This window comes from Equus przewalskii, chromosome 2, assembly GCF_037783145.1.
Source record: "Equus przewalskii isolate Varuska chromosome 2, EquPr2, whole genome shotgun sequence".
In the NCBI taxonomy this organism is placed as follows: domain Eukaryota; kingdom Metazoa; phylum Chordata; class Mammalia; order Perissodactyla; family Equidae; genus Equus; species Equus przewalskii.
Window position 1 is genome coordinate 15,186,388 of NC_091832.1, and position 72,089 is coordinate 15,258,476.

Consider the following 72,089-nt stretch of genomic DNA (forward strand, 5'->3'; position numbering starts at 1 on the left):
GCCCGATTCCCCAGGGGAAGGACTTCTAGTACCAGAGAAGCATACATGTGCCTAAGGAAGCCCTAGGGGACTCAGAGGAAGGGGGCAAAGCCACTCCCTACTGCAAATGGGCCAGGCCAAAGACCTCTGCCCAGCTTGCTCAGGGCGCCCCCGAGAGGGGAGGGGAGTGGAGGGCACAGTCCTGCCACCAGAGCTCCTGGCCAGAGTGCTCACTGTGGATAGACTCACAGTGCAGCTGAAGGCTCCATGGTGGGACAGCAGGGGGACAGGGGCATTCTGTAGTGGGAGCAGTTAGGAGCTTTGACCTGTCCCGGGAGCCCAGACACTGGACTTCCAAACCAGCCCAGATGCTCAGCCCCAGTCCTCACCCATTCCTGGGAGATGGTCCCAGCAGGTTTGGGAGGGCCCATCTGGCTCCCACAGTCCCTCCTCCCCATTGGCACCTAGGTTCTGGGGTCTGAGCTGGGAGAAGGGGCTTTCCTTAGGGAAAGCCAGGAGGAAGGTGGGGATGCAGAAGGTGAGGCTGGGGATGGGACTGAGTCATCTCTCTTGACAGCCCAGGTCTTGAGGGCAGGGCTTCTCTGCTTGGTTTAGACAATAGGGCCCTGGGGCAGGTTGCTGGGGCGAGGCCAGCTACTGTTGGGGTGGAGCTGGTTCCTCATAAAGAGAGGGAGAGACGCTCTGGGCTCAGCATGAGCTGCAAGTCCCTAGCCAAGATGAAGGGTAAGTGGGGTCCTTCCTCTAAGTCTGAGAGAGGCACCTGAGGAAGGAGGTATTGGACACTGAAAAAGGGAGAGTGTGGGGTGGAGATTGGCAAAGGGGGTTGAGATGGGTCTAAGGGGGACTCTGGGTAGAAGGCCATGCAAGGGAAGGAGGATGGGGACTGAGATGGGACAGGCACCAGAATAGGGGCTACAGATAAGTCCACGTGTTGAAAGCGAGTCAAGAGAATGGATGTATGTCTGGAGGATGAATCTGGGGGGGTGGGCCCATTCAGGAGGAAGGACATGGGGTATGAGACAGGAATGGTGGCAGCTCAGGGAGATGGGAAAATTTGCCAGGGTGGAGAAGGGATTTGGGAGGTTGAGGTTGATCTAGGGGAGGGGGAGAGGAGGTGAGGCTTAGGGCTCTCTCCCATGGGGCATGGTGCCCCCTCTCCTATTTACTGAGGAGTCGCCCATGCAGAAGGTCTCCTGGCATTGGGAGGGCATGTGCTGGGAACCAGCTGGGTCTCCTGCCCCTCTGCAGCAGGTGGCCCCTGAAGATCCCTTTCCTTCTGTGAGCCTCAGTGGTCCTGCCTGTCCAGACTGGACAAAGGGGGTTCTCACCTGCCAAAAAAACCTAGGGCTGGTGCAAGGGGGCTCAGTGTGTCACATCCCTGGCTCTTCCCCTTTAGAGCAGGCAACCCTGAGGAAACCACACAGCCTCTTGTTTCAGACTCGCAGCTGAATTTCTCTGTACATCAGGGCAGTTAACTGTAGAGAAGAAAAACAAGTCACTCAGGACTTGCTGCATGTTATATATTAACTATGGTTTCCAATCTTGGCTGCACATTACAAAACGCAGAGGGCTCTGACAAAATAACGTGAGGCCAGAGAAGAGCCTTAGGACTGCCAAGGTCTCACAGGGCACTAGCAGTGTCACTGAGAAACTAGTCACAATTCCCCCCACGCCCCTCCCCCAAATACAACTGTGCTTCACACACACATCCTCTCACAAATGCACGTGTTCCCAAAGAATACGGGCACCCTCAGGCTCTCCCACCCAGCTTCACGTTCAAACGCACACACAGAATCAAACACAAGAACACAAACAACCATATTGTCTCTCATACTCAAGCACGTGCACACACATCATCCTCACTCTTCCAAACCCAGGCCAACACACATCCCATTCTACAACCCATCTCGCCTTCCCATACAGATTCATCCACACATCACTCAGGTACCCACAAACACACCCCCTCACAGACAATCGCAGACAGTGCACAGTCATACAGGGCAAAAATCACAAACTCACAACCACAGAAACTTATATCGCAGTCATTCTCACATACTCACAAACAGGCTCACACACACTCACCATCAGAAGCAGGCACGTTTACAGTCAAATATGGACCTGCACACACTCATGAGTTTCCAAACACATGCACACATATGAACTTGCAGTCGATGTTCACAGTGCACAACTAACACCAGCATGGTCCATGCCTACATTGATATCCCACACAACGCAATCACCCCTACACAGTCACAAGCACAAATACATATGATTGTAACCATACATTAGACAGACACTGCCTGATCTTACCACCCCTGCTCATTCACACAGCTAAGCTCACCCTGGGTAGGGTGGGGTACAGAGTCTGGACCCTAGAAATGCAGCCTTCATTCCTTTCTCTGCCCCAGGAATCCTCATCTTGGGGCTCCTGTTGGCTACTCCCAGCTGCCTTGCCTCCTATGAGGACCTGGTCAAGTGCTTCCAGGACCCTGAATATGAGTCCATCCTTGTCACGGCCCAGGAGGGCCTCCACATCTCCCGGCTGCCCAAGCGTGTGGTGGTAGTGGGAGCTGGCATGTCTGGCCTGGCAGCCGCCAAGGCCTTGCAGGACGCTGGCCACCAGGTGAGCAGGTCTTGGAGGGGCCTCAATTATTGGCCTGCAGTTTTCTTCACTGAGCGGGAAAAGAAAAATAGTGGGGTGACAGTCAGCTCTTAGACAACTGCTCATAACCTACTGGGTCTCTTAGCCTTTATTATTGCTCCTCAAAAATATGGCTTCCCCCGAGACTTGACCTTAACTGCAGCTTGTGTTCTCCTGGAAACAGAAGTAGAGAAGGGCTGTGCAAACAAAGGGCCAAGAAGTGCTCTGTGCCCTGCCACGAGGAGCTGTTCCGTCTCACTTACATTACTCAGAACCCTCCTGGAGGAAACTGCCCACTTCCCCATTTGGTTATCCTCCACATTCAGGGACCTACTGCTGGGAATTCCAGACTAGGGCCTGTGGCCCGGGTGGGGGTGGGAAAGGAGAGAGCATGACCTTGGGAACCTTCTCCGGACCTTAGGTAACCGTCCTGGAGGCCAGCGATCATGTCGGGGGTCGAGTGCTCACATTCAGGAATGAGGAAGAGGGCTGGTACTTTGAACTGGGGCCGATGCGAATCCCAAAGTCCCACAGGTAAGCCCGGGGGAAGGGATGGAGCAAAGGGCACAGAGGAGGAGAACGGAGGATGTAGGAGGAACCCTGCTGCCATCTTGTCAGAGCCTTTCAGATTCACTGTCTCATGGGATTTAATCCTGCAACACTAACATGGCCTCCCACTTGACAGAGAAGACCGAGGCTGAGAGCCCAGGGTCACACAGAAAGTGGTGGAGTGCAAACTAACAATGATAATAGTCACTGTTAACTCAACAAATTGTGTACTTTAAATAGCGGCAGCTTCTTATGTGTCAATTATACCACATTAAGCTATAAAATAATAATAATTAATATAATCATAGATGCCATTTGTTGAGCCAGGCCCTGTGCTAACGCGTATACGTTTATTATTTCATTTGATCCTCACGACCCTCTAATTTGATCCTCTTGTTTTCCTTATTTACAAATCAGGAAACTGGGGTCAGAGATATTAAGTGACTCGCCCAAGTTTCTCCTAGGAGAAAGTGACAAAGCTCCTCTTCAAAATCAAGAAAGCGCCTGGCACAAAAGCATACACTCAACACCTAAGCTGTAACTGATTCCTGGAAGAGACCTTGGCCTCTGGTTCTGAGGCTTCCAAGACAAAAAAAAATACCTCACCTGTTGTTCCACATACCTCCAAAAATATGACTTTTTCTTTTTTGCCTGAAGTTTAAACTGAACCCAAGATTTCCCTCCAAACACCACCAAAAACAAAAGCCAAAACCAATGGAACCAAACCAAAGTAGGAGTCTTTAGATTTGGCCTCAAACTTACTTAGAAATGGAAAATGGAATTTCAAATACTGTCTGAAACAAAAGGCCTGTGTCCCTATATCTGAGCCCTATACACTGGAACTCCTAAAGGGCCTTCATTTAGTAACGGGTGAACCCCTACTACTTCTCCCCCTCAGGGCAAAAACAGAAGGAAAAGAGTTAGTGTGGCAGCAAGAACAAACAAGGTCAGAGATGAGGAAGCAGTTAGTGCATGCTCCCTGGACATATGAAGAAACTGGTTTTCCTGGAAATGGCTTCTATTGTGAGGCCAGAAGGAACAAAGTGCCATTGGGATGGGTGTCATGTGATGCTTATATCTGCTCTAGGCTGGTCCACACCTATGTCAAGAAGTTGGGCCTGAAGCTGAACAAGTTCATCCAATATGATGACAACACCTGGTACCTCATCAACGGACAACGCTATCGCACCAGAGAGGTCAAGGCCAACCCAGAGCTCCTGGGCTATTCCGTGAACCCCACTGAGAAGGGCAAGAGTGCTGCAAAGCTTTTCTACCAGTCCATTGCCAAGGTGCCTCCTGCCTCACCCCTCCCAGGGTTGGGAAAAGACAGGGTCTGGCCTAAGGTGACCTGGCAAGTTAGTGGATGGACCCAGGTCACCTGACTCCTACCTGGTACTCTTGTGATTGGGCTGCATTCCTTCTAATACCCCATAAGAATGTTGCCACCCCAACCCCAGTGCCCAGCCCCCTCCTTTCTCCCGATGGCCATTGCTTGATCAGCGACAGTGGAAACGAAGGGAATCACCAGATAAGCCAATCCTTGGTAACGAACCAATCTTCCTGGATTGCAATGTCTTTACCTTAAGTTTTAGTCTTCTGAAGGGGAGATGTTTGGGGGAAGAGGAGCATTTAGGGTCCTGGAACCACCCTTCCCCTGTTCCTTCCATCTCCCATCTCCTTGCCCCCACCCTCTTCAAAGGGACATCCAGAGAACCCAGGAGATTGCCTCGGTCTCTACGGCTTTAATCTAAAGCAACTTCCCCTTCCTCCCGTTCTGCAGCTCAAAAAAAGTCTGAAAAATTTCAACTGCAGCCACCTGATGTCCTTTTATGATTCTTACTCCACCAAGGTGAGTGAGGCAAAGAAATCCTAGGATAGCGGTGCGTGGGGGAGTCTGTGCTCAGTCTGGCCCCCTGGGGCTGTCCTCTGCCTACCAGGACCCTCTCTTCCCACTGCCAAAACCTTCACCTCCCCAGAGTCCAGTCCCAGCCCTTGCCTGTCCCAGGCCCCTGCGGGTGCCCCTTCCTACATACTGGACCCTCCATTTGGCACTTCCACTTCCCCACAGGCTTACCTGCTGAAGGAAGGGATGCTGAGCCGAGGAGCAGTAAATATGATTGGGGATGTGATGAATGAGGATGCTGGATACTATAAATCCCTCCTGGAGTCCCTGCGGACTGACACCATCTTCCTCAAAAGCAACGAGTAAGGCTGATCTGGACCAGGACTCGTTTCTGCCCCTTCCTCCAACACTAGAGCAGAGAAAGAGAACTATGATTATTGAGTAGTTACTGTATGCCAAGCATTGTGCTAAGCACTTTCCAAAAATTGTCACATTTAATCCTACGATCACCTGGAAGGTAGGTACTATTATTCAGAGCCATTTTACCATGAGGACACTGAGGCTCAGAGAAGCTATGTAACTGACTCAAGTTCACACACCTTGGGAAGGGCTGGAGCCAGAATCCTAACCCCAGTCTGTAGGACTCCTTCTGGGACGCGGAACAGTACGGTGGCTGGATCCCCGGGTTATGGAGCTGGACTGCAAATATCATAATGGGAAAGTCCCTTGTCTCTGGGTGTTAGTTTTCCAAACTACCCAATTAAATAATAATCCCTCCCTCACAGAGATTAGTTTCCTGCTGTCAGACCAGGGATGCTGCTGACAGCTGGCGAGCTGGCTTACTGCCTCCCACATTCACCCTCTGCCCTCTCTTCATTCCTGCAGCTTTTCTGAGATCACAGGTGGCTTTGACCAGCTCCCCAAGGCCCTCAGTGCCAGCTTGAAGCCTGGCACCATCCGTCTGGGCTCCAAGGTGGAGACGGTAGTGAGGGATGGGCCCAAGGTCCGGATTTCCTACCGGGTGGACGAGCCCAACTCCGAGCTGCACACCCTCACCGCGGACTTTGTCATTATCTCCGCCTCAGCCAAGGCCACGCGCCTCATCACCTTTAAGCCAGCACTCTCCCCAGACAAGGTGGATGCGCTCCGCTCGGTGCATTACACCAGCGCTACCAAGGTGATTCTGGCCTGCAATGAGCCCTTTTGGGAGCGGGATGGCATCCGAGGTGGGGTCTCCATCACTGACCGGCCTTCGCGCTACATCTACTACCCGAGCCACAGCCTCCCCAGCGGCAAGGGCGTCCTGCTGGCCTCCTACACTGTGGACGATGATTCCCTCTTCTTCATATCCATGAAACACGACCAGGTGGTAGATATCGTCCTAGAGGACCTGGCTGCTGTGCACCAGATACCCAAGGGGGAGCTGCGGCGCATGTGCCCCTCCTCTGTGCTCAAGCGCTGGTCTCTGGATCCCCTCACCATGGGTGCCTTCACTGAGTTCACGCCCTACCAATTTGCCGACTATTCGCAGCAGCTCTTCCAGCCAGAGGGTCGCATCTACTTTGCTGGCGAGCACACTTGCCTGCCCCATGCCTGGATAGACACTGCCATCAAGTCCGGCCTCCAGGCAGCCAGGAACATCCAGGCTGCCGTGGACCAGGAGGCCATGGGGAGACACAAGACCTTCACCAACAACCAGAGTCCTTCCTAACCCTGAGAGAAATCCCTGGGGGAATCTGACTGGAAGCAGACTGGAAGGGGGGCGATAGAGGCAGGACCCAGGAGAGAGGTCACCATTAGTCTCCGTGCCTACAAGTAGGAACCCAAAAATGCCAAAGAACCCAGCTGTGAAGTCCACAAGAAACATTACCCCCTTTTCTGCTTTCTCCCCTGCCAACCCTTGAGGAAGGATCAGCAGAGTCAAGGTATATGGAGGGATAAGAAAAAAATCAAGAATAGACAATGCTGGAATCACCCCTTAACTTGCAGGAAATTATCTCCTGCTGCATAATTGTAACATGCAAAAGAGAAAGGTTTCAACAACATCCTAATTCCTGTCACCTGCAACTAGATTCTCCTAAACGAACAGACAAACCCCCAACCACACAACATTAAACCAGACTGGCCACACAAACCCCGTCACTGCATGCCTGAGCCAGGGGCCTCACATCTTGGCCCAACACAGAGTCTAGGTGGATGGGAGAGATAAGAGTTCTTTTCTGCTCTTGTTGAGCCTACAAGAGCAGGATCTTGGCTTCCTGGAGTTGCTTCCTGACCCATAGACTTTTCCTCTTCACCCTCAACTCCCCATCACCAACCAGAAACCACCCCAGCTGCCCTGCCTCTGCCTGTCCAGCCCACACATTCCCCTGGGAGGACACCAAGCTCATTCTACATACTCCCCCCTACTCTGCTCCTCTCTGAAACCTGCTCTGTCCTTCTAGGCCTAGCTTAATTAATTCCCCCTCCCCAAATCCTCCCTTAAAGTCTACACCCAAACCCTAGGGATCTTGCTCCCTTGAAGCCCCACCCTTCCTTCCTAGAGTCTCAAACATTTGGACTGTGGATCTTGTGTTGCCATGTACTTCCTTCATGATGGCATATTATCTACCCAACTGTACTGAGAGCCCCCAAGGGCTGGGATCATATCTTGTATGCCTTTTTGTACTTTCCCTCCGGATAGCCACTAAGTATATGTTATTTCCCTCAGCCTGTCAACAAACATTTATTATGCATCTACCATGTGCCAGGCACTATGCTGAGTACCAGTTCCAAAGAATGAGCAGCATTATTTGATTGAATCAAATCTTCATTCCCACCTGTGTCTACATATCTCCAAAGATCAGTTCCCAAATCTGGCTCATTTTTTATCCCAAACTTTTGGGGTTTGGGGTCCAACTAGGCAAAAGAAAGGAGTAAATAAAGTGGTGAATCCTTTTCCTGGAGAACATTCCTATGAGGGAGACCTTGGAGGGCTCTGAAGAATAGCACGATGAAGTATTGGCATGGAGTGTTGTGTCCTGAGACTGGCTCGGTGTGCTGTGTCCTGAGACTGGAAGGGAGTGTTGTGTTTTGAGACTGGCATATTGTATAGAAGGAGGGAAATAGAGAAAGGAAACTCACATTTTCTTACTGCATTTTGGTCTAACTCCTGGTTTTCCATTCACTCCTGCAATAGTAAGGATTTTTTCAGTTCCAAGTGCTAGAAATCAAACTCAAACTAGCTTAAAGGAAAAGGAAATGTTTTGACTCACATATCTGGAAAGTCCAGGGTGAAGCTCACTTCACCTAGACAGATTGGATTCAGAAATTGATAAGCCATCGTTAAGGTTCTCTCTCCTTCCACCTCTTGACTCTGCTTTCCTAACTTAGCTTCTGTATTGAGTTAAATAACGTCCCCCCAAATTCTTATCCACCCAAAAGCTATTAATGTGACCTTATTTGGAAATAAGGTCTTAGAAGATGTAATCAAGTTAAGATGAGGTCATACCGGCTTAGGGTGGACCCTAATCCAATAGCTAGTGCCCTGATAAGAAGAGAGAAATTTGAACACAGGCATACACAGAGGGAACACAGCCATGTGAAGATGGAGACAGATTGGAGTGATGCTTCGTAAGCCAAGGAATGCCAAAGATTGCCAGAAACCTCCAAAAGCTAGGAGGAGGCACGGAACGGACTCTCCCTCAGAGCCCCCAGAGGGAACCAACCTTGCTGACTGACACCTTGATTTTGAACTTCTAGCCCCCAGTACTGTGAGAAAATAAATTGTTGCTGTTTTAACTCATCTAATTTTGTAGTAATTTGTTATGGCAGCCCTAGGAAACTAATACAGCTTTCTTCTTTCTTCTGGCAAAGAATGCAGTCAGAAGCAACTCCAAGATTATATCTTCCTAGGCTGCCATGCAAGGGGGAGAAAAAGGGCTTCCCCCTCCCAGTGCATTCATTTATATTTTCATCCTGCCCATCCATGTGCTTGATCAGGGACCCACCCCTCAGGCTAGAAACTAGGTCTTGTGACCAGTGGCCCCAGCTGCTAGTGGACAGGGAGAATGGGACAATCTCTTAAGAAGAATGTTCTGGGCAGATGAAAACAACAGATGTACACTGCTAATTGCAACTCCTCCAGACTCCAGAGTTGGACTAAGGAATACCGCTGAGCCATTCCAGGGCTGGGTTAAACCAGCTCCCCTGGGGCTTCCAGTGCAAGATGGTTCCCCACCAACAGAGTCACAACATATGTGGCGAACCAGAAGCAGAGCAAACTACCCCCTAGAACCTGGCTCCATCAAGGGAGGAGTTGCTTTCTGAACCATCTCTGGACTGTTTGTATTTGGTAACCCCTTAGTGTCTTGGCAAAGGCCACACCTTACTTGAGACTCTCAGAGGGGAGGAATCCTGACACAATGGTTCCAAGCAGAGAGAGGAGCAGAAGGCAGGACCTGGGGAGAGCAAAGGCCATGGGGAAGAGCTGACCATGAACCCCCCTGGCTAAGAGCAGAATCCTGAAGAAGCCAGTCAAGGAGAAGCACAGGCAAGAATGGGGCAGCAAGTCCATCCGAAATAGCAGCTCTTTGCCAGCCTCTGTCCACTGGATACAAAACTGGTTTGAAGGCAAATGACTCCTGGCATCTGGATGGGAGTATTAGGCAGAAGAGGAAAAGGTTCAGTGATACCAGAGGACTATCACTGGGGACACAAAGCTGCCACATGAGGTTCTCGATTATGAACAATAGAAACCAAGCCTGAGTGACTTAAGTTGAAGAGGAACTTGAAGAAGAATATCAAGAAGCTCACAAAATTGGTAGGAAGGGAAGAGGGCAGATGCCAAAGGAGACCGGGTGGACTGAACCACAGCCGAGCTCCTGTCATACGAGCAGCCTGATAGATGGCACTGTGGCCTCTGAGCACTGGGTGTGGTTTCTGGGACCTGAACGACCCAGGAGATGCTCCCACTGCTGCCAAAACTAATTCTCAACTCTCTACTGCTTCTTTGTGTCATTTTCCCCAGACTCACATCCAAGATGGGAGTATCCAATTGTCTGATTCTGAGTCAGTGCCCACTCCTGGCTTGCAGGGTCAGAGAAAGCAAGTAACCAACAACACTCTTTGGCTTTTGAAGTGGGAAGTGAGGGTCAGCCATCCATCAAACCTTCCAGTAGTCGATTCCCCAGGCAGAGGAAGCAGGTATTGATGCTGGCAGCCATGAACCTGAAGTCAACGCAAGGCCTGAAGGGATGGACAGGGCAAAGACCACCTCTGCTGCATTAGCCTTTGAATCGTTCAAAGCCTCAGTTCCTCAGCTGGACAATAAGGATGACACCCACCATATCGTGGCTGAAGAGATTAGAGATCACGTATAAAAGGCACCTAGAGATTATCCGTACGGAAAGAAGGCAGTAGGTCTTTGCCCTCCAATGCTGTGAGAGAGGAATTATTCCCAGTTTAAAGATTAGGACACTGAGGCTCAGTGGGGTCAAGTGACTTGCAGAAGTTTTGACTGCCAGGGGATGGGGGAAAATTCACAGCCAGGGATGCCTGACTCAGAAGTCTAGCTCTTTCCACAGAACAATGCTGCTAGACTAGTTAGAGAGATGAATGACTGGCCTGAGAAAGATGGGGCAAAATTCAGACCAAGCACAGACTGAGGCAGGTGAGGTGGCAGCAGCTGTGTGAAGGCCAAGATGAGCATGGGCCAGAACTGACCACCTATCTGAGTGACATGTTATCCCTATGTTGCACTCTCTATTTCCTTTCCTACCTGCTTTCTTGAGAAGGAAAAGAAAAGAGTGGGGTTACAGTTCATAAAACCAACAGCCTCTCTACAGATCTCCACTACACATTTCAGTGAGCAGCCTTTTTCATCTTACTACATCAAAATCTGTGAATGCGCATAGAAAAGCGAGTGCATGTAAGTCATAGGTAACATATCCCTTAACGAAAACAGCAGTTGAGAACAACTCCAATAACTACCAAGAGGTAAAAGCATGCCCCACTCCTCTCCAAAATGCACCATCCGCACAATCCATTTAGAGGTCTAACTCTGGGAATTCCAGGTTGAAGTTACTCTAGGAGCATGGAGAGTTTTGAACAAACCCTCACTTGGAGACACTGGGCATGAAATCTTCACTTCCTGCCCCCAGGGATCTTCTTAGAATCCAGTGAGTACATCAAGGACCAGGCACCAGAGCTCCAGATTAAGAAGCAGGGCTAGAACGTGGAGCTGGGCCACTCTGGATGCCAAGAACCCACTAACAGGCCCCAGGAAAAATGGGGAGGCAGGTGGGGTGGAGAAGGAAATGGAAGTGGACCCTGCCAGGAGCAACAATTCGGCCCCTCTTCACCCTCCTTTCCAAGCCATTCTATATTCATCATTGAATGTTAGTCTTCCTGCTTGACAGATGAGGAATCAAGGCTCTGAGAATGAGGTTGACTCAGCATGCAAGTGGAAGAGCCCAGACTGGATAGTAATAATAATAGCCATCATTATTGAGTCTTACTTTGCAGGTATTGACCTGGAACCACACATCTATTTTCTAACTCAATCCCCACAAAAATCTCTATGAAATAGACACGATTAACATCTCCATTTTACAAATGAAAGAACTGAGAACTAATAAAGTTATTTTGCTCTAAATTGCATAAACAGGATTCTCTATCTGGTTCCCTACATGTCTACACAGATTTAAATTTTTAGTCTAACATTTAAATTAAATCGAAAGATCCCCCAGAATCCCTAAAATAAAAAGTAAGCCAAATCAAACCAGAGCCAGGCTTAGTATTATCTTTAAAACCACTTAACCCCAAAGAATCAGAATTCTGCTTCTTTGAGCCTCTGGTTGTCTGAAGGGCTTCTATTGAATACAAGAGGTCTGGCTCCTGCCTGTCTCTCCAAGGCTAGAAAAGAAAGAAAGAAACTCTCTGATGATGTTGCAAGGAGAATTGAACTTCAGGAAGTACTTTCAGCTGTACTCCTTGGGAAACTGGGAAATTGCTTTCTCTGGAAATGGTCCCATCTTGGGGCCCCATGGGCATAAGGGTAGAGGAGTGAGAGCTGGTCACTGCCCCCAGGCTATTGTGCACCTGGCATTTAGCTGGAACTGAAGCTTCCCAAGCTCATTTGGTGCAATGGAAATGCTGGCTCCTCAATGTGTGGTGGCACCAGACTAGGACTTCTAGACAAATGCTGAGTTCCTGAGCTACTCAGAAGAGGAGGACAATTCAACAGGAGAGCTCTGACCTAACAGCTCATCACCACTAGTGTGCCACACTCTGCAAAGAGGAAGGCAGGGAGTGTTTATGGACTGAAAGTGTCCTTAAGGAACATGGAGCCCAGCTCCCATTTTTCAAATAGGGAAAATAAAAAGCCCAGAGGAATTAAAACACAATCAAGGAAAAGAGATTATAAAAAATTTGCCAGTCTGATTTGAAAAGTAATTAAAGGGAACTTTTAGACATGAAAAACATAAACAAAATTAGAAACACAGGGATAGATTTAATAGAAGGTTAGACCTAATTGAAAAGATAATTAGTAAACTGGAAGAAAGAGCTGAAGAAATTTCTCTGCTTAGAGATAAATTACTTAGAAACAAAGAGATGAGAAATATGAAAAAGAACTTAACAGCCAGGTAGGATAGAGAAAGAACATCCAGTATGAATCTAAATCTAAATCTAATTTGATATAGCAAGAAAGAATAGATAGAATAGGAGAAAGGCAATATTGAAGAAATGATAACTGAGATTTTTCCAGAATTGGTGAAACATATAAAACCACAGATTAAAAGTCCAAGAAATTCCCAAGCTCTATAAGTAAGAAGAAATGCACACCTGGACATGTCATGGTCAAACTGCAGAACACAAAAGACAAACAAAAGATGTTAAAAGCAGCCAGAAAAGAGAGATTACCTACAAAGGACTGCCAATGAAATTGATAACTGGCTTCTCAATAGCAACAATACAGACCAGAATACATCGGAATAATACTTGCAAGGTGCTTCGAGAAAATAATAGTCAGCCTAGAGTTCTAGACCCAGCAAAATTATCTTTCATCCAATGAGGATGAAATAAAGACACTTTGGGGTAACAAAAATAGACAGATTTTACCATGCACAGAACCTCATTAAAGGATCTTGTAAGGGTGCACCTCAGGAACAATAAAAATTATTCCAGAGGGAAAGTCTGAATGGTGAGCAAACAATACTGTAAGCATGTGATAAAACCTAAACAAACACCAAATGTGTAAAACAATGATAACTACGACCAATTTTTAGTGTGAAAAAATTTAAGATAGAAGCAAAATCCTGGACAAGAATAACCTATAAGTCAGGAGGATGGTGACTGGAGGTAAAATACTGTGCCCCAGTAAAAGAAATAACAGTACAGTCCACACCAAGTTAAAGGCTGGGTAAAGTTACTGAACTTCAAAGGGTAAAAATCTGAAACAGATTCCTTACTCATACTATTATCCCCTTCATGAGTAACAGATTCCTGTTGTGTTTAAATGGCAATGTGCCCAGCTGAAAACCCACATTTCCCAGCCTCTTTTGGAGATAAGCATGGCCAATGAAAAATAAACCAAGTTATTGGATAAAGCATCTAGAAAAGCTCCTTAAAAGGAGCTGACTCATCTGAGAGGGGCTTCCCTTTTCTCCGTTGCTCTTTCCTTTCTTCTTGCCTACAACTTGGATAAGATGGCTAGAGCCCCAGCAACCATTTTGTGACCATAAGCTGGCACCCAACTCAAAATATTAGAAAAAGAACAATAGAATAAACTTAAGAGAAGAAGAAGTAAGGATTCAATAAAGATATTAGAAATGTATTAATTAGAAAGTAAAACATTAAATGCAATAGCTTTTTTAAAGTAACAAATATAAATAGAAGTTATTAGCTAACCTATTCAAGGAAAAAAATAGGAGAAAGTACAAATGCATAACAAAAACATGAGAATGGGAAAAGAAGCAGTACAGAGTAACTAAAAGAATCATACCTAGATTGCTTTTCACAGCTATATGCAAGTAAATTCAATTCCTGGATGTAATAGATTATTTCCTCAGAAAATAAAAATTAACAAAACTGATCTTAGAAGAGACAGAAAAGTTTAAAAAGACCAATCACCCCTGTTATAAGTCAATGCTACCACAATAAAAAATAAATAATTTTTTAAACCAATCATAATAATGAAAATAAATAAAGTTGTCAAAGGGCCAACTCTCCCTCAAAAAGCACCAAACCCTGATGTTTTCACAGAATTCTACCAAACCTTTAAGAAAAAGATAATTCCAGTGCTATGTAAACTATACCACAATAGAGAGGAAAATTAAACAATAATGGGACTTTAAAAAGGGTAATAACTACAGATACAATAGAAATTTTTTAAAAATCATAAGAAACTTCCTACTCATAAATTTGAAAATGGATAATTTTGGTTAAATGGAAATGGATAACTTCACATAAAAATATAATTTAGATGAAATGGGAAATTTCTTATAAGAATATATCTTGTCAAAACTGAATTAAAAGAATTTTTTAAACCTTTAAGTACATAGAACTAATAGTTTATAGTGATTTACGTCTCCCTTAAAAAAAAAGGCCCTGGAAGTTTTAAAGCTAAGTTCTGCCAAATGTTCAAGTGGCATATGGTCCTAATTTTATATATAGTGTTCCAAATAAGAGGCAAAAAGAGAATGCTCTCAAATTCATTTTAGATGGCTAGTCTAATTTGATATGAAAGCCAGAAAGAAAAAGTTGAAGAAAGAGAAGCTATGGACCAACGTCACTTATGAACACAGATGTAAAGAGCCATGACATATTAACAAACCACATCCCATGTATTTAACAAAGATCTCTTAGCAAATAAGAATTAGAGGAAACTTCCTTAATCTAATAAAGAGCATCTCCTAAAAACATAGCAAACATCCAACTTCATAGTGAAATATTAAATATAATCTCCCTAAAATCAGGGATAAGACAAAGATGCCCACAATTCCCACTTCTCTTCACACTGTTCTGTTTGTCCTAGCTAGTGTAATAAGATAAGAAAAATAAATATAAGGTGTAGGAATTGGTAAGAGGAAAAAAGACTGCTAGCATTCACAGATAATCTCACTGTCTACACTGATATTATATATTACCTACAAACCCTAAGAGAAAACACAAATTATGATGTAAATTTATACAAGAGTTCAGCAATTTTGTGAAAGAGCAAAAAGACTAAAAAGAACTAAAGCAATCTTTAAGGATATTAAAATTTATCAAAAATTTAAGGTGATTAAGACTGTATGGGGTCTGGTCCAATGGCTGAGTGGTTTTCGTGTGCGCCACTTTGGCAGCCCAGGTTTCCCCAGTTCAGATCCTGGGCGCGGACATGGCACCACTCACCAGGCCATGCTGAGGTGGCATCCCGCATGGCACAACCAGAGCCACTCACAGCTGGAATATACAGCTATGTACTGGGGGGCTTTGGGGAGAAGAAGAAGAGAAGAAGTAGAAAAAGAAGACGGGCAACAGTTGTTAGCTCAGGTGCCAATCTTTAAGAAAAAAAACGACTGTGTGGTATGAATGAATAATGAAACAAAACACAGAGCCCAGAAATAGATGTACACATGTAGAATATTAATTTGACAATAGTAGGCATTGCAAGTCCAAGTGGGAAAAGATAGTCTATTCAATATTTGACCTTTGGGACAATTCGTTACCCACATGAAAAAAAAATGGATCCCTACATATCACCCACAAACATAAACCAAATCAGGTAGATCAATGCGAAAGAAAAACTTTAAAATTTTTAAAAGAAATTATAGTAACTATCTTCAAGAGCTTGGGGTGGGGAAAGATAACCTATACAGAATATAAAATACAAATCATGTAGGATGTTAAATCTGACTACAAATATCCATGCATCACAAGTTACTACAAACACATTGAAAAGTGTGGCACAGGCTGGGAGAAATTATTTGCAACACATATATCTCATAAGTGAAAAAGCATTTCGTTTAATCCTCACAGTAATCCTGTTAGGTGTTTTATGTCTGTCATATAAGTGAGGAAATTGAAGCACAGTGAAGGTAATAAATTTTATCGTAATTGTGATAGACCAAAATTCAACCTAGGTCTGTCTTCTTCCGATGCTTATGCTTCTAATCCCTCCACTACCAGAGGAGAAGGAGGACGGAGGAGGGTGAAAGGGGTGACGGGGCATATGAGTATCATTATGGATGGTAATTAGTCTTTGGGTGGCGAACATGATGCAGAATACACAGAAATTGAAATATAAGTATGTACACCTGAAATTTAGATAATGTAATAAACCAGTGTTACTTCAATTTAAAAAAAAAATACACATTAATCCCTCCATTACAGCTTCTTGCATGAACATGGAGCATGGCTGGGTGGGCACAGAGGTGAGAGGCACAGGAACAGATAATCTGCCAGAGGAGAGAGGCAGAGAGAACCCTCAATATGATATAAAAGTGAGATTTCAGGATGATGATGGAGCTAACAATCAGATGAAACCAGGTCAGAAAGCTCCAGGAGAGATGTCTCCAACAAGACAGAATTTTAAGAAAGTCTAATGCATTTGAATTTGAGAAGAAATTTAAACAATTGTGGGTGGGCGTTTGAAGATGAACTAGTAATAAATGCCTTGGAAACTAAGGGAGTAAGGTAGCTGAAAATTATATACTATCTATACAGTGTATGCCCATCAGTAAGGGAGTGAATAAATTGTAGTACATCCAGGGAATGGAATTCTATGCAGCAGTTGAAAAGGAAAGAGCTGCAATGATCCATGTATCAAAATCTTTGAAAATAAAGATAAGTGAAAAAGCAAATAGAAAAAATGAAACATACATTATCATATATTGAATTTAAGAACAAAATACTACATATTATTTTTGATACATATACATTTGATAAAAGAATACAAACTTGGGCAAAAGAATACACACTAACTTCAGAATAGTGTTTACTTCTGGGGAAGAATGGGTTGAGACAAATATAGCAAAAATTTAAAATTTGTTCAATTTAGCTGATGAATATAAGGATGATTGTTATGTTCTTGTTATACTCATTTCTGTATTTCAAAAATATTCCAGAAAATGTTTAAGTTAAACACACACATACACAGGAAGAACTGACCGACAGAAATGAATCAACACTTCTTCAAACTCACTTTGGCCTCTAGTTTTCCAAAATTTAATCCGGAAAAACTGATTCACATTTTGATCAAAATTCTTGGGGGAACTGAGTGCAAAGTCCCTCCTAGGTTCTAGGAAATATTAAATAAAGCGATAAGCCTTGCCCTCAGGAAACATATAAACAAGGAAGACTCTGGAGGTTTCTATAAATTGAGCTAATGATTAGATCAATAAAAATACAGTTTGTGTTCAAGCTGCTGCACTGGTACAAATAAGGAAAAAGAACAGAAAAAAATCTTACATTTATTCAGCACAATAGAATCCACTGTTCAAACTCAAGCCTGCCCTTCTCAGTACTCCCACCTAGCCATCAGGATCTTCAAGTCAGGCTGAGTGGTAGAATTGGGCCTTTTCTCAGACTTAATTAGGTCAATCCCCTCTGAGCTTCCAAGGCACAAGGGGATCACCAGATCAAGAGGATATAAAAATATTTATGGCAAATAGCATTTATTGGGAGTGTGCTATTTTTCAATCACTTTTCTGAGTCCTTTACATAAATATGAATAAGCCTCACAATAATTCATGAGGTAGACACTATGTTGCCTTTCATCTTACTGATGAAGAAACTGAAGTACAGAGAAGTTAAGTAATTTTTCCAAGCCACATAGTAAGAACATGGTGGAGTTATAACCCAAAACCAAGTAATCATACAAAATCCAACTCAAATTGGGTCATAGACCTAAATGTGAAAGTTTTTTTTAATGAAACTTTTAGAGCTATCTGATGGAGATGTCAGCAAGATGGCAGAAGCTCCAGGTCCCCCTTCCTCCATGGAAACATCAAGTAAACAGCAACAGATTGACTAGAAATAGTGTTGTGGGAGCTCAAGAAACCAGTCAGGGATCTGCAGAAATCAAGCAAATGTCTAATTATGAAAAAGTAATGCTAAAAGCAGTAGGCAATTTTGTGGTGTTTTTGCACACCCTTGCTGACCCCCTCGTTGGCCCAATTAGGAGGAAGTCACCCAATGCCTTGCTCCTCCCTTAGGACAAAAGGAAAAGAGTGGAACTTGTTTGCAAAGTTCTGGCATTACTGGGGGCTTCCCAAGGGACTGATTTCTGTTTTGTTTGACTCGGGGCTCAGCCAGGAACAGTGACATAGTTTGGATATTAGGATGGAGGCTGCTGAAAGCAGTGGCAGGTGTTGTGACACATGAAACCTGCAGGGGAACTGCAGGCCCATGGGTGCTTGTAGGCAAGAGATTATAGGCAGAGGAACACAACAGAATATCTAAAGCCCTGAGAAGAAGCAAGGGTGAGACTCTTAGGGAAATTAAGACATTTAAAAGCAGCTATGTATACATAGGAAAAGCCCACAGATAATATCATACTCATTGACAAATGACTGAAAGCTTTTCCTCTAATAGCAGGAACAAGACAAGAATGCCCACTTCACTCCTCGATTCAACACAGTACTGGAGGTGCTAGCCAGAGGGATTAGGAAAGAAAAAGAAATAAAGACATCCAAATTGGAAAGCAAAAAGTTAAATTATCTCTGTTCACAGAGAACATGATCTTATATGTTGAAAATCCTAAAGATTCCACAAAAAATATTTTTGAGTAAGTGAATTCAGAAAAGTTACAAGATACAAAATCAAACACACAAAATCAGTGTTTCTATACACTAATAACAAACAACCCAAAAAGGAAATTAAGAAAATACTTTCTCAGTAACATCAAAAATATATATATTTAGGAATAAACTCAACTATGGAGATGAAAGACTTGTACACTGAAGACTACAAAACAGTGTTGAGAGAAATTAAAGAAAACACCAATAAACGGGAAGACATCCCATGTTCATGGAGTTGGAAGGCATAATATTGTTAAGATGTCAATACTACCCAAAGGGATCCAAGATTTGATACAACACCTATCAAAATCCCAATGACCGTTTTTTGCAGAAATAGAAAAATTCCCTCCAAATTAATGTGAAATCTCAAAGGACTCTGAATAGCTGAAACAATTTTGAAAAAAGAAGAACAAAGGTCTTACACTTCTTGATTTCAAAACTTACTACAAAGCTACAGTAATCAAAATAGCGTGGTACGAGCATAAGGACAGACATATAAACCAAGAGAATAAAATATGTGGCCAAATGATTTTCAACAAGAGTGTCAAAACCAGTCAACGGGGAAAGGACAGTCTTTTCAATAAGTGATGCTGGGAAAACTGAATATCCACATGCAAAAGAATGAAGTTGGACTTTTACTTTACACCATATACAAAAATTAACTCAAAATGGATCAAAGACATAAACGTGAGGCCTAAAACTGCAAAATCTTTAGAAGAAAACATAGGGGGAAAGCTTCACACATTGGATTTGGTGATGATTTCTTGACTATGACACCAAAAGCACAGGCAACAAAAGGAAAAACAGATAAATTAGACTACATCAAAATTTAAAACTTCTGCGTCTCTGATAAAGGGTTAAAATCCAGAATACATAAAGAACTGCATCTAATTCAATGATAAAAAAGAATAAATACTGATATATGCTACATGAATGAACCTTGAAAACATCATGTTAAGTGGAAGAAGCTAGTCACAAACAGACCTCATATTGTATGATTCTCTACATATGAAATGTCCAGAATAGGGGAATGTATGAAGGTAAAGTAATTGTGGGATGATCGCTAAAGGATACAGAGTTTCTTTCTGAGGGGTGATGAAATACTCTAAAATTGATGTGGTAATGGTTGCATAACTCAGTAAATATACTAAAAACCATTGAATTCTACAATTTAAGTGGATGAATTGTATGGTATGTGAATTATATCTTAATAAATCTGCTACTAAAAAACCTCAACTAGATTTATTGTTTATAAGATATATTTTAAAACACAAGAATACAGTAAGATTAATATCAAAGAATGAGAAAGAACTACCATGCAAACCTAATCAAAAAAAGCTGAGATGTCTTTAATGATAACACAGAGAATATACTTTAAGGAAAAAAAGCACTAGTAAAGGTAAAGAGGTACATTTCATAATGATAAATATGTCAATTTACCAAAATTTATAACAATTCTATTGTGCACGCATTTAAAACATGTCCTCAAAATATATAAGGCAAAAGCTGACAGAATACAAGGAGAAATAAGTTAATTCACAACCAAAGTGGGAGATTTCAACACATATCTCTCAGTAAATGATTCAAAAAGCAGACAAAAAAATTCAGCAAGTATATGAAAGATTGCAAAGAACAATAACAAACCTGCCTATTGGAACACAATTAGACATTGTCTCCCCACAACTGCAGAATATGCATAATTTTCAAGCATTCATGGAACATTCGTAAAAATTGACCAAATACAAAGCCACAAAGCAAGTCCCAAAGTTCAAAGGATGGAAATTATATGTCTCTTACCACCATATAATTAGTCCACAAATCAATGTTTTAAAAGATAACTAGAACAAAATTAATGGAGAGATATTCCATGTTCATGGATAAGATGACCTAATATTGTCAAGATGTCAGTTCTTCTCAACTTGATCTGTAGATTCAATGCAATCTAAATCAAAATACCAGCAAGTCACTTTATGGATATCAACAAACCGATTCTAAAGTTATGTGGGGAGATAAAGACCCAGAGTAGTCAACACAATATTGAAAGAGAAGAACAAAGTTTGAAGACTTATACTACCCAACTTCAAGACTTACGGTAAAACTACAGTAATCAAGACAGCATGGTATTGTCGAGATGACAGATAAATAGATCAATGGAACAGAATAGAGAGCCCATAAATAGACCCACATAAGTACAGTGAACTGATCTTTGACAAAAGAGCAAAGGCAACACAATGGATCAAAGACAGTCTTTTCAACAAATGATGCTGGAACGACTGGACATTTACATGCAAAAAAATTAAACTGGACACAGACATTACAACCTTCACAAAAAATAACTGAAAATGGATCACAGACCTAAATGCAAAACACAAAACTATAAAACTTCTAGAAGAGAAAATAGGAAAAAATCTAGATGACCTTGGCAACAACTTTTTAGATACAACACCACAGGCATAATCCATGAAAGAAAGACTTGATAAGCTGGACTTCATTAAAATTAAAAACTTCTGCTCTGCAAAAGACACTATCAAGAGATTGAGAAGATAAGCCATAGACTAGGAGAAAATATTTGCAAAAGACAAATATGATAAAGGACTGTTATCCAAAATACACAAAGAACTCTTAAAACTCGACGTTAAGCAAGCAAACAACCCAATCAAAAAATGGATCAAAGACCTTAACAGACACCTCACCAAAGAAGATACACAGATGAAAAATAAAGATGCTCTGCATCATAGTCATCAGGGAAATGCAAATTAAAACAACAATGAGATACCACTACACACCTATTAGACTAGCCAGAATCCGGAACACTGACAACACTAAATGCTGGCGAGGGTGTGGAGCAACAGGGACTCTAATTCGCTGCTGGTGGGAATGCAAAATGGTACAGCCACTTGGACAGTTTGGTGGTTTCTTACAAAACTAAACACATCTTGCCATGTAATCCAGCAATTGCACTCCTTGGTATCTACCCAAAAGAGTTGATAACTTATGTCCACACAAAAACCTGCACATGTTCATAGCAGCTTTATTCATAATTGCCAAAACTTGGAAGCAACTAAGATGTCCTTCATGGGTGAATAGATGAACTATCTAGACAATTAAATATTATTCAGCACTAAAAAGAAATGAGCTATTAAGCCATGAAAAGACATGGAGAAATCTTAAATGCACATTACTATAAGTAAAATAAATCCCATGCCGGGAGCCGTGGCTGCATCATTTAATCGGCTGTTTGACAGGGTCCAGCCGATTAACGCCTAGGGGTGCAGGGTCGCCCCTTGGTGAAGAATAACCGGCCAGCCCGTCACATAGCCCTGAAACTTGTGCTGCTTCTAATTGTCCTTCATTCCTTTTCCTTTCTTAACCTCCAGTTTTCACTCCTTTGGGTGGCTGCTTGGGAGGCACTACCTCCCGGGAAAATTAGATATAGTAAGAGAATGTGACCACCTGCAGGTAACTTTCAAGATATTTTTCAGTTAATTATTGGAGGAGCACACAGTCCCATTTGAGACAAGCAGAAAGGAATCCTGCCCAGATAAGATGTCGAATTAGGTTTATGGCCTCTGTCTGGTTAACGTTTCCTTCTCCCTCCAGTTCTTTGTCTAAATATTTATGCATCGTCCTTCTAAGTTTGCTGGTCAATTGGATGATCAAGAAGTATCTATATATTATTCTTGACCTTCTGCTTTCTGTTAAAATGTTACAGAGGTTTTCTCCTAAAAGCAATAAATAATAAATAATTGATGAGTAGAAGGGCCGAGGGGTGCAGGGATGCCCCTCGGTGAAGAATGGCCGGCCGACACCCCTGATATTTTCTGAATTATATGCATGCTTTCTATCAAGGTTATGTCTATACTTATTTCTGTTTTTTATTCTTGAAGATATATAGTTTAGCTTAGCTTTTCAGCCCTTTACTTTACTAACAAGATGATATTTTCTCCGGCAGTGTGCTTAAGGGACTGTTAGCTCTACAATCTAAAAGACAAAGGAATGCTTTCACCCCCTAAAAGGCGCGAAAATGTAAAGATGTTTAACTGCCCGCTGAGAATGCAGATAGCCCTGGGGATAAGATACCCTGGAGTCGCCTTTTGTTCCCATTAACCATCTACACTAATGGCGTAAATGATTGAGGGAGGCAGGGATGGCTCCCCTAGGATGTAACCAGATGGAATGCTGTCCGGAGGCCTGGACCTTCTCTCTTTGATTTAACTTTACCATGAATTACAACAGATGTCTAGGTACCTATCTCTTTTAGCTTAGAGACAACAAACACTAGTTAGTTGCGGAGAAGACGATCGTTAACCTTATGCTATATAGAATGGAATGCTAATAAATATTCTTGTACTCGTTTTTTACTTCCTTATCTCTCTGAGAATATTTGTAGAACTATTTCTGTACTAATCCTGAAAAATATATAAACGACACTTGTGCACAGTAAAGTTGGACTTGCTAACACCAACCCAAGTCTCACATTCTCCTTATTTTCCCCTCCCTCATTTTCGCCGACGCTGTCTCTCCCGCGGGAACCTGGACTCTGCCGAGGCTGGACCCCGGCAGGCGCATACTGTACGATTCCCACTATACAACATTCTGGGAAAGGCAAAACTATGGAGACAGTAAAAAGATCATTAGTTGCCAGAGGGTGGCAGAGGGGGAAGTCATGAGTAGGTGGAGCACAGAGGATTTTTAGGACAGTAAAAATACTTTGTACAATACCATAATGATGGATACATGTCATTATACTTTTGTCCAAATCCATAGAATGTACAACACCAAGAGTGAACCATAATATGAGCCATGGACTTTGGATGATAATGATGTATCCACGTAGGTCCATCAGTCGTAACAAGTGTGCCACTCTGGTGGAGATGTTGACAATGGGGGAGGCTATGTATGTGTAGGGAAAGGGGTTATATGGGAAATCGCTGTACCTTGTTATCAATTTTGCTGTGAACCTTAAACTTCTCTAAAAAAAAAAAAAACTAGTAAATTTTCATGCGTTTGAAAATTAAGAAATACCTGTTGGGAAAAAAATTTCTAAATTCCCCATTGGTCAAGAAGAATAACCACAGTCAAAAATGAACATATGTTGAAATTTGTGATAACGAAAATTTTATAAATCAGAATTTGTAGGATGAAAAGCTATCTTAGTTGAGGTTGCTATAGCAAATACTATAGCCTTGCTGGCTTAAAACAACTAACATTTATTTCTCACAGTTCTGGAAGCCGGGAAGTCCAAGACCAAAGTGCCAGCAGATGTGGTGTCTGGTGAGAACCCTCTTACTAATTTGCCTTCTTACTGTATCCTCGCGCGGCCGGGAGAGAGAGAAAGCAAGCTCTCTGGTCTCTTCTTGTAAGGGCACTAATCCCATCATGGGAACCCCATACTCATGACCTCATCTAAACCTAAACCTCCAAAAGGCTTCGTCTCCAAACACTATCACACTGGGGGTTAGGGTTTCAACATATGAATTTGGGGCAGACAAAAACTTTTAGTCCATAAAAAGAGCTAAAGAAATGCTTAGAAGAAAATGTATGGTTTTAAACATAGCTATATAAAAATAATGATCGAAAATTCATGAAGTAAGCATCCATCTCAAGAAATTAGAAAAAAATAAAATATAAACTCACGGAAAGTAAAAAATAAAGAATAAAAATTTGTGAAATAAAAAACAGACACAATAGAAAAGATAACAAAGCCAAAAGATTCATTGGTAGACTCCTTGGAAGACTAAAGAAGAAGAGAGAGAGAAGGCAAAAAACAACAAAAGGAAACAAAAAGGCCTCTAGGAAAAGAGAGACATCACTATAGAGATTTAAAAGGTATAAATTTAAAAATTTTGATCAAATAGAAAAATTCCTAGGAAAACACAACATGCAAAAACTGACACTAAAAGAAATTTTAAAATGTGAATGGTCTTATAATTATAAAATAAATCAAATTTATAATTTAAAAACCTTTGCACAAAGAAAACTCCAGGTATAAATGCTGTCAATAGTAAATTCTACCAAATATTTAAAGATATATCAATCTTACACCAACTCTTCCAGAAAAGAATAAGACATAGAACACTTTCCAATTCATTTTACATATATGGTTAGCATATTACTGATAGTAAAACTTAAGGATATAATGAGAAAGGTAAATTATAAGCCATTCTCATTCATTAACATAGTTGCAACAAATCCTAAACAGGATATTAATAAGCCAAAACCAGCAATAGAAATATATATATAAAATTTTAAAAAATCATGACCAAGTTGGTTTTATTCTGGAATGTAAAGATAGTTTAACACTAGAAAATCAGTTTTACCATATTAACAGAATAAAGGAGAAAATCAAATCATCTAAAACGTAGAAAAAGTACTTTCTTTTTCTCTACAAAAAGCCTAACATCATTTATAATTTTTTTATTCTTTGCGAAATAGGAATAGAAATGAATTTCCTTAATCTGATAATGAATACCTACAAAATATCTACAGTAAACATCATACCTAATGATGAAATGATGAGGTTGATCCCCTTGAGATTAAGAACAAGATGAGAATATCCACTACCATCACTGCTTCTGCACACATTGTACTGGAAAGCCTAACCAGTGCAGAAAGGCAATAAACAGAAATAAAAACATAAAGATTGGTAAGGAAAAAATAAAACTATCAATATTCTGGATATGACTATTTACATAAAAGTCTGAAAAATTATTAGAATTTGCAGTTGCTAGAAATATATAACATACAAAAACTAGTCATATTTCCATACAAGTAAAAAGTTATAATATGGAATTTTTTAAAAGACATACTTTAAAATTGAATTAAAAATGTCAAATACCTAGGAATAAATCTGACAAAAATTGTGTAAGACCTTTACACAGAAAAGAATAAGACATTACTGAGAGGACTTTAAAAAGATGTAAAAAAAATGGAGGGATATGTAAATGTTCATAGATCAAAAGACTTATTTTTGTGAAGATGTCACTTCTCCCAAATTAATTTTTAGTCAATGGCCTCCAAATCCCAAAACTGTGTGCATGTGCACACATACGCATGTAAGTAATTTGGCAGGCTGATTCTAAATGTATGTGGATTAGCAAGGGGCCAGGAATAGCCAACACACCCTTGAAGAAAACAAACAAGGTGAGCAGACTTACTCTACTGGATATCATGACCTAATGTAAAGCTACAGTAATTAAGACAGTGTGGGACTGGGACCAGAATAGACAAATAGACTAGTGGAATAAAACAGAAAACCCAGAAAGATGCTTAATTTATGACTGTAGAAGAGTGGAGAAAGGATGGTCTTTGCAATAAATGCAGTTGAAACACGTAGGCATGTGTTGGGGAAATAACTTGACTCCTGCCACACATCATACACAAAAATTCAATATCAGACAAAATTATAAAGTTTTTAGAAGGTAACATGAGAGAATAGCTGCATTTCACTGGGGTAGGGAAATATTTCAAAAGCAGAAAATAAAAAGCGTTAACCATTGATAAATTAGACAGCGGTAATGTAAGAACTTCTGTTCATCTAAAGATGTCCTCAAGAGAGTAAAAGGCAAGTCAGAGGAGTGACAATACTTGAAATACATATAACAAAGGACCCATATAGAGAATGTACAAAGAACTCATACAAATGATACAAAAAAGAAAACCCAGTAAAAACATGGGCAAGAGACTTGAACAAATACATCATAAAATAAGAAACACAATTTTCCAGTAAACATGAAAAAATCCTTAACTTCATCAGTCATCAGGGAAATGGAAATTAAAACCACACCCTCCAGATTAGGTACAATTTAAAAGTTTAAAAATACCAAGTGCTGAAGAGGATGTGGAGCAACAAAGGTTCACTGGACTTTGTAAAAGTTGCTGAGTATAACCAAAATAAAAAGGAAAGAGCGTAGGGGCTGGCCCCGTGGCCAAGAGGTTAAGTTTGCATGCTCCGATGCAGGCGGCCCAGTGTTTCCTCGGTTCGAATCCTGGGTGTGGACACGGCACTGCTCATCAAACCATGCTGAGGCAGCATCCCACATGCCACAACTAGAAGGATCCACAACTAAAATATACAACTATGTACCAGGGGGCTTTGGGGAGAAAAAGGAAAAAATTAAAATCTTTACAAAAAAAAAAAAGGAAAGGGCGTAAAGGGATCAGTCAACTAACATTCATTGGAACCCACCTTATCAAGTTCTGTGCTAGGAGTGGCACAAACACAGATGAACAAGACAGTTCCTGCCCTCAAAAATCCAAGAGTCAAGAATCTTCCACCACCCAATACAAGTTGACACGGGCTTTGATTAAATGGTAACATATTCCCGTGTGTATATCAACCTAACCACGTGTACAAACTCTCTGAGAGTAGAGACAATGTGCTCTGTTTCTTGGTGGTCTTCAACGATTCTATGCAGATGGCTGAGCTCACTATGGATGAACATCTTTTGAGGGTTCCAGAAAAAGCTATAAGGAAGTAAACACAAAAAAATCGAAAGTACTAAAGGTTTTCAGTGTCACGTTGGTGTGGGAGAGTGTGGAAGAGGGACAGGGCCATTCAACAGCATATGAGATATTATGCTGTGACTTTCACAAATGTGAATTCAAACCTTACAACTCTAGAGGCAACTTGAAAGCTTTAACAGAGAGCTAAGGCTTCAACATCATGAATATGAATAACAAAATTTTTTTTCAAACTTTATTTTGAGCTCAGGTTCACAGAGGAACATACGGTAACATGACAATTACCAGTCCTATTCATACACCTGATTTCCAAGTCAGACAGCCTTGGATCAGCCTCAATCTGTGCCTGTTTAAACATTCTCAACAACAACGCAATTGGTCACGAGGATGAAGTCACAGGCAAAATTCACAAATCAAGTTGCTAAACCCAGAGAATCATAAATGCTCAAATGGTATTCTACATTAACTTAGTTACTCACTACTTGCAAGAGTATTAGCTCTGATTTATATAACACTGAGAATTTATAAATGCTGGAATATGTGGACACAGGCTTAAAACAGATTCAGGATTTAAAACATCTTATTACATACTTGCTTACATTTCTATCATACTGAGCATGTTTATATGGATACTATCTAAGAGAACATGATGGTGTGAACAGAAACAGCAAAACAGTTTTCATTTCAGAATTATACGTAACTCAAATATTTCTAAGGCTCCAAGAACCAACAATTTGGATATATTGTATGAAGAAATAGGAAATCCAGAACTATACTTCAAGGTCTCTTGGGACAGTTCAATTCCAAATCTTCAGCCCTGTGTCAGATTATATATTTCAACTTCTGGTTTGTAAAATAAAGACAATGCAGATGAAGGGGCAAATTTTCCTCTAGCAAGGACGGATGAAGTAGCTCTGAAGAGACAGCATTCTTCCCCAGAAGCTATAATTCCTTGCCTCCAGCAAGCTCTGTCTCCTGCCAGCTCACCTAGTCTAAGCTAACTAAATTCCACAAAACAACTACCCTGCTCTATCTAGTACCACTCCACACACAGGGCAGCAACTCAATATTCAGCAGCATCAGAACAAAAGTATGAAATTAATTTCAATGTAGAAAATAGGAATGAGAAAGTCATCTACCTCTAGCCCAGCCAGAAAACTGGACAAAGCAACCTATTAACGTCTAAGCTGTTGTCCGTGAGATTTATGCTGCCCTGAGGGAGGCACCAGACTCAACCTGGGAACGTCACCTTTTCTTCAAGGCTGATATCCTGGTTTCCCTGCTTCCCACCAGCCTAGCTTTGAAGATCTGTTCCCTACCTTACCACAAATATATTAAGAAAAATGAGGTAAAGACCTCATGGACAACACGGTATACATAGAAATCTTTCACTAAATATTCAAAAAGGCAAACTAAAGTGTCGCAGAGAGAGAGTGTGAGAAATTTCAGATGGCAGTTAAAACCAAACCAAGAGTCAAATGCAAGTCTCCCGGCTCCTCTAATCAACAAGGGAACAACTTCATATTGAAAACACCTGCTATCTTTAGAAAGCGTTGAATGTTATAATTGAGGGCAGACGTTTTACATAGGTAAGACACATTAGAGAGAGAAACATTGTCCACAGAGCAATCAGGATGCCTGCCCTATAACTGGTCCATGAAAGCACTAGTCATTACAAGACCTCTTTCTCTATTGGCCACATTAACAGTTTTTCCTGAGAATGAGTTTTCTGATGGATAATAAGATTGGAACTGTTGCTGAAACACTTCTCACAAGCGGGATATTTGTAAGGTCTCTCCCCAGTAGGGTTTTCCAATGAATGATGAGAACTGAGCTCCAACTAAAGTTTTTCCCACATACTGACCACTTGTAAGGTCTTTCTCCAGTGTGGGTTCTTTGCTGCGCGGAAGGAAGTGAACTGAGGCAGGAGTGTATTCCATGCTGGAAGCAATGATGTGGTTTCTCTCCTATGTGGGTCCTCCAATGCATTGCAAGTTGGGAGCTGTGACTAAATCTCCTACCACACCCTGAGCACTGATGGGGCCTCTCGCCAGTACTCGTCCTCTGGTGTCGGAGCAAGTCAGAGCTGTAGCTGAAGCTCTCCCCACGCTCCTGATACTCATCGGGTTCTCCCCAATGTGAAGACCCTGGTGGGCTCTCAGGTTAGAACTTTGGCTGAAGGTCTCCCCACATTCAAGATAAGCACTTGTAAGGCTTGTCTCCCATGTGTGTCCTCTGGTGGGTAGTGAGGTTGGAGCTCCCGCTGAAACTCTTGCCACCTTCTCCACACTGGTACAACTTTTCACCAGTGTGTGTCCTCTGATGGCTGTTGAAGGCTGAGCTCTGACTGAAGGAGCACTCACAGTCAGGGCATTTATAGCGCTTCTCTCCAGTGTGAGTCTGTTGGTGTCTAATAAAATCTGAGCTGCTACTGACACTTTTCCCACAGTCTGGGCAGGGACAGTATTTCTCTCCTGTGTGGATCAGCTATGCTTAACAAAGTGTGAGCTCTGAGTAAAACTCCTTCCACATCTAGAACACATATACTTTATACAAGACCCCTCGTGACTTGGAAATGACCTTAAACTGTCCTCTTTGGTGGGGAGGGGGGTGGATTTTCCCTGTTAATGCTCCAGGAATGCTATTTGACATTCAATTTCTAAGTCTTTTTTTTGATAATACTGTACAGAAGCTAAAAATGCATAATCAAGCAGCACTTCTTCAAAAACATTCTCTTCTATATTGCTGTCTTCCTTCTCACTTCTGATGTGAAGATCTGAAACAATGAAGAGAAAATGCAGTTATCTTATTTTTCATTATCTGAGAAAGATCAGGATTAGGATTAAGGTGCCCTAATGGTTTTGAGTTTCTTTTTTTCTTTTGGCTGGGAAAGATTCGCCCTGAGCTAACATCTGTTGCCAATCTTCCTCTCTTTTTTTTTTTCCTTCCCAAAGCCCCAGTATCTAGTTGTATATTCTAGTTACAAGTCTTTCTAGTTCTTCTCTGTGAGCCACCACCACAGCATGGCTACTAACAGACTAGTGGTGTGGTTCCGCGCCCAGGAGCCAAACCCAGGCTGCCGAAGCAGAGCATGCTGAACTTTAATCACTAGGCCATCAGGGCTGGCTCTAGCCTTCTTTTTTTAACAGGATTTCTTACCTTAGGGTTCTGCTCACAGGATACCTTAAGATTTAGACATTTCTTTTAAAAAATAAAATAGTGGGGTTTTTTCTGATGATAAAAATAAAATATGCCTATTGTGAAAGATACAGACAATACCAATATAGATTCACTCTATATATGCTATTTGATAATCTACTTTTTCTCCCAACATATAATGGGAATCTTTCCATGTCTAAAATGTAGATCTACATCATTATTTCTATTTGCATCCTAGTATTCTATTACATGGATTAAAATAAAGTGGTTATCAGCATCTCCTTTGGAATCAGACTGTCATGAATTCAAATCCCAACTCTATCATCTACTAACAGTAAGTCCTTGGGCAAATTATTTAATCTCTCAGCCTTAGTTCCTTTAGCTGTGAAAGGGAGATTATAACATCTACCATAAATGTGAGAATTACATGAAATAATGCCTTAAAAAATATTGAGAATGCCTAATGCATAATAATAGATGGTAGATATTATCTTTGGAATGATTATATTTTATTTTAAACAATCACCTATCAATAGGTACAGAGATTGTTTCTAATTTTCCTTAAACACAATGGCACAATATATTCCTTTTTATATAGAAAACTGTTCCCATTGTGTAATTTGGTTTTTAGGTTTAATCCATGAAATGAAATTCCTGGGTCAAAGGATACTGACAGCATAGTGTTTCTGACCTCCACAAAGGTTTCACAACCTTAAAACTGAGGAAACTATAATGCATAGGCAGTACAAAGAGAAGGGATGAAGGATAGTGGTCATGAGATGGGGAAATCAGAAAAGGTATAGTCTATCATTGCACAGGGGAGGTAGAGGGAAGAAAGTGTAGTAGAAATGAATATTCACAGGCTCTGAAATCAGATAGCCTGGATTCAAACCCTTATCTGTATATATTAGCTGTATAACCTTGAACATATAACCTTTTTTTAAAAATCTAACAAATAGGAATAACATATATTTCTTAACTGTGAGGGACAAACTAATGTACATGAAGGGTTTTACATAGTTGCTAAGCCAAGTAAGTGCTCAATAAATGGTTATTATTATTGAAAATACCAGCTAAATTAGGGAAGTGAAAATGAGAAAAATTAGGGGAGTGAAAAAGTGAAAATGAGAGCGCAGAAAAAGAAAGAACACTTCCCGATTAACGCTTCAAGAAAATTATAACCCTGATAATAAAACTAGATGTCGCAGAGTGACATCAGCATCATGGCAGACTGAGTTGTTCCCTTTGTCTCTCCCTTCTTAGTTACAACCAAATGGAACCCATTGACCACAAAAGGATTCCCTTCACAACACCACAGGATGCCTTGGAGGTCCATGCAGATGTACATCTGAAGGTGGGTAGACTGGACCCCGGGGAAGCAGTGGAACTATGGGACTTGCCCTATCCCCCTCCCCCGGTGGCAGTGATCCAGGGAGCAGATCCTCATGCAGCAGTCAGCATGACTGTGAGTTGAGGTGGGGGCAGCCCAGCCTATGTGCCAATGCCTGTAGAGTGGCAGCAGCCCCACCTGAGACAGTCAGTGGAGCAGCAGCAGTGGCCCAACCTGTACAACTACGAGTAGATGGGGCAGGAGCAGAAAAAACATCCCCTGCTCATCCACTGCTCAAGCAGTGGCAGGTGGTATCTGTGACCAGAAGCATCAGGAACCACAGCTGAACTGGTGACCCAGCCCCCAGTGGCAGCAACATTGACGCCAGCTCCACCAGTAGCAGAGGTTGCATACAAGTCCCTAGGTCCCTGTGCCCCCACCAGTGACAGTGACACCCATGAACCCAGTACCCCTGGAAGCAGTACAACTAGCACCCCCAGACAACCTGGGAACAGCAGTGCAGGTGGTGCACAGGACAGCAGCATCCAAGCCCACAGAGAGCCAGTGGTGGAACACAAGACCCTGGTGACCCCAGTGGCATCACCAGAGACTGCAGCAACATCTAAGCAGCAAGGCACCAGCAATCCCAGAAGCATAAGAAGCACGAGGAGAGTGCTGACAATGCTTCTGGCAGAGGCAGTGGAGTGTGGAAAGTGCAGGCTCTCAAATACAATCAGAAGCAGCTCAAACCAAAGTAACCAGAGCTGTACCCAAGTAAGAAAAGGGGATTACTACCACAAATGTGCTGGCAGAGGATCAGCTCATCAAATACTGGGAAGAACTACAGTAACACAGCAGAACAGAAGGAAAATGACAACTCTCAGGAACCAAACATGAAATCACAGAAGATTACAATCTAACTGACATCATCACCATTACTACCACTACTAGAATGCAAGGATGGCTCAACTATAGGAAAAGAGAAAACCACAATCACTTTAATGGCTGTCAAAAAAAGCATTTTATAAAACTCAACACTCATTTCTTTTAAAAATACTTAGCCATCTAGAAATATAAGTAAGCCTGATATGTACCCCCCAAACCACAAAAAATATCATTCTTGAAGATTATCTACTATCACTGCTTTTACTCAGTATTTTTGCTGGATATCCTAGCCAATACAATAAGTCAAGAACAAGAAACAGGATGTGAAAATACTGGAAAATAAGAGGCAAAACCATCTCTTATATGCAGATAATCTGAAGAGTCAGAAAATCTGAGACAGGACAATCAACCAGGAAAACTCTTAGAATTAACAGAAAAAAATTCAGGACAAGCATTGAAACTGAATGTTTAATGAGCTGGCCTGATACAAAAATAAAATAGAAAATCTGAGCCTCAGAATCCACATCAATAAAATAGAGACTATGACATTGTAATTATAAAATAAAACAATAAATGTAAATATAGTATTTAGCAAAATGCTTGTCATATAATATGCTCTTAATAAATCATTATGAGAATTCAGTCATTTATCTGAAAAGCTTGCTCTGGAATAACATTTATGTATAAGATGCAATAATTTTGTTTAGATTTGGTTGTCTAACAGAAGATATTATTTTTTTATCCCTTTGCTTCTCTAAATGAATGGAATATTCATGGCAATAAACAATCAGACATGTTACATAGTTCAGATGGTAAGCTCAAGGCATTTTGCTGCCATCTGGTGACAATTTATCTAAAAACTGCAGTCAAGTTTTAAAAGTTCTTCAAAATACAAACTGCAAATCTAACACCCTGAATTATAGCAGGTCTCATGGCACATTTTGCCCAAACACTGACCTTACAATCTCAGACACTTCAGTTGCTAATTAAAGACAGAAATATGAGAGCCAAACTTACCAAGCAACTTTAGAAAATACTTAAAGGAAAACTATCTTTTGCTTCTGCTTACTCGTCACATTCCAAAACCTCAGCCAGAGGAAACACGGCTAAGAGTTCATCCAGCACGAGGAATAATTATTCTGCGATGGGAAGACAATGTGAAGAATAAGGGAGATCCCCTTGAAGCGGGCTTTGTGATATAAGCACAAAAAGCATGGGCTCTGGAATTAAGACCTGGATTTGATTCCTACCATTATCATCACTTACCAACCATGTGACCCAAAGTAAGTTCCTGATGCTCAATTCATTTTCTTATCTGTAAAATGTGAATGGCACCTACTCGGCAAGGTTACTAGGGGAAAATGTAAAGTTCAGTCTGTTCTGCTCCAAAGCACCTTTCTGTAACACAAACTGTCTCTGATGTGACTAGCATACAGGCGAATGATGCCTTTATTATGCAAAAGTTGCAATAGTTCATACATAATTTTTCCAAAATGTTAATGCTTTGCATCACCAACTAACAGCATCTGAATTTAAGTCACTAATGTGACTGGATGTGGCAAACCAAGGTGTAAATGTATACGATCCATGTTGTACATGACATCCATTTGCCCCACATCCTTCCTCTTGGTCACAGCTGTGTCATGGAAATAACTGATATGAAGTTTTCCCCAACATTTGTGCATTTTGCCCTTATCTTCATAACTCAGAACCTATGTGGTTTCTCTATATCCCTTTCATCAAGTTACCTCTGCCCTGGTAGGCTGAAGTCCTAAGTTCATTGAGAAATTTCTTTATTCGTTAGGAGGTCGGCACGTCTTTTTAACTATGATAGTTTTTTCATTAGGATCATTTTTGCATTTGTTATTGCCATTGTTACAAAGCTGCAATGGTTTTGAGAGGTCTGCCCCAACCATATTTTTCCACATAAAGTGTTATTCTCAGTGCCCGATTTTGTACAATGTGAGATTTTTCAGTATGTGGCATCACAGCAGACGCACCTATACTTAGCTAACCCCCAAAATAGGGGCTTTCTTCCCTCTCCAGAAACAGAAACAAAACGATACGATAATAATAACAGCTCATTTTTTAGTATTTACCATGTACCAGACACCCTCCTAAGTGCCCTCTATATATTGTTGTTTCATTAAATCTAAGACATCAATTTTCAGATGCATCGTTATCTTACGTACTACTAAGAAAGAAAAAACGCTGCCATTTAAACTATAACAAATGCTTTCTGATCACATTGAATTTTTATTGAATAGGCATTGAAAGAGCTTTCTTAAATTTTTAATATATATTACTCCTGTGCCTATATTAAAAGGAAATAAATTTGTGAAGTGAATATGTAAAGGTGGTCCTAAAACTCCTTCATATTCAGGGTCTGACTCTTCTGAGCTACATTTTGACTCAGAGCTGTCAATTTTCATATTTACATACAATTTACAATTTATTGCCCTCTGTACCATTACGAGCATTAGGAAACAGCATTTCTTAAAAGGTGCCTGAAGAAATAAAGCCATCTGGGGCTGGGCTTTGACTTCAGTTTTACAATTCTGTATACATAGCTTACTGAGGCTCCCTCTTCAGGAATGTTGCTAAGTACATTCTATTTACTATCTTCTCCATCCCTCCCACAACCATTTCATTCCTGGGAGTTAAACTAGCGCTCTACTATCATCTCCTAGATTTTCTTCTAACCCACTGATGCCCATTCTGTAAGTTTTGATACCTAAGATGTTGATGTTCACAAATGCACAATTAATGAATTGATCACCACTGCCGCCTGGACAACAAGGATTGTAAGCTGTCATCAACTCCAAGAAATATTCCATTTTCAAAGATATTTAAAACATGAAAAAATGTGCATTGAAAAATCAATAAAATAGGTAACATATTTAATCCTTACAACAACCCTATGACATAGGTACCATTATGATCTTAACTTTTAGAAATGAACTACAGCACAGAGAAGTTAAGTAACTTGCCCAGGATCACAGAGTTAATCAGTGGTAGAGGTGGGGTTCAAATCCAGCAGCCTGACCCCAGAGCCTATACTGAGTGTACTAACCAGGGCAGCCCTCTGCTCAGGGCTCTATTCTTATTTCATCAAAGCTTTGTTCTAAAATACCCAAAGAAGCATACATTTACGTTATTCTCCTAGGGCAAGCTACATGGTGCAGCTCATAATCAGAAAACCTCAAGGCCTGCTGCCAGGGTTTAAGGAATTTGAATATTTGTACAAAAGACCACTGGAAAAACTGCCCTAATTTACCACATTTTAAAAATCAGAAATGTTAGCTCATCCTCCTGGCTGTTTGTTCTTCAAACCCTTACCGGGGTACATTTTTCTTGAGGTCATCACCTCTCTTGAGACCCAGCATTCCCCTCCATCTTCCAGCCTGGAGAGAAGTGCAGCTCTGGAAAATGGGATTCCTGCATATGGGGAAAGATGAAGGATATGACTGACGGTATACAACTTTCCCAGAGCTCTGGTTCTAGACCCAAGGACCAAGGATAAGCTGAGACAAATGAGCATGCCAAGCGATTCAAATTTCCACTGATTAGTCTTGGATGAAACACTTCACCTTAGACAATTTGGACTTTTTTCTGCTGTAAACCTTCAAGTAATGTCTATCTTCCCCCAGAAAACTGTCAGCTCTATGAGAGCAGGAGCCATGTTGCTTTTCTCACCATTATATCCCCAGCACCAAGAACAGGATGTGGCACCTAGCTATGTAAAAACTAAATAAAAACTGAAATTATCCTTAAAGACATTTTCTCAGGAACATTTGCTTTCTAAATCAAGACCATAAGGAAAGGGAAATTCTCAGATACCCAAAGACTGCTAAGATTCCAGAGAGTTAAAGAAAAAGGACATTCTGCTAGAGCTTAAAAAGAACAGAAAGAATAGCCTAGATCCCTTCAAACTCTAGCCAGCTGAATACACCAAACCTTGTCAAGTTTACTCACCCCTCCAAGCAGCCCCAGAAATCTTCTGAAATCACACTGTTTACATTTACATGTTTTTGTACTGTAACATACACAGCCACTGTCACTCAACAAACTTCCCTGACTGCCTATTATTGAAACTTCAGAAGCCAGAGATAAAATCAGCTTCTGGAGCTGACGGGGCCAGGGAGCCAGAGACACCCCTCACACAGAGCAGGCACTTCACACCCATTCATCAAGAGTCAGCCCAAGGACTCGAACACAGGCCTGGGATCCAATCTTCTTTGCCCCTCACCAAGTTTCCCTAAATAAGAATAAATAAAGTGCTAGGGGAAAAAATCATTTTGTATGTCATTCAAGCAGAAAAGTTTTTGCATATGGTACAAGGACAGCACAGCAGTCCAAAGATACAAAAAGCCATCTATCTCAATTCATCACACTTTAACTAAAGAAGTAGCCTAGGATCCCCAAATCACAAAATTAGTTATGTAATTATTGTTAGAGTTTCTATTTGAAGGTTTATCAGCTGAGTTAAAGTCTCAAGCCTTCACTCCTTGACTGGAATTACCCTGACCGACCCTCATCTGTGTGTCTTGCTTGGCATCTCCTCCTCATGGGAACTCTGGGACTCCAAGAGCCTGGCTCTTCCCCTTGTTCCCACAGGGGAGCAGCCTTAGATGTGGGGTTCTAAAGGCCTGTTGCTGTGATAGTCAATGGGGGATAAGAAGTTAAAACAAGATTGTCTGAAAAATCAAACCTCTCTCTCACTCACTCTTTCACTTTCTCTCTCTCTCACTATTCAGTGCTTCTCAAAGTTTTCCACTGAAATACCCCTAAAATGTACATGTTCAGGTACTCCTATGAAGGGTCTGGGGAAAGAGATGAAAGCAGCCTGCTATAAACAATAAAATGCTCATAAAATCTTTTCTCTTAGAATTTTGCACAAATTTGGAAATCTACCTTAACATGTTTTTCTTATATATAAATATATTCTGGCCAGGAAGAGGCACCATCACATGCTGCTGCGTTTCCCTACGGTTTCAACTGCCCCAAATCTGAGAAGTATGTTCCTATACTGTCTATAAGGAATGCCAGCTACAGTTCCTTCAGTATAGTAACTGGTCTATTTATCGAACAGCGGGTGTTCAAAAACTGTGTGTTGGATGGATGGATATCATTTGGAAAGGTAAACTTCAGATTGGTGAAAAAACCAAGTTGTTCTTGATCCAATCTAGGGAAGCCCAAGGGTCTTAGCAGGTTGAAATAAAAACAAAACAAAACAAAGCAAAAACAAACAAACCAAACTCATTTAAAACCACGTTTTGGGAGCAATCCCAAATGCTTGCCTGTCCAGATAAAAGCAGCAAAATATATTCATTAGTACCTCTCAAACATGCTCACAGCAATACAGAACCCGGGCCATCCAGGTGGGTGGATTCTGAGTCTAGTAAGAAGGACCAAAAAGGAAGAAGGCTCTAAGTCATTATTAACCCTGCACTGATCCTGCTTCTGTCCCGTATTTTTATTCTTCTCCTTTGCTGAGTTTGAGGCAAAGAGAAATTAAGGGTTTCCTCTGGCCCATGATCTCAGGGACCAATGGTCAGGATGAGCTCCCAAAGTCCACAGGGAACTTTTTCAAAATACACATACTTCTCTCAAATTAAAACCTCTGGAGCAGAGGTTGGAAAACCTCTCCAGGCATTTGATGGAAATCCTGGTTAAGAAGAATTAACACAGTGGGCAAACTTTACCCAGAAAACAGTAAAGGCAGCCAAGGGTAAGAGGCTTGGCAACAGGAAATTTCATCAATTCCCACTCATCTGAAATCCTCCTCCACACCCCCTTCATGTACAAAGCATTTCCTAATGAGGATGGAACAACTGGATTTCATCTTCCCCCTCCAAAATCTTTATCTCTTCTGCCAAATCCACCTACCAAACAAGAAAAACAAAAACAAGTAATTCAAACTAATTTTTAAATGCCCAACATAAGTTGGCACAGTATTTGGCTATCCCTATTTGCATTTCCATGAATAGTAAAGTGTGCCATCCTGCCTTAGCTCCTAGAAGATATGGTTTCAAAACAATATACAAAATGCGGTTGTTCAAATATTAGACATTACGACAGGAAGATGAATGGAAAATTAATGATCCCATCCTTTTCCAGAGCTGAAGTCCTACCTTGAGCTTCCCAGAGAGGCTGTGAAGTTGGTGTGAAGTAAAACATAGACCAAGAGCTCTCCTCTTACCTTGTTCTACATCAAAATATCCATAAGGAATAGAAAGATCGAATACCATTTGTGGCCTAAGAGTTTCACTTCAAGTTTCAGAAACTCTAACTTGGAGCTCAAGCAAAATTTTTCCTCTGCTTTTTGATCAAAAAGTGAGGGGAGGGGCCAGCCTTGTGGCATAGTGGTTAAGTTTGCCCACTCTGCTTTGGTGGCCTGGGGTTCGCAGGTTTGGATCCCAGGCACAGACCTACAAACTACTCATCAAGCCGTGTTGTGGCAGTGTCCCACATACAAAATAGAGGAAGACTGGCAACAGATGTTGGCTCAGGGCCAATCTTCCTCACCCAAAAATTTTTTTTTAAGTGGGGCAAAATTTTGGCACCATGTAAAAGCAGAGAGAATAATCCTGGCACAGGTCAAATTCTGTGAAAGGGACAGAATTGCTTATTCATCTATATAGCCACAGAACCAAATTCAGTGACCTAAATCTTAATAAATGCCTGAAGGATGGATGGATGGATGGACGGATGGATTGATACATGGACGGATGGATGGTTGAATAAATGGCCTCTGCTGGAATTAGATGTGTACGGAATAGGAAACCCCAAAGTCTCTGAAGAAATTCAAAAAGAGGTATGAACCTAAGTTCCTCTTGAGTTCCAGTTGTTTTACCTGAGCACAGAATAAGATCTGCCTCTCAGTTATGACCTGGTATGATCTAAATCTGGCTCTAAAAAAACAAAGGAAGACAGAAAAGAAGTGGGGAGAGGGACCACAGCCACACAAATGATAAGCAATCTATCCCTTGACCATGCTGGTGCGCAGGAGTGATACATGATAAAACCCTAAGAGAACTCTTTCAGTACCTATTCAATAAAAGTTCAATGTAATAAGAAAGCACTGTATTATAGTTTAATTGGCATATTTTTTTCTTAGCAGTACATAAAATAATGTGCACATAAACCTGACAGTTTGTTCTTAATTGCAGTCCAATTTCATTAGGATCACCCAAAAGATCACACACAGACTCACCAACTTTGGGGCCCAGCCCAGCCCATCCACTCTTACTCTCTGGTATGGCCTTCTGATGTCAGGACTGAGCTGAAGCTCCAGGACAGAGAATTCTACCACCTGAGGCCACGGACCAAGATGAACCCTGGATAAAACCAGTCAGTGGCTCAGCACCAGCCAAGCAAAGCCTTTTCCGAAGAAGAGGACTGGTTCTCAAGTTATTTCACTGTTACGAGGCCTGACACAATCAGGATGACTCAGTTAGAAAAACAAATTCTGGAGAAAGTCTCCTGTGACCTGTACATTAACCAAGACATTTCAGATCAGGGTTCTAGGAGAACAGAGGAGAACTCACTATCCACAGAGGAGAGATTAAAGAAAGCAAAGCTTATTGTTTGCACAATAAACACAAAAAGACATAGAAACTTTCCTTTTGAAAACAGGCTATTTGCAATAAATTAAAGGTGAGATCTGTGTGAATGCAAAGGCAAACAACATTTATTTATTTATTTATTTATTTATTTATTTATTTATTTAAAGATTGGCACCTCAGCTAACATCTGTTGCCAATCTTCTTTTTTCTTTCTTTCTTTTCTTTCTCTCCAAAGCTCCCCAGTACATAGTTGTACATTCTAGTTGCAGGTCCTTCTAGTTGTGGCATGTGGGACGCCACCTCAGCATGGCTTGATGAGCGGTGCCACGTCTGTGCCCAGGATCTGAACCGGCAAAACCCCAGGCCCCCAAAGCGGAGAATGTGAACTTAACCACTCGGCCACGGGGCCGGGCCCAACATTTACTTTTTTAAAGGACTTCAGAGCAGAGGATCAGAGACTTAGATCAAATTATAGAAAACAAATAGGAAAAAGCCAAAAAGAATTAAACTAATAGAAGTAGAAAAGGTGGTGCAAGGAAAAGAGTCTTAAAACAAATTTTCAGACGGAATTAACATCCACTCTGAAATTCTCTCAACTAAATAGAGGCAACAAGGCTACTACCTTCAATTAAGTCTTTTAAAGGAACCTTTAGATCTCTGACTGAGATCTCCGCACTTGCCTTCATAGCACCAGAAGGTTATAATTAAAACCATACTAGTATTTCTTTGCATTTATTCTGACACAATTTAGCTGATGGATGACAGGCAGGAAGGAATCTAGCAAATTCACCAATCAAGGTACTATCTATAATCCTCTTATAAAAGGAAACTATTTGCTAATTTAAGTAAGTGCCTCAGCCCATTTTTAAAAACCCCACTCTAATTTAAACAATATTCTAGCATTAGCCTATTCTTGTTGTGAAAAGCAAGTATGATATAAATCATCCATTCTTGGGCACAAATGACTTTAATAAAGGCAGGCAGTTCAGTGAAAGTGACGGGTCCTGATAAAAGGTGTGTAAAAATAATTTGACTATTAGATAGTTTTCTCTCTCCTATCTTAGTAAGGCCTGCAGATGAAAAGTAAATTATAAGTATAGGATACTAAAACTCTTCTGTCAGAGACAGGGTTCAGAATGTTCCCTCTTGTATCATTAAGTCTCTCAAGGACCGATATGCCCAGCCTCATGGAACACAACTTATAAGAAATCTTACAGTTCTTAATTAGAGAGGGAAACGAGTCCTTACCCAGAGAAACTATGTTCCCGTAATTCTCAGGCAGCACATCCCTACAAAGCTCCCTCTGAGCAAGATCCAGATACTTCCACTCTTCCTAGAAAAGAGAAACATACCATTAAATATCAGTGATTTGTACAATGACTCAAAGACTTAGGGTTGCAAAAGGCAAATCAAGTAATAACATCATCAAAATAATAACCATAACAATACCATCTTACATTTATATAGAGTTTAGAGCTTTAGAAAATAAAGTCACACACATCAACTCCTCTACTCTTTACAAAAAAATTCTGTGAAGTAAGCAGGGTAGTCACACATAAGCCTAACTGATGAGGAAACTGAGATTAAGTGAAGAAGGTCACTCAGCCCTGTCATGGCAAAGCCGGGATTCCAACCTATGTCTTTCTGACTCTCTGTGTAATGTGCTCTCCAACGTGAGCAGAACTCAGCAGAGATGCAATGTAACGAAGCATCTGCTATCCATGCACATGGTCGGTGTTTCAGGAACAGCGGAAATAAAGATAGTGGAAATGGCAGTAAAAACAATTTAAAAACCCAGGGGGCTCCATCAGCCCGGGTAGGAACCACCTGGGAAGAGCAGAAGAGAAGGGAAGGCCCAAGTCACAAATAGAAAAGATGTTAGAGGGGCAAGAGGATTCTAGCTCACCTGAGTCCTGACCATAACAAATATGGCTGCCCTCCATATTTTCCTCTTGTAGGGAGGCTGAGACCTGAGGACCTGGCTGAGCCATGAGAGGAGAGAGAGACTGTCAGACTTCAGCCCTGTGCCAGCATTGTACTCCCACAGTGGAGGCTGGGATCTGCTGTGCCTGAGGCACCAGACCTTGAGTTCTCCCTTCTATAGACTGCAGGAACCCAAGCCTAGACCTTCCACATCAAATAATGCTCCTCCTCAGGCTCCTTTGCCAGCTGCTCCTGATTCAACAGGCTCTTTAGATATTGGATTTCCTGGGGACCAGTGTTAGGTTCTCTTCTCATCTCTCTCTACACTCTCTGTCTAGGCAATCTCATCACTCCTGTAGCTTTAATTATAATAACTTCCCAATCTATATCACCAGCCAGACCTTTCTTCTCAGCTTCAAAGACAAAATCCAACTGCTTGACATCCCATTCAAGTGCCTCATAGGCCTTTAAAACTCAAAATATCAAAAACTGACAGCTTTCTATCAAAGCTACCTCTCCCTCTAGTCTTTTGTCTCTTGGTAAATGGTACTCAAGTTGGCTATCTGGGAAGCATCCTTAATCCCCTCCCCTAAATCTCGTCAATCACCAAGTCCTAGTGAGACTACTGCAACTACCCTCGTTGGGGTCACGGTCACCTCTCTCCTGGGCTACTGCGATAACTTCCTAACTGGTCTCCCTGTATCCTTTCTTGCTCCACAACAGCCTATTTTCCACACAACAAATTGATCTTCTTAAAACACAAAACTGAATGTCACTTCTTTGCTTAAAACGTTCACTATCCTGTAGTAATTCTTAGGATAAAGCATAATTTAGCCCGAGACTAAATTACTAAATCTGCAGCTTCATCTCAAACCGTTTTCCCCCTCCCTCTATCTACTTCATCCATAAAGCATTCTTTCAGTTCCTTGCAGATACTATGCTTCGTCCCACCTTAAGGCTGTTTCCACTGACTAGAATGTTCATTCTCCACTTCCATCTCTCCCCTCCCATATGCCTAGCTAATGCTTACTTATCTTTCAAGTCTCAACTTCAACCTCACTTAGAAAAGCCTTTTCCTGACATGGTAAACCAGTTGATGTTAGCAAGTCAGTTGGTCAGTAACAGAACTGACATTTTGATCTTTATCTGCCTGACTACTATGTGTCTTGATTCTAAACTTAGGTGGGAAAAAGAGAGGTGTTGCTTATTGAGCTCTCTCAAAACCCAACAGTCTAAGCTCCCATAGCATTCTGTACTTGTCTTTCATAATCCAAACTATACTCACTTACTTGTGAAACTGTTTAATGTCTGTCTCCCCTTCTGTACCATAAATTTCACACGGGTATGCATCACGTCTCTTGATTATCTTTATATCCCCAATGCCTAACACATGGTAGGCACTCAAAAACTTGGATGAATGAATATCAATGCTGACATTTTACCTTCACAGAAAAACATATATTACTGATATCAGTTTTAGTGACCCCAGGCTTCACCCTCAATTCTAAATGCAGCCTATGGAGAACTCTCTCTCCTACCACTAATGGCCCTCTCTTCTTACCGCTCTCCTGAGAACATCTCCACCACTCTCACCACTTGTTTGCCACTTTCTGGACAATGTTCCTGTAGACGGCTATGAATTACCCCTGGCAGCACAGTAAGTGGCTGTTCTCTGGTGTGCATCTCAGCCCTTAGCCACGGACAGCAGAGCTCCTGGAGTTGACTGAGAGCTACCTGGGGTCCTTGCCTCTCCTGGTAGTGGAACTGTTTACCAGACTGGTAAGAAATCTCAGGGCTGAGGCCATGCCCTTGCAGGACAGATTCCCATTTCCAATTTGAGCCCTCTTCTAATGTTACTATTGGTCGCTTCTCCTGTTCCTGGTGGACCGGGCCCTGAGAGTTCAGGACCATGGTCACTCTGAACTCTGCACTCACCAGTATCCAGAAATAGAGCAATGTGGAATCCAAAGAATTCCCTCTCTTCACCTTCAGGCTCTAGAGGATAGCTTCCCTTCAAAGGACCTGGCAAGAGAGAGAAACAGGGCAGAATTAAAGTGGGAGAAAGCTTTCAGAGCCAGCCAGTCTCAAAGGCCTACAACTCACCTAATTAACCATCAATCAATGAGTCAAATCCCCTTCAATGTTGAGAGGCTTACAGAAATATATAAGGCTTTCTAGAAAGTGAAATTTAACAGGAAGCCAGCAGAAACAAGACCAGTTACACACTGTCCCAAGAAGCAGGTATTCAGACAAGCTTCAACATCAGAGAGGATCTGAGAAATAGCAAAGTCAGAATGAGAAAGGGGCAAGGAACAAAACATGAAGACTAAGAGCTCTATTTGGAAGTCTCCAATAAATTATAGTAGGTTTGTTACTTTAAAATTATATTTGGGGACATAAAAAAAGCGTATTATGAAGGTTTTAGCTATGAAAAAGTTGTTATGAATTCAGATGTTCTTGATATTGTAGGTTAAATTAGAGTAAGTTGAACAAGCAACTGCTACCAATAATATTAGTTGGAGGGTAGGGATGGGAGAATAGGAAGGCAACTTATGCCCCTCTCTTAACCCCCTACCCACTCCTCCTCAAAAGAAGAGGGATAGCTTATCTTATTGGCAAAATTGATTATAAAAGTGGGTTTGGGGGGGCTGGCTCCATGGCCGAGTGGTTAAGTTCGCGCGCTCCGCTGCAGGTGGCCCAGTGTTTCGTTGGTTCGAATCCTGGGCGCGGACATGACACTGCTCATCAGACCACGCTGAGGCAGCGTCCCACATGCCACAACTAGAAGAACCCACAACGAAGAATACACAACTATGTACCGGGGGGCTTTGGGGAGAAAAAGGAAAAAATAAAATCTTTAAAAAAAAAAAAGTGGGTTTAGGGGTGAAAAAAAGGAGTCTTACTTCAAATACCAACCTCCAGTGAACAGGCTGGGAATACCGAGAAATAGAGTAAGAGAGATGGAGATCAAATGCCAGGTTTTCTAATGATAAAAGTTAGGTTGGAGGACAGGGTTCAGACCTGGGGGCAGTGAGCTGGTTAACACTTCACCCGAATTAAGCAGACTGACCCCCGCCGCAGCAGAGGCTGCTGACTGTTCCCTAATATCTGTTCTCTCTTTCACTTTAATACACTTCACAATTTTTGGTTGAGGAAATGGCTTCTTGGAATAAACATTACGTTTCCTAGTTTTCCTTGTAGCTACGTATACGGGCCAATGAGATACAAGCAGAAGTTCTGTAAGGCAGCTTCAAGGAAAACTTCCCTAACATTTTCCCTTTGTGCCTTTTTTATCCATCTTTCATCCCTTCCTCCATCCTGCTGCCTAGAACACAGATTGTGATGGCTAGAATCTGTTAGTTTTACGTTCGTATAGCACCCTGGACTCTAGGTATAACTGAGCAATAAGCAGGAAACAACAGGGTCCTCAAGGACTTTGGGGTGTCAAAGTCATCATACTAGCCTTGTACTGCCTGCCACTGGACATTATGTAAGAAAAAAATTCTAACCTACTTAAATACATGTTATTTTGGATTTCTGCTACTTGCAGCAAAGTTTGTCTTAACTGTACACCCAAGCAGTCAAAGATACCCTAGGGTTCTTCAGGCCTCCATTTGGTGGCCTACCCCAAAATAACTGATGACATGGAAGAGTAGACTGAACCCAAAGAGAAAAGAGGAAGAGGCTGAACCACGCAGCTCAGCTCCTTTACCAAACTCACTAGTTAAATCATTTTTCCTTTCCTTGAAGGAGAAATGAATGAGGAAGCAGAGACAGGTCAGGAGGCCTTCTCTTTAAAAGTTCCTCCACATAGAAACAAGTAGGAATGGGATTCCCCCCACCTCTGCCCCACTCTGACGCCTGGATGTCAACTTCAGCTCCTCCCTTTCCCTCAGATCCTACATCTCAACAATCACCAAGTCTTGCTGATGCTTCCTCCTTAATATCTCTTCATTTTTAGCCTCTTCCTTCCATCCCCATTGCCCCTATCATAATTCATGTCAGTAGAACAATGTTATAGATTACTGGTCAAGAGCAAGGGCTTTGAAATTAGGCAAACCAGGTTGGCAATCCACCTCCTGAATCATAATCTGGGTGGCCTTTAGCAAATTGCTTACCTGATTTAAATTTTTCCTAATATGTAAAACGAAGATAACACTAATCTCATAAGGTTATTGACAGCATTAAACAAGACAATGTTCACAAAGTATTAAGATAATATATAGCAATAAATGATATCTACACATCTTTATTTGATCTCTCTTGGACTACTGAAACAGCCTTCTAATTGGTCTCCTATATCCACAGTTATTCACCTACTTAATATTCCACACTATTACCAATGTGACTTTTCTAGAATCTGACTGTGATTCCCCACTTAAAAATCCTTCTATGGACCCCACTGCCCTCAGGATAAAGTCTAAACTTCTTAGTAGTATATAAGACCCTTTTACCTTCTCAGCTTCACTTCTCATCACTCACTCCCTTGACTATTCTGTACAAGGCTAGACATGAGCAGGCTCAGATCATGAAGGCACTAAGATTTTATCCTATCTGTATTTGGGGGGTCATTGACAAAAGTCCTCAGGGGAATACGATCACAACTGCATAAACACAGCCTCAAAGGAAAAACCCTAAGTGTCAAGGAGCTCATCTACTAATACTGATTTTTTTTGTTAGTTATTCCTATGTATTTTGATATTATTATAAACAATATCTCTTTTATATAAGTTTTCCAATTGGCTTGGCACAATAGAAAGAAAAAAATTTCTTAAGAACCTGGAACCCAAGACTCAACCAACTTACCACACAATACATACACACACACACACACACACACACACACCATGGGTAGCACTTCTCTGATTATAATATGGACAATATAATTTTCTTCACCCTCCTTTATCAAGTTTTTCCTCAATATTGATTTTTTTAATGTATAATTTTCTAGATTTTTTCTAAAGGTAAACACTAGCAGAATTTATTTTAAAATATTAAAATTTTAATTCTAATCTAATTTTAATTCTAACCTAATAGTTACAAGAATAGTGTTAATAGCTAACGCCCGCATGGTGCCAGGGACTAAGCACTTGATGCAGATCAATTCTCACAACAACTCTATGAGGTAGGTGCTATTGTTATCTTCATTTTACAAAGAAACTAAGGCAAAGAGGGATTAGATTGTTGCCCCAAAGACCCACAGCTAGGAACCCTGAGTTTGAAAAACTTTCAAAAGAAAAACTCACTTTCCTGCTCTGGAAAGGGATTGGTTACATCTTTTTTAGCTTTAAAGATTCAGAGGCTGGGGGCTGGCCCCGTGGCCGAGTGGTTAAGTTCTCATGCTCCACTGCAGGCGGCTCGAGTCCTGGGCATGGACATGGCACTGCTCATCAAGCCACGCTGAGGCAGCGTCCCACATGCCACAACTAGAAGGACCCACAACGAAGAATATACAACTATGTACCGGGGGGCTTTGGGGAGAAAAAGGAAAAAAATTTTTTAAATCTTAAAAAAAAAAAATTCAGAGGCTAAATTTCCTAGTCTTGATGTGGAAATAAGATGTTGCTATGAATTTCTGGGACATGCTGATTTATGACCATTTGAGCTGCTTAGTGTTTTCACGACTGGTTTGAAACAGCCAATGCTTGCTCTAAGCACATCCTTCCCAGAGCTAGTTAGGGAATTTGGGTCAAATCTTCATTTCCTACTTTCTGTATCTGGAAATATCCTCTGATACATCTATGAGAAGGCAATCTTTTACAGAAGGGTCTGAAATGGATAGATAACACAATAAATAAAAATTCACTCCAGCATCCTAAATAACAAACATGAATTCACATATCCTAATCCTGACCCAGGCAATAAAGTTCTTTACCAACATCATACATAACTTTTCTCTAGGTGGGGATATTGACTTCACCACATTTAGAAATGAGCTCTCTTACTTTCTAAAGATACTATTATCAACTGAGACTTTTTGATGGAAATAGATGTTTGCCTTTTTATAATTAAGTTTCACATGAACAATTTCCAATAAAATCAGCAAATCCGTAAATAAACATATGGAAAAAATACTAACAGTGGCAATCAAAGAAAAGCAAATAACAGTAACATTTTTTTTTTCTAATAGTGACAGGCTAAATCGGCCCTTTCTTTCAGAGAGCAATTTGACACCACCTGTCAAGTAAAATGCTTAAATACTTTGACCTCTCCTGGGAATTTATCCCATCATAGTAATCCAAAATAACGGAAAAGTTATTTGCACTAATAAGATGTTTGATGCCCAGAGTATAATATGAAAAGTTAAAGGCCATCTGGATAAACAACTACAAAGTCTAATCAATGGAATATTAAGCAGTAACTAAAATTTTATTTTAAAAGACAATGCAATAACATGGAAAATAGTTATACAACATTAAATAAGAATGCAAGATGAAAAAATTATACTGAGCTATGACTGCAATCCACTCACTTACACAACAAACATATCGCCTGATCAATAGCTAACCTTCAAAATATAGCAGCCATTTCAATCTTGCAAAATCCACTAGCTCTTAAAATTGAAAACCATCCAGGGATCCATGGATGAGCTTTAGGGAATCTGTGAAATATCTGGAGTTTATGTTTTTCCGAGGAAAAGGTCCTGGATTTTCCTCATACTCTCAAAGGGTTCTGTGTCTCTTAAACACAGAGAACCTCTGCTCTCAAGAATTAGGGTCGTTGGGTTTGGGGAGGAAGAGGTTAAAGCCAAAGGGACGAGATACAGAGGCTGGATTCGTCCTACAGTTATCAAACTAATATTGCTAATGCTTTGCTTTTGTCAAAGCAGAGCTCTGCTCAAAATCTTAAACGGCTCCTTGCTTACCATCACATTAAATCCAAACTCCCTTTGCCTAGCTTTCCAGGTCTGTCCTACTCTGTCTCAGCCCATCTACCCAGGAGCACAAATTTTCCAATTACCACTATAGTCTTTCTTCAAGCCACTTTCATCAAACCGCCGCACGTAGCAAACAAATCCTTAAGTCCTTCATCTTGCTATTCCCTATTCCAAGGAATGTTCTCTGCCTCTTCACCTTCCAAGGTGTAGCTTAAATTCCTCTCCTTCCAAATCATCTTCCCAAACCAGTGTCTCCCTTTCTGCAGTTTCCTGGGAGAGAGCACAAGTAATAGGAAATGCCCCTGATAGAGAACTGAGGGAGCAGCACGTTCTAGGCTCACTTCTTTCAATGACAGTCACGGTCGCCCTATAATTAAATGGAAGTAATCACCCCTGCTTCACAGGGTCATGGAGAGAACACGAAAAGCAAAGGACATGGAAACTGCAGGGCACCTTCAAAGTATGGGGACTAGATATGAGGACATAAGCAACGCCCCTGGCACTAACATCTCTCTAAATCTGATGCAAAAGCCTGAAGTGATTGTGATTTCCAATTTGCTGCCGAAGGAACTGAGGATGATGTGAGTGAGATGAGCGGATGAGACTCTGAATCACACAAGAGGAGTTAACTAGGGTCTATAAAAACGCACCCTTCTCCCGTCTAGCAAAAGAGGACACTGCACGGCCTACTCCCTCGCCCGCCCTCGGCATCACCCCACCCGCCACAGCGACCAACACCAGGCTGGCCCGCGGAGGAGCGGGTCACTTAGACACTGTCCGAGGGTCAGGGACCGAGGCCGGGCCAACCGGCGCCGACCCTACCGGTCCGCTCCGCAGCGCTGCGGAGAAGAGACGGCCGCACCACGCTCGGGCCGAGGAAAGAGGCGCGCCCCGCGGAGGAGGCAGGGCCACCCTGGAAGGGCAGGGCAGGGTCGCCGGGTCGCATCGCCAGGCCGTTCCCGCCAACGTGGAAAGCATCCTCGGCGCTCAGCCTGGCGATTCCCGGCTCTACTCCTGGACTCAGGACCACAAAATCCAGCCGCCAGACGGCCTCTCTCTCTCTCTCCTCTGCCGGGATTGGCCAGCGAGCTCCCGCCCCTGGAGAGTCCGCTGTGTCCATTGGCGGCTGTGTGGGTCGGTGAGGGAGAAGAGCTGCTTGGCAAACCGGGAGATGTAGTCCTTTCCACGGTCCCCGACGAAAGACTGGCACCCTTACGGACTCCAAGTCCCAGGACACCCAGCGCAGACTCCCCGAGATAAAGGTTAGGCGACGCAGGCTGCGGAGATGAAGCCCGGGATGCTGAGAGGTGTACCTAAGGGTGGGGAGAATCTCCCCGGAGTTCACGTGGGTTCCGCCTCAAGGCCCGCGGGCACTAGAGCCGGGCTGTTGGAGCACACGTCTTGCCAAGGGCTGAGCAGTCAGCCTGACGGAGCAACTGGACTTAGAGCCCGCCAGCCGCAATCATAGGCATTCCAGTAATTTTCTTTATTATAATCACCTCGTGTTTCTGTTGCATTTTATTGGATACCAAGAGCCTTCACGTGTTCCTTTCCGCGGAGTTCCTCGAAAGTTTTAAGCCTTTCATAAAATGATTTTAGTGACTTGTCGCAATTCTCTCAAGGATGATACGTAGCTAGTATCATTCTAGACGCGTAGTAAAGACATTAATTCATTGCATACAGTAGGACGCCTTGTAGCATTAGGGCGCAAATCTCTAGCGGAGATTTTCCCAGCTATGCTGTAAGGTTCTTATGCCATTTTGACCATGGGCAACTGAAGCAAGGAGAAGCGAACTGCTGTGAGGATGCAAGGTCATCAATGCTAAAACCAAAGCAAGAGTCTACATCTGTTTCATTCTCTAGCCTCCTCAGACTCCTCTTAAACTTCTTCATCTACCATGGAAGTCTGGTCTGACTGGAGACCCAAGTACGTTTTGTTCTACCCTAGCAATACCAAGCTCTCGCTTGTCAGAGCGTTTTCACGCGCAAAGAGCTTTCACTGACATGACCGTTATTTTATTGGCTGACGAAATAATCCCAGATGGGTTTGCTGACTTACCCGAAGTCACCCAGCTAAGCCAATGATAAAACACAAAAAGAAGCCGCTCCTGAGTCCAACCAGCACAGCACACTTCCCAGGGCATTGGTTACCTCTCTGGACTGGAGTCCTGCCCTCCCTACACTTCTAGGTTGTTGAAAGCAGAGACAGGCTGCTTCAGCCTCCACCAGGTCCTCCAATTTAGACAGTAGCAGAATCAGAAGAGAGGGCATCAATAATAAAGTGGAAGTTTAATAATTTAAAAGTGCAGTCCTCTCAGGAGCTCCTTTCTGGTAAAGCAGTACAGCAAATATCTGTTGCCTAAGTGAACAGCAATTCTTGATGATGATTACAGGACTGGAAAGTAGCAATTGAACCTCTGCCAATGGATCACTCTGGGGAAAGAGTGATAGGAGAGAATCTGAAAGCCTGTGTTTGCATGTGTACTGGAAAACCAATCTGGCTTTAGAAATAATGGGCAACACAATAAGGATGTTGTCAATGTATCATGTATTAAAGGAAAGATCAAGGATCGGAACCAAAATCTAACATTTATTGACCACCCACTATGTGCCAGACTTGTTAAGTGTTTGAAAGATGAGCAAGATACAGTTCCTGCCTTCCAAGGGCTCACAGTCCAGTAGGATTGACGTGCAGGTAACTCATCAGTTATACCCAGAGTGTATTAGGCTGAACCTTATGAAATTGCTGATCTTTGTTTTTACATACAAAACAGCAATTTTATATGGTTCAACTTAATAAATGCCAACCAACCATTATATGTCCATATTCTATTTGTTAATATGCCCTTTTCCATTCAATAGGTAAGGTTTTTGCCTCTGATGTTTGGCTTTTTTTTTCATTGCTAATTAATGGAGTTTCAATGCTTAGCCTTTAAACTATAGTTCCTTCTAACTGATGATGAAAGAACTCAGCTAAGCAAAAAGAAGTGATCCTTCCTTCTTCACAGTTGTAGATAAACAGAAACTATTCTGCATCCTACAATTGTTATTGCAGATATTATTTCTAACAAGGTAGCCCTTTAAAATATCAGGGCTTCTGAGATTGTTGGTATATCCTATGAAAATAATCTTTAATCCCAAAAAGGCTTTCAATGATTGGATGTCTTCCTTAATAATTGTTGGCATCTCTGTTTTCTGGAAGGTATAAATACTTGTGACTTTTCTTTATAAAGCCAGAAGAGGATCATTGGCATTTCTTCTTCTTATACATACATAGAGGTAAAAAGTTAAAATGATGCTACAAGATTTCTGATTTAAACAGAATTTGAGTGTCTGCATCTCATTTAAATTTAACACAATTTTAACATTCCTGAGATAGGAGTGAACATAGAATACCTCAGGAACACAGAAGAACAATCACCTTGGGATAGATTTTGAGATAGTTTATGTTCTTTCAAGAGTCAAGAATGCTTGCACTGAACGTGCAGTAAAGCAGCAGACAACTAGTGGAAAGGCATTCCAGGCACAGGGAACAGTATGTGCAAAGGCACAGAGTAAAGAGAGAGCATCATGTCTTCAGAGAACAACAAATAGTCAGTATGACTGGAGCAAAAGCTTCTGTGACAATGTAGTGGAAGATAATTTTGGAGAGGGAGGCAGAAACAAGATTGTGAATTATGAGGTTTTCTACCCTGGGAACACAAGTTCTTTCTGGCCCTGTGAGAACAGCAGAAATTTTTCTCTCTATGTCCCTCAGGCAGTTCTTTCCCTTGCTTTGGGGAGAGGTTGTCACACACATGTGCTGATCAGTACCCTCAGCTGTAAACTCGAGAGACCCACCACAGATTGTCTGTGCACTTCTCTTCTCCCTGGCCCCCTGCCCTGCAAATTCTAGCCACCTTGGGTCTCCCTGGACTCCCCACTCTGTCTCCTTAACTCAAGGCAATGCCAGCCTCCACCTGGCTTCCGCCTCCTTGTGTTGTGGCCTGTAAATCCCCTTTAGTCAGTAAACTTGGACAAGTGTGGGGCTCACCTTATTTGTTTCCCCTCTCTCAGAGGTCAGTGTCTTGCATTGCCTATGTCCAATGGCTGAAAACCATTGTTTCCTATATTTTTCTAGTTTTTTTGTTGTTTCAGGTGGGAAGATAAATGTAGTTCCTGGTACTCCACCTTGACCTGAAGCAGAACACTTGAGCTTTTATCCACGTATTTATGGCCTCACGGTCTCAAGATGGCAACCACTTGACACCTGGCTAGGAATGAAAACCCCATCACTGGTGATAGGTAGACTATTGATAGCTCCTGGCATGCTATAGACAGATGATCGCCAGTACTTCCACTTGTAGTGAACTAGATGGTGTAAAGGTTGAAGAGGATGCGCAAGGTGGGGGGTGGGGGCGGGGGGGGCGATATTTTAGGTATTTGAGAGGTTCGAGGAAAATAACAAGTATAAGGGTTATGGAATTGATTGGCTGTTTCTAAATGCCATTGAGTTGTTAAAGAGAAAAATGACAGGATTAAATCTATTAATTGAATACTTAATGCAAAGTATGAGAGTCAGAGAGCCTCCTTAGGAACATTTAAAGAAACCTTCATCTCCTATAGTCAGAGAATAGACAAAACTACCTTTTTAATTGTAAGAGAAGCAGAACTTCAGAGTAGGCTGAATTCACAGACTAAGCAAGTCTCCTATTCCCGATAGAAAATAAATGGAAGCTGAGAATTGGAATGGGGCTATCTGGGTAGATGCATTTGAGAACCTTAAATCTCTGGACTCCCCTGCAACCTCTGGTCCTGCAGGAGTGTACCACTCCTCTTTACTGGGAGATAGAGGACTCCCTTGCCTGAAAACTGTGTAGAGAACTCAAATGAGGCAGGTGCCTTCCAATACAATGCCTGCCCTCCTAGAGATCTGCTCTCATCTCCTCTCCTGGTCACCAGACCCCATACTAGGTTCAAATCTCAGCATAATATGACTGGGGAAGTGCTGGGCCTGCTAAGGGAAGGGGCACTGGCATCACTGAAAAATTCAATGTGCTATCCTCTGCAGTCTTGGATTGACAGGAGGAGAAGCTTTTCTAGAACAAGACTCTATGGTAGCAATAGAGATGGTTGGATCTCAGAATAGCAGAGGCTTGGTAGCAGCACTTAGCTGTTAGAAGCAAGGTGAGGTATAATAAATGTAATGGGCAACAAGATCAGAATAGCAGCTGGGAGGACCTGACCCACAGGGAATTATGGAGATGCTCATAGAACACGGTATTTTTAAGGGCAGCCAATAAGCGAACTGCTTAATTTATGTAATCAAAAGAGACGAAGAATATATGAGCAAAAGGCTGAGACCAGTTGCTCACTGGAAAGTCACAATCCTTTGTCCAATTTCTAGTTATGAGCCAGTTCTCAGATCCAAACCCACCAACTGAAGGAGAGGTCAGGTTCTTATAAGGAAAGACACTGAAACACTATGCAAAGTGAATGCAGTAGTGATTTTCACAGTCTCCCACCCTGAAAGAGATTGCTTATTCAGGTAACTATGTACTCAGGAAGGGAAATCCACTGATCTTTCAAGAACTTGTTAGGATACAGGGTCTGAGTTGATGTTGATACCTATGGACCCAAACCTCCATCATGCCCCCACAGTTCAAATAAAGGTATATAGAGTTTAGGTAATGAGTCTTAGCCCAGGTCCATCTCACGGTGGGAACATTGAGTTCATTGGCCCACTTTGTGGTCATTTCCCTGGTTCTTGAATGTGTAGTTGGGAATGTCGTATTTAGCAGTTGGCAGAACTGTAGAGTAAGAAGTAGATAAGACCAAGCAGAAGCCACGGAAACGACTCTCTTCCCCACCAAGAGATTAAACTGAAAACACTTTGTATCCTGGGGGGAATGGCAGAGATTACTGCTACCCTCAGGAATTAAAGGTGCTACAAGCCCACATCCTATCCGCATGTAATTAATTAGTCTGACCTCTGAAAAAACTGCATGTGTCACAAAATTACAGCATAGCATCACAAACTTAACCATCTCTTCTAAAGCAAATTATCACAGCCTCTGCTACATGGTATGTGCCTATCGATTTGGTGAATGCATTCTGTTCCACGTCCAGCACATTGGAGGGTTCACAGCAGTTTTAATTTGCCTGAGACGGATATTATACATTCACAAGCTTCATATTTACTTTCACAAAATTCACGTTTCCCCAGGGCTATTTTGATTCTTCTGCTCTCTATTATAATAGAGTTCAAAGGATCCTGGACTGTTTGACCATCCCACAGAAAACTGTTTTGACAACATCGTGTTGATCATACCTAATAAGCAAGAAAGTGACAAGAACGCTGGATGCCTTGGCAAGACACATGTGCTTCAGAGGGTAGAGGATAAACCCTACAAAGTTCAATGCCTGTTAGTGAAAAATCTTTCCCAGTTACTGTTTAACATCATACTGGATGTTCTTGTCAATATAGTAAGAAAAATAATGTGCAGAAATTGGAATGGAGAAGATATGCTAATACTGTTGATAGATGACGTGAACATACACATAAAATCCAAAGTAATTAAGAGATTAAAACAAATACATGAGTTGAGCAATGTTTCCAGATATGTACAAGATTGGCTGACCAGAATACACCTGTGGTATTTCTTCCAAAAGTGCATAATCTGAATCTAATCGTGAGGAAACATCAGACAAACCAAAATTAAGGGGCATTCTAAAAACTTACTGGCCTGTTGTGGTAGGCAGTAAAATGCCCACCTCATACTCCCCAGAACCTATGACAATGTTAGGTTACACGGCGAAGGGAATTAAGGTTGGAGATGAAATTAAGGTCGCTAATCAGCTGACTTTGAAACAGGGAGATTATCCTGGATTATCCAGGTGGGCCTAATGTGATCATGAGGGTCTTTATAAGTGGAAGAAAAGGGCAGAAGAGAGAGAATAAGATAGATGACTGCATAAGAAGGTCTCAGCCAACGTTGCTGGCTTTGAAAATGGAAGAATGGGGCCTTGGGCCAAGGAATGCAGGCAGCTTCTAGAAGCTAGAAAAGGCAATGGATTATTCTCTAGATGGAATATGGCCCTGCTGAGACTTTGATTTTAATCCTATGAGACTTGCTTTTGACTTCTCATCTCCAGAAATGTAAGGTAATAAATTTGTATTGTCTTACACTGTTACGTTTGTGATAATTTGTTACAGTGGCAATAGGAAACTCATATACCTGTATCATTAAAAATGTCAAGGTCATGAAGGAAAAGAAGGCTGAGGAACTCTTCCTGATTGCAGGAGACTAAAGAGACGTGACAGCTGGAATGAATGCCTGATCAAAGACTTTCTTTTGCTATAAAGGACTCTATTGGAACAATTGGCAAAATCTGAATAAGGTCTGTAGATTAGAAAATAATATTGTGCGCATGTTAATTTCCTGGTTTTGGTCATTACACTGAAGTTATTAAGAGAATGCTCTTGTTTGGGGTATACATACATTGAAATATTTAGGAGTAAAGGGTCATCATGTCTGTAACTTACTCTTGAAAATTCAGAAAAATTATGTATATACATAGAGAAATACCAAAGTGGTAGCAATTGGTTCTCTGTATTATTGTTGCAACTTTCCTGTAAGTCTGAAATTATATCAAAATTTAAAATAAAAACTTTTTTAGTTCCAGTTGCAACAAACAAACAAAACCCAGAGGACTAACATTCGCAGACAACTTGACTTTAGATATATTTCTAATGACTGAGAAATACCCTTTTTTGGTAGGAGACTTCCAAAGTTTCGTTACCTACATAAACCTTTTATACTAAATGTTGACACCGGCACTCTAAGATCAGTTAAACTTTTAGAGGTCAAATTGTCCATATAGACATTTCCAGATATCAGTAGTAATGCCCCCACTTTCATTTCTGATTTTAGTAATTTGACTCTTCTTTTTTTTTTGTCTTAGTCTGTCTAGCTAAAAATTGGTCAATTTTGTTGATCTTTTCAAAGAACCAACTTTTGGTTTCATTGATTTTTCTCTTTTTTTCCATTCTCTAGTTCATTTATCTCTGCTCTCATCTTCATTATTTCCTTGCTTCTGCTAGCTTTAGATTTAGTTTGTTCTTTTTTCTCTAGTTCCTCAAGTTGTAAAATTAGGTTGTTGACTTGAGATCTCTCTTGTTTTCTAATGTAAGCATTTATAGCTATAAATTTCCCCTTTAGCACTGCTTTCACTGCATCCTGTAGGTTTTGATGAGTTGCGTTTTTGTTTTCATTCATCTCTAAGTATTTTCTAATTTCCCTTGTGATTTCTTTCTTTTCTTTTTTTTTTTTTTTTTTGATGAGGGAGATTGTCCCTGAGCTAACATCTGTGCCAATCTTCCTCTGTTTTGTATGTGGGACACCAACACAGCGTGGCTTGATGAGTAGTTTGCAGGTCCGCACCCAGGATCCGAACCCGTGAATCCTAGGCCACCGAAGTGGAGTATGAACTTAAACACCATGCCACTGGGCCAGGCCCGCCTTGTGATTTCTTTTGATCCATTGGTTTTTTAAGAGCGTGTTGTTTAATTTCCACAAATCTGTGAATTTTCCAGTTTTACTTATGTTATTGATTTCTGACTTCATCCTATGTGGTTAGACAAGATACTTTGTATGATATCAATCTTTTTAAATACACTGAGACTTAATTTGTGGCCTAACATATGATCTGTCCTGGAAAATGCCCCTTGTGCACTTGAGAAGAGTGTATATGCTGTTGTTGGGTGGAATGTTCTGATTTTGGCTGTTAGAGCTAGTTGGTTTATTATGTTAACTCTTCTATTTTCTTACTTATCTTCTGTCTGGTTGTTCTATATTTGACTCTCAGGTCTTGCCAGCCCATATCCATCCTATCTGGCTACATACATTTTATACCAATTTTTATCTACTTGTGAACAGAATCATAAGGTAGCAAGATAATTTCTAAGAATTCAGTCTATTACTAGTTTTTGCCTAATTGTGTATGTCTTCTGTTTCGAGAACTCTTCACCCTTAATACTAGAGCCTCCCGGACATGTTATTATCCTCTGTTTCATTTTAATTATGTATGTTGTCAGATTCATTGCTCACCACTGTCTCCTAGACTATTCAGCCTCTCTACCTTGAGAATCTCTATTCCAATTCAATTTTCAATTTGTTAAAATATTTTCCTCAGGTGGATTCCATGTGTGGTAGTTTCTTTGCATCCTCGTATATCTGAAAATGTTTTTCTTTTGTGCTGTCAAATGACTTAGGTCCTTGCTGGATTTAGGATTATTGAATCACCCAGCCCTTTTTCCTCAGTAGTGCAGATGTTGCTCAACTCTCTTTTATCGTTCATCGTTGTAAATGAAATTTCCAATGTTAGTAAGGTTATTGTTTTCCCTTGCAGATAACCTGTTCTATTTATAAGAGAAGTTTATAAGATTCTTCACTTTATCCTTGAGGTTAGGGGACATTAATGGAAGTGTGTCTTTTTGCCTTTTTTTTTTAAATCATGGCTAGGACTATTTGATCTCCTTCAATCTGGAGGCTCACCTCTCTTTTCCTCCAGGAGGCTTTCATCTGTAATCCCTCTTTTTCCTTTTCCTTTTGTTGTTTATACTCATATGTGTTTGTAAGCCAAAAGACTGGAATTTGCCTGGGTTTTTTCAACAGTAAAATGAGCCCACATTTAACTAGACAAAGCTGCATTCTTCTATTTGTGCTTTAATTGTACTTCTCCATCTGTTTTCCTTTTTTACCCTCTGTAATTCCTATTATTAGCATGTTCAGCCTCCTGGATCTATCATTTGAGTCAACCGTTTTTTTCACTCATGATTTCTATTTCTTTGTATTTTTACTCTGGACTATAAGATTTTTTTTATTTAATTAAGAATGTTGATTCAGTTCTCAACTCTGACCATACTTTTTAATTAATTTACCAAGTCTTTAAATTCGGAAATCATAACTTGCAGTTTTGGAAAGTCTTTTTGAGGTTTAGCTACATTACCTTTGTTGTTCTTCTTGCACTCTTGTTACAGTTCTTTTTTTATCATTCATTGTCTCCACCGCAAGAGGACCCCCTGTTGTGATCGTTCAGCTTTGCCTCTCTCTTCAGATACTGTCCCCTTAAGTGACTGCAATTTGTGTGTGAGCCAGGGACTCCCATGCAGGGGCAATCCACCAGAGGGTGAAAATCATACGGGTTTTTGTTCTGGAGGGCCATTGGCAAATGGGTTGGGAAAAAATGACCACTCCTTTGGTTTCTGGCCTTTTCAGGTATAAGTTGAGACTTGGAGGCATCACCCACCCTCCAAGATTTCCAGCAAAATCAGCCCCTCCAGGGACTACACATGGCAAGGGGGCTGGTGCATTCTCTCTTTGAAGGAGTCACCAGCATTAGCAAGCTGGAGTCAAGAAATCTTTGGTGTCCACACCAGGATTTAAGGGAGCAATGCCTTTTCCTCTGCCATTCATCACTTTTTCTTTCCCATTTTCACAAATAACTCCTATAATTTATTGCCACCCCTAGAGGACTCAAGAAAATCTGTGGCCTTAGACACACATCCCAGGCTCCACTACTGTGCTCACTTTGGTTGTTGTAAAGCTCCAGAGTAGAGGACTTTGGGAACATGCGTTGAAGAGGTAATCTTCCCAACTCTTCCAATTTATGTTTTCTTTCTTTCCCCATCAGACATTAAAACATGTAAGTCCCCCCAAAATAAAATAATCTGGTTTTAAGACCCACATTTCATACCATATGTCAAAATCATATCAACATGGATTCAAATCAAATGTAAGTAATAAAATAACAATAGCCATTCACCAAAAGAATATAGTAGTTATCTTACTTCTGGACTGTGATGGACTTTCCAAGTATAAAAGAACAGAACAAACGACAAGCTTGATCGATTTCACTTGTTAAAAATTTAACATCATGACCAAAAAGTTTCAAAAACAAAATTAGACCACACAGCATACACTGAGGAAATATTTGTAATATATGTCAAAGAATGAATAGATACCATTATCACATAAATAATTCACATAAATCAATAAAAATAACTGTAAAGCCCAGTTTTTAGATGAGTGTTCCTTAATTCACCAAACAGGAAATACAAATGGTCAATAAAACATGGAAACATGTTCAACTTCACTATTAAAGAAGCATAGACTTAAGCAACAATAGAATATCATTATTTTTCATCCATTAGACTGGCTCTTTTCTTCTTCAGAATAATAGCAATATTGGCAAAGGTGGAGCAAGAAGGATGCTCTCATGCTGTTGGCAAGAACATATATTGATACATTTTTGGAAAGCAATTTGGCTTTATGTATAAATTACCTTTACAGTATGCATACCCTTTGTAGTTGGTGTTGCTTTCACTTGCCTAGCAACCATTGTCCCTTAATCTGGCAACAGTACTCTTAATTTCCTTCGAGGAAATATAGACTTGGTGGGACTTTCAATCAAGGTGCACTGTGGTTTTTTGCCCAAGAGAGGGCACATAACTATGCTAAGTCAATCAGATTTTCTTTCCTGGGAATTTGCATCTTGAGATTATTACTACTGCTGTTAACATCTATTGAATGCTCACTCTGTTCCAGGCACTATTTTGAGCATTTTATATTCTTTTACACAACTCTATGAATGAGGGACAATTATCCTTATTTTGAAAATTGGAGTATTATAATAAACTGACACCAAAATCAATAATCATTGGGGATACCTTAAAGATACTGTATTTGTTATCTACTGCTGTAAAACAAATGACACCAAAACTTAATGGCTTAAAATGGCAAACATTTATCATCTCACAGTTTCTGTGGGCCGTGAATTCTGGAGCATTTTAGCTGGCTCAGAGTCTCTCAGGATTGCAGGCAAGATGTCAGCCAAAGCTGCAGTTATCTGAAAGCTTGACTAGGACTGGAGGACTCCTCCCAAGATGGTACACTCACTTGGCTGTTGGCAGGAAGACTCAGTTCCTCACCACCTAGGCCTCTCCAAAGGGCTGCTTGACTGTCCTCATGACAGCAGCAGAAGGCTTCCTCCAGATCAAGTGACAGAAGGGAAAACAAGGTTTAAGGTTAAAAGAAGCTGAGAGGGTAGGCACTGCTAGGAGATGAGGCACAGCAGTAGGCAACAGGACTCTCCATCGAATAAGCATTAGGGCCTGAGTGGGGCACGTGAGCAAATCTAGGGGGGCACACAAACTGGGTTTGGTACGGTATACCCCTTGCATCACTTGCATCTGTTCACACCCTCTTACGATATCTGGATCTCATATGAACACAAGAAGCCCTCACTTCTAATCTAAGAGAGGAAGTGCAAGTCCAAACTTTCAAGATAATGGCCAGGTGCAATATCCTATGATGACTTAAATAGGGTTAGCAAACCCAGAGTCAGTCCCCACAGCTGAAGCTACAGCTGATCCTGAGGGCTGTAATTGATATTCACCATCATTCTCTTCCACTATTCATGTTGGATTTCCTTCACTTTCAGCTAGCACTTCAGCTGGTCTAGGTTGCTTGCCTAGAGGGGTAACCCAGAGCTGCATCCCCAGTGGGTCTTAGCCCTCAGTTGCTGTGCCTTTTTCAGGCCATGGTTGCTGCAATTGCCCATTCATGGTTGTCACTGGGCATTGGAGCACCAGAAGATGCCCATGAATCTCCTGGGTTCCAGACAGATCGCTCCCTACCCTTACTGTGTAGTAGCAACCCTGAGTCCTAACACTAATCAGGTAAGTTACCACTGCCTATTCAGTAACTCCTTTCTTTACTGCTGATCCACTGGTGTGAGGAGCCTAAAACTGCTAAGTTGGAATCACATCTTCAAATAAAATGAAAATTTTACTGTGTCCCCTGGAAAGTGTTTTTCCCTCACACTCAGAAACCAGGACATCTTGTAAAGCTTATATTTGCGGGAATAGTAAGCACAAATTTCATAAGTAGGTCACCAGAATTGATAATAAGACAGCCAATCCTACTTCTACCCCTTTGTTCATTTACCTGCATATTCTACTTATTAGGAACACAGCAACATATATCAGCCATTGGTTCAGCCCATATACCACGTGTGAAGGACAGCACTGCAACCCTATGAGGTACTATCCCAAAGCTGGTGCCTTAACTGAGCTTTCGTTATATCAGGCAGACTACTTCTAGGTAATGGGTTATATTAACCAGTGAATCATATGGTGGTGAGTTCACTGTTTAATTTCCTTTATATTTCCCATAAAATAGATCCCCTGTCATGAAGCAATAAGTGAGAGATGCCATGACAATAGGCCAGGCATTCTGTAAGACTTCAGATAATGCTACTGGTGAAGTGACGTAGTCAGAGAATGCAAATCTATCAAATTATCAATTCTAACAAGAAGAAATTGCTGCCTCCTTCAAGGCAGAAGGTATCCAATGTGGTCAGTCTGCCAGCAGGTCACTAGCAGGTCTCTCTGAAGAATGGTGCCATATCAAGGGTTCTGTGTCATTCTCTGATGCTAAAAGATTGAGCATTAAGTCATCCTAGGTGAGAAGGAGCCAATTTAGTTGAGCCTATGCAGAACTTTCATCCATGCCACCATGGCCATTATCTTTGGACTCACTGGGTAAGTTCTAGGATGGCCAAGGAGAGAGGTTAGGGTTGTGTTTGTTTGTTAGTCTCTTAAGTGGATGCTCTCTGGTAGACATTAACGTAAGACACAGAGATCAAGCTTTGTGCCCACTCCCATAAGTCCATTAACATAATTCTTCTCCAAACTTCCCAGTCTTGTTCCTTTTTGGTCATTGACTAACTGGTCAAGCCATTCATCATGGCCCAGGAATCAGTGTGTATTGGTATCTTGGGCCATCTCTCCCTCTGCAGGCAATCATTACCAAGTGTAGTGCTTGCAGCTCTACCCATTGGGAACATTTCCCTTCACTCCTATCTTTTAGAACCAGCCCTGATAGGGTCTATAATCAGGAGCAGACATTTTCTAGCATGTGCCACCAAATCATACTGAACCAGCTGTGAACCAAGCCCAAATCTTTTCACCCTCCATCAGTTGGTCATAGGGACCCCTTCATGATGCTATAGAGTGAATTGCATTGGTAGGTGACATGGAAGTCTGGGACACCTGTTCTTATAATTTATTCACGACTCCCAAATGACTACTTTCATCACACAATGCATTGCTGCTGTGCCCACCCAGCCCTATGACTCAGTGGATCTATAATGATCTGATAACACCAGCTCATGATAGGCAACTATAGGGTCACATAGTCTCTTGGTGTCACACGGTTAGACATTCAGTCTCTACCAAGGCTTGGTAGCAGGCCAGGAAATATTTTTCAAATAGAGAGTATTTCTCTGCCACAGAAGTCGTGGCCCTGCTTCAAAACCTAGAAATCTGCACAGGAGTGTCTGTGAAGCTTACCAGACATTCCACCCAGTGGCCTCGTTCACCACGGATACTTTGGGCACCATCATATTTGCTGGTCAAATGGCTGAAGGGGTAGGGCAGCTGGTACCACAGCCTGGATCTGCTGCTGAGCCCTCCTTTCTCAGGGTCTTAGTCAAAAATAGAAGCCTTCTGAGTCACCTGATAAAACGGTCAAAGCAATATTCCCAAGTGTGGTAAATGCTACGACCAAAATACAACCAAGTCTTGTGCCTCTTTCCTAGTGGTAAGAGGTGCGAGGAGGAACAACATGTCTTTACCTTAGAAGGAATGTCTCCCCTAGGGTAGGAGTTGAGAAAAAATTGTCCACAGGCCAAATATAGTCCACCTCCTATTTTTGTAAATGAAGTTTTTTGGTAACACAGCCACATCCATTCATTTACATATTGTCTATGGCTGGTTTCACGCTATAATGGCAAGATTGAGTAGTTGTAACAGATACCTTATGCCCTGCAGAGTCTAAAATACTTACTAACCAGCTCTTTAAAGAAAAAATTTGCCAACACCTGCTTTAGGGTAAGAGGTGCTCTAAAAAACTTCACCAATGTGGCAGACCCCTGAACCTTCATGGAGTTTTTCTCCCATCCAGAAGACATCTAGAGTGCTTGACATTTCCTGCTCAAGGATCTAATGAATATAATGTTATTAAGACAGTGGATAGCATGATATTCTGAAAAATATCAAGGTAAGTATGATCCCTGCAGACTCTATATTAAGACAGAGAACAGCAGAAGGAACAAACTTGACCCTGAGGCAAAGCAGTGAAAGCGTACTGATATCCTTGCCATGAATACATGGCTGTTTTCAACTGCTACCACTCCCTTCTAAGACCAGGAACTACATTTCCCAGAACCCCCTTTCCTAAAGGTTCCAGGCTAGAGTTCGCCAAATAAGAGGAGTTCATGCAAGATGTTGAAGGTACAAGTGAAGTAGAAGCCATTATCCTCTAGAGGTGGCTGCAACCAGACGCATGAAGAGATGTGTCACAAAAGCTTCCCACAAGTTCCTGAGCACTGCCCCCTTTACCGTTACAGACTGGGATAGTGGAAGTTTCTCAGAGACTTTCAGAGGTCTCCAGGCACATTTTTGAAAACTAGGGACCTCATAGCTTTAGGAAGGGATATTCTGTGTCAGCTTCTCTGGACTCAGGTGGTAGCTACTCTGATTTTCAGCAACAGTTCCTTGATCCCCACTCCCTCAGTTCAGCTCTTCCGGCAGTTCTATACACCCCTAGCTCTGTACTGAAACCTTCATTCCCAGAACACGTAGAATGGCTTCTGTCTTCCTAACCAAACTCTGGAAGTCTTTTGTACTGAAAATGATTCTGGAATTTGTTTTCTGATCTGTTTCTATCTAAAAATAGTAATGATGTCACTGATATTGGAAAAGGGGGTGCTGTTACGCATGCAACGGCATGGCATGCAATGGCAACACAGTTACTTAAAGTATCACCTGTAATTGGCTAGAGCCAGTAGCCTATAGAGGGTAAGGCTTTGGAAGATGTAGCTATAATAATAGAACGTTATGCTGGGAATAAAGAATTCCAGGACTGTGGGATGGGCTGGCTTCTTCTGAGTGCACTGGAGAACTTGGTAAAAGATTATGACAAGCTCCGAGCTTTAAATTATCAGCTGAATACATGGGCAGGAAGCCAGAAAAGGTGGCTGTCCAGAAGAAATCCCTTTTTCCTGCAGTGCAAAGTCTGGATTTCTGAAAACCAAACCCATAGTCTGTTCCTGTGGTTAACCTAATTACATACAAATTAAATTCACAGCCTTGGTCATTATGTAATTAAAGTTATAGAGTTCACAGAGAAAGACTTGGACCCTGAGAATGGTAACAGGTTCATTTGGATGGAGTCCAACTTCCTTCAGTCTCCAAATTATACCAGTCCTCCTTTGCCAGGAAAAGCAGCCCTTCCTCCCACCTGAGGCTGGTAGCTGCCCCTTTCCTGAAGATTCTAAAATTACCTTACCTGAGGTAGTCACCTTGCAGAGGCATACTGATTGCTCTCAAACCCACACATGATCCCTCATTGCTTCCAGATACATAACAATAGTCAATTCCTAATAGATCTAAAGAGAAGGACTACGAAGTGTGACTCAAGAAGTAGTAAGAAAAACACCAAAACAATTGCAGGGTTTTGGCAATTCATATCAGCAAAAACCTGGGCAATATTTATGGAAATGGATTCCAAGGGTGTTACACTAGGGGGAGAGAAATATAATTTTGGATTGCACTGAATTTATTGACATAGGTATATTAGCTCAAGCAACTGAGAATAGCAGTAGCAGCCTATTTGGTTGGTTGACTGAAACTTGCACTGAACAGTGACCTATGTTCAGTTAAGGAGAGATGCCAGAACTTGATTGGTATACTGTAGAACAAAATATCCAAAGGCTTAGAGAGCTAGGAATGCCTGTTAGTAAGGATCTTCAAAGGCAGAGCGCTCTCACCTCAGAGTCAGCAACACACCTGCGCTTTCCTCACTCGGGGCTCTATCAATTCTCCAGCCCTCCGTCAAAATCTAGTCTGCTAGGACCTTGATCATCTCACCATTTTGTAGAAGATCATGCTGACCCGCTTTATGGATAATATCATTTTTATTGGACCTGGTGAGCCATATTCGATATTCTAAACACCCTGGTAAGACACACAAGTGCCATAGGGTATGGAATACCCTAAAAAATTAAGGAACCTACCACCTTAGGGAAATTTTTTGCTCCCAGTAGTCTCTAGCACATCAAAATATCCCCTCCAAGGGGAAGGGTAGCTGTTGCATCTGGCATCGCCAGTCACAAAGAAAGAAGCACAAAACCTTTGGATTTTGAAGGCAACATATATCTCACTGGGCAGCTGACTATGGCCTATTTACTGAGTTACCCAAAAGGCTGCCACCAGGGGGTAGTGTGGGGTCTTGGAAAATTCCCTGGCTTCAAACAAGTTTGGGCTGACCTTGAGCCTGTTTTCTCATAGGTAAAATGATAATAAATAGCTTCTTCATAAAGTTATGATTAAAATGGGCTAACAGGTGAGAGAGCCCCTCCTCCCATGTTGCCTGCACCGTTCTGCAATCTGATGCCAGTCCAATGACAAAATTTTTGTCAGCCCAGAGTAAAAATTGACTCATAAAGATTGGCAACAATTCTATTTTTTTCTGTTGAGTTGTATCATAGATACAGAAGTGCCTATGAAACACTAGTGTTGAGCTTAAAGGAGAATAATGCCACACCCTTCTAACGAATGCTCAAGTCAGAAATAGAAGGTGCCCAGTTACTCTGCAAAGTGACATGCAGATGAGAGGCAAACGGGGCCTGAAATCTGGGAAGCCCCTAGCCAGTGCCTTCTGCAGCACAGCTTCATATCCAGTGGACTGTTGGGTGAATTGTGCACTGACTCTTTCTCTGAACCCACGAAATTCTTAGAGGAGAAGTTGGGGTCATTCTGAGCTCATCCCACCCCACTGCTCTTCTCAGACAGGCAGATTGCTAGCTCTCCTCCCTGTTGGGACATGTCCCATTAGAACACCAGAGGGCAGCCACTCCCCACAGATGGTGGTGCTTGCGAGGACAACAGCTAAACCTAGCAGGAAACGGGCCACAGTCTCCTGTCCCCCTCCTCTCCTCCCCCTCAGGCCTGCACCGCACATCAGAATGGTGCAGTGCAAAGACCCATGGCTGTGGTACCAGGGACACCTGGGCTTACATCCCAACTCTACCACTTACTACCTATGACTTTGAACAAATGACCTCACCTCTCCAAGCCATGGGTTCTCATCTGGAAAAACAGGGTACAAAGCCAGTACTTAGCTTATGAGTGTTGCTGGAATGATACGTGAGCTAATGTGGGTAAATGACAAAACATTGTCTGAATATTAGTTGCTCTTAGGCATCGTAACAGTTAATCTAATTTGATTCTCACCGCAGTCCTGGCAGGCAGAGTAGATCAACATGATTCTCACTTTTCAGATGAAGAAACTGAGGCTCAAAGGAGTTTAATGACCTGCAGAATCATGATGGTAATAGCAGTTTCATCTTCTATGCCTCTCCCTCAACCATTTTACAATGATGGCAGCTGACCTTAAAAGCCTCCTTTTTTAACCTTTTTGACATTCTGGGATTCTGAGGCCCAGAGAGGGTGAATATCTTACTCAAGGCTACACATGAGCCAGTCCAGTAGGCTCCCAGTCTGGTGCTCCAACCACAGCCCCTAGACACCCTGATAAGACACTGCTTCATTTTTATGCTCTTGATTGCTTGCCTTAGGATTCCATCAGTAAGTCTTATCCCCCTAACTAGACTGTGAGATAAAGAAAAAAAAAATGTCAAGGAATATATATCATTATAGAAAGCATTCATGACATGTTGCTAGATGAAACAAGGGATCTACAAAATAGTGGGCCCATGATTCCAGTATGTATTTATGTATATTGGCAGCGGGAAAGTGGAAGGTCATAACACACAAGGGTAAAAATGCTTATCTCTGGGTGGTGGCATGACAAGTGATTTTTGTATTTTTCCCTTGCATTTCTGTGTGTGTGTTTCTAGATTTATGAATAAGCATGTTTTACTTCTGTGATCAGAACAAATGTGTGTGTTTGTGATACTATTTCAATTGTCCATTTGAGAAATTACTAGGCTAAGAGTCAGCGATCTTGGGCTGTCCTCCACATTAATTTATTGTGACTTTGCACAAGCCTCAGTTTCTCCACCTGAAAAGTAAGGAGGATAACCTCCGTCCCCGTTCACCCAGAGGCTCAGAGCCTTCCTGGTCTGGCTGCCCCAAGCTGCCCCCTGGTCTCTGCAGCCAAGCTTCCAGGCAGTTGTTACCCCCGCCTCTGTCTCCCCTCTCCGGATTCTATTAATTAATCCCTCACGTCACTGGGGCTGGGGTTTTGCCCCCCTTCTCCAGACTGGATTTCTACAGGGGTCACTGGCAACCTCCTCGTTGCCAAAACCAGAGGCCTCCACAGTCTTTCTCTCCAGCTCTCTCCTTCTCTCTCCAAATACCTCTCTGGTTCCCCAACAGGGGGCTCTTGGTTGTGCACTCCTTCTTGAAGCACACTCTTCCTGCGCCCTCTCAGACGGCAGCTCGCCTCAGTTTACTCAGCCCTCTGGCTGCTGCTTTGCCCATGGTTCTGCTTCTCAGAAGGGGTTCCCTAGGTCCTGAGAGCCCTTTATCTTTAAGTCTCTCTGGATCACCTTGCCCACACAAGCCTATCAAATGGATCCACTCCCATCTCTATCCCAGACCTGGCTCCTGAGCTCCAGGCCCCACAGCAAATCCAGACAGCACTCCCTCCACCAACTCAGCACATGGGGAGCTGAGCCCCTTCTCTCCTCCTTCCCATCCCATGTCTCACTAATCCTCCTCCACTGTCTGCTCTGGAGATGTCTTCCCGAGTGCTCGTCACCCAGAGCCAAAACCACGAGTGCTGTACCTGGACTCTGCCCTCCTCTCCTCCTCTGCCACATGGCGTTGTCCCCAGGTCCTGGTCAACTCATCTCTCAGGTACTTCTCTAACCTACCCTCCTCTCCAAACCCTAATGCAGGCCCCACCTCCTCTCCCACAGCTAGGGAAGCCGTTCTCAACATCGTCTCACTCTCCACAGCCACTCAGTGCGAATGTTCTGCCCACCTTCCTGCAACACCCCAGACCTTCTGAGCACTCTGCCCAGTTCCCTTATTCATTCAGGGGATATCGTCGCGGACCTGCACACCTCTAATCGGCATGACATCCGTGGACTCCCCACTGGTCCCCGCCTTCACTTTTTCCCTCCAGCCTACGCTAAAATATAGGCTACATCATCAGTGTCATCATAACTACTATCGAGTCCTTACTATGTGTCAGGCATTGAGGGCTTTACTGTATTCTCCTTTATTCATTTATTCCTCACAACAACCATAGGAGGGAAATTATCATCTCCATTTCAGAGATGAGAAAAGTAAGTTGGAGAGAGTTTAAGTAACCCCCTCTTGGTTGTATAGTTAATTATACGGTTACTGAAGTCTTGGAACTAGGATTTGAATACAGATAGTCTGATCTGACTGCAGAACATCTGCCCCTCACCACTCTGCTACACTGCTCATTTGCCTCTTTTGCCAGAAGCACCTACAGGATAAAGTCCACCCTCTTCCACCGCGCCTCTGAGAACCCTCCTGTATAGCTCTGACACACCTCTCCGGTCCTATGGCCCACTGTGCCCAATGGATACCCTCCATCCTGACTGCCCTCCTCACCTGCCCACTTCCACACCTTAAGCCATGTCTTGCCACCTGGTGCCTGTTGGCTTAACCCCATCTCCATATGTCGAAACCCTACCACCCTTCAAGGCCATCTCAAATGCCTCTTCCTCCATATGGAGCCAGCCATGCTGAAAAGCAGCCATGATGGGGGGGAAAGGCCAGCAACAGGGAAACGGGAGATCTGAAAACGTGGTCCTTGACCTTCCGGAAGGTAATTGGGGGATCTGGACCCCTCACTCTAGGCCTCAGTTTTCCCATCCATAGGATGGAGGGGGTGGGACTAGACCATCTTTAGGAGCCTTCTTGCTCCAACAGTCTGGGGCCCCGTGCTTTCGTGATCCCTGAAATGGAGATGAAATTGCCATCTTTGAATCTCTTTAACATTCACAGAATGGAGAGAATGTTGGGACTGGGAAGGACTTCAAAGAAAATACAATCCCACCCCTTCACTTTTCCCCCAGGGATGCTGAGGCCCAGGGACGGGCAGATGCCTGGCTAGCCATCTGGGGAGTGGTGGGAGGGAAGCTGTGCTCTCTGCTTAATGGAGGACCCATCTCGGCAGGTCCCCAGCCCCGCAGAGAAAGGGGGTGGGAGGAGCTGGAAGGGCCAGAGCTGCAGACCCTGGCTCTCGGCCGGCTTGGCCTGCCTAGCTCCAGGAGAGCTCAGTAGTTTTCCATAACCAGCAGGTCCACAGCCCAGGACATGTGCTCCCCTCTCCCCTTGCCCCTCACATTCCTCTGCATACTCAGGCAGCAAAGTGGCATTCGGGGCCCTGTTGTGGGGGAGGGAGGCAGAGACCCAGACACGCACACAGACTCATAGACACCGTACCTACAGGTCCAGCCACCAACTACAAACCCAGAGAGATAACACAGGTCCAGATGAGGCAAAAGTGCCCAGACACAAATGACACACACATACAATTTACCCAGCCTGCCAGACTCAGACCCATTCTCAGAAGCACACGCAAGTAAGCCTGTCACACAGAGATATTCATCCTGTGCACAGATGCACACGGCACCTTCCCACCCCGAGGCTCATGTGCACACTCAGCAGACACCCTGCCATGCCCCTGCCATCTTCCCTCCTCCCTGTGAGCCCCTACACTGTCTGTCTAGGGCAAACATTGGTCAAGGAAAGAAAGAAAAAGCCTGAGCTGCCCCAATCCGGGACAGGAGCTAGACAAAACCCGGGGGCCAGCCAGGCTCCCTCTGCTCTGAGAAGGCACCACTTTTTAATTCCAAAGAATTCACTGGACAATCCCCACCCTGTTCCCAGAGGCCAGGGTGAGCCGGGTTCTGGAGTACCACCCCCTCCATGACCCTTTCTCCATCCTCTGGGCTTCCAGCTTTGTCCACAGCTGTTAGGGGCAGAGCAGAGGGGGATCTGGCAGCCATTACCCTGGTTCATTTCCCTTCCAATCCCCTCTCCGCCGCACCTGACACCTCCACTCTCACACGTGTCTCCCTCTCTCTATCTCCCCGCTTCAGCCCCACTCTGTCCTCCCAGAGATTAACTCCAGACCTTCACCGGGTCCACCACCCTCAGGAACCCAGAAACAACTCCTTGACCAGATGGACCCAGTGACTTACCCCTGCACAGTGCCTCCCGCTGGGTGTCCCATGACTACCTGGTGGCCAGTGGGTCCCGCAGGGTGACTGCATGCACATCCTGCCCCAAGTTGGGGTCTGCAAATGTGGGCTCTAGTCCCAGCCTCACTCCCTACCTGTCTTAGGATGTCGGGCAGGTGGCTTCAACTCTTCTAGCCTCAGTTCTGCAGTTTATACATTTATAGAATAGGAATAATAATGCAACTCAGCTCTCAACAATTTATATAGGTTATCAAGGGGCCTAATTTAGAACCTGGTTTTAACCAAGAAATGGGATGTACGAGTTTGGTCTGGTGATTCAACCTCTCAGCCTCAGTTTCCCCATCTGGGAAATGCGATAAGCCTTGCTACCTTGGGGTGATGAAATACCCCGTCCGGAGCAGATGGCCTCTGCAAGGGCTCCCCTCCTCCGTGCCCACCTCGCCCCCCGCCGCACTCCCCGTTCCCACGCCGCTTGGCCCCAGCCGGCGCGGGCTGTCAGCCGGAAGGGATTTGCAGCCCGAGAGCCGGGATCAGCGGCGTCGGCACAGAGGCCGCCTTGTCCCGTTGGGGACCCTGGCTGCAGCCGTCCGCGCAGTCACGTTGCCCGGCGGCCGCGGTGCCAGAGGCCACCCCGCCCCCGCTGACCTGGGCCAGCTTCGGGGGCCGGCGCCGGAGTTCCTGGCCCCGCGCCCGGTGCCCCGCCGGCTGTTTGGGGGCGCGGCGCGGGAGCTCTGGGGCCTCCAGGGCGCACAGTTTCCGCCCCAGCTCCGGGGACGGCTGGAGCAGGCCGCTCACACTGCCTGCCGGCTCCCACCCGCGCCAGCTGCAGAT

The 72,089-nt window shown here is 42.4% G+C and overlaps 1 protein-coding gene and 1 long non-coding RNA gene across 3 annotated transcripts; one reads left to right on the top strand and one right to left on the bottom strand.

Moving 5' to 3' along the window:
• The first annotated feature begins 614 nt into the window (after positions 1-614).
• Positions 615-8,817, top strand: LOC103563233 (L-amino-acid oxidase-like). Its single transcript, XM_008538521.2, has 7 exons — positions 615-723; positions 2,409-2,623; positions 3,063-3,175; positions 4,278-4,479; positions 4,971-5,039; positions 5,259-5,395; positions 5,919-8,817. Exons 1-7 carry the CDS (start codon positions 693-695, stop codon positions 6,742-6,744), a joined length of 1,593 nt encoding a protein of 530 aa, XP_008536743.1. The 5' UTR covers positions 615-692; the 3' UTR covers positions 6,745-8,817.
• A 19,994-nt stretch (positions 8,818-28,811) lies between these two features.
• Positions 28,812-50,141, bottom strand: LOC103563234 (uncharacterized). Of its 2 annotated transcripts, XR_011537419.1 has the most exons (6): positions 49,824-50,074; positions 44,228-44,397; positions 44,060-44,146; positions 41,450-41,534; positions 35,973-36,071; positions 28,812-30,035 (listed from the first exon to the last, which is right to left on the bottom strand). It is a non-coding gene; the product is annotated as an uncharacterized lncRNA (long non-coding RNA). The 2 variants fall into 2 exon arrangements; XR_547830.2 differs by lacking the exon at positions 44,228-44,397 and having other exon boundaries at positions 49,824-50,141.
• Positions 50,142-72,089: the final 21,948 nt, after the last annotated feature.

Coding starts and splice junctions, on each gene's coding strand:
- LOC103563233 (XM_008538521.2), top strand. CDS start 693: ATGAGCTGCAAGTCCCTAGCCAAGATGAAGG. Junction 2,624..3,062: donor TGCAGGACGCTGGCCACCAG/GTGAGCAGGTCT, acceptor TCCGGACCTTAG/GTAACCGTCCTGGAGGCCAG. Junction 4,480..4,970: donor TCTACCAGTCCATTGCCAAG/GTGCCTCCTGCC, acceptor CCCGTTCTGCAG/CTCAAAAAAAGTCTGAAAAA.